Raw genomic sequence first — 72,089 nt, forward strand, 5'->3', positions numbered from 1 at the left:
TCCTGAAAAAAAACCATGAAAACATGGGTGAAGATAACAAGGTAAAAAATAAAAACCAATAAAAAATAACAACAATTGGGGCAAAGATGAATGAAAATAAATACCAAAAAATGGAAAAAGGAAAATAAGTAAATGAGCCAAAATAAAAGAATAAAAAATTAAAATGAAAAGGAAAAAATAAGAATAAATATAAAAAAACAAACAAAAAAAAATAATAAATCATAAAATAAAAATAATAAAGGATAAATACGAAAAATGCTCAAAAAAAGAAAACAAAATAAATGAAGATCAAAAATCTAGAACTATGCGCTAGATGACTCACCTACTGGATGGTGGACTCAACGTGTCTGGAAGGTAAAGAATTAGAGAATTAGCATAGTGTTATAGTAAGTAACCAATCAATTTCTCTGTTGAGGCCTTTGGGACTTAGGGTCTCTAGTTTGTGGATCCAATAAGTCTCTCTCATTTTGAGCTGTCTAATGTGGTTACCACCTCTCCTGGGTCTAGGGACCTGCTCGATGACCTGGTATTTAAGCTGCGCCACCGTGTGTCGACATTTGATAAAATGATCAGGGATCGGTAACCAAGTTTTGCTGCAGCGAATGGTCGATTTGTGGCTTGCTATACGATCTTTTATGTGCTGGGTGGTCTCTCCTACGTACAGGAGTCCACATGGGCACTTTATAACGTAAACAACAAAGTTAGAGTTGCACGTATAGTAGCCACGGATCAGAAAGGTCTTACCTGTCCTGGGGTGTGTTATGCTGTCCGACTTGATGACATTAGAACAGGAGGCGCAGTTGAGACAAGGAAATGTCCCTAAACGATGTGGAGCTAGTACAGTCTGGTTAGTTGTAGGGCGTAGGCTGCCTAGGTCTGCCCGAACCAGTTTATCCTTAATATTGGGGGCTCTCCTATTACACATAAGAGGTGGTGAGGAAAAGCTGGTGATGTTGGGGTAGGCCTTACCCAGGAGAGGCCAATGCTTGTTAATAACTCTCAATTTTGGGCATAAACGGGTGAAATGTGTGGATAAATGGAACCCTGTTCTCGTTGGTATTGACTAGAGGTGGTGGTGGAGGTTGTAGAATCCGGGCTTTTTCTTGGTCAAGTAGACGTTGCGGGTAATTTCTCTCCCTAAACTTTTAGGACATGTTTTCTAGGCGTGTGGGGAGTATTTCTGGGTCAGAGACAATCCTAGCCACCCTGGTGAATTGTGAGCGGGGAAGGCTATTACGTGTTGCCTTTGGATGGCTACTAGAGAAGTGTAGAAGACTATTGCAGTCTGTAGGCTTGCAAAAGAGATCAGTAGATAGACGGCCCTGATCATCCTTTCGGACAAGGGTGTCCAGAAAGGAGATTTGGTTGGAGTCATGGTGCATAGTGAACTGAAGCTCAGGGTAGATGGAATTGAGGGTCTGATGGAATGCCCGTAATGTATCGGTGGACCCTGTCCAGATGAAGAAGATATCATCTATGTAGCGTAAATAGCAGTTAGCATGTTCCTTATATCTGGCATCAGTGTAGACGAAACTCTCCTCAAATGAATTCATGTACGCATTAGCGTACGCCGGTGCGACGTTCGAGCCCATCGCGGTCCCCTGGCATTGTACGTAATAGGTATCCTCATAGAGGAAGTAGTTCTCGTAAAGAACCAATCTCAATAAGTCTATGCATAGATTTATATAGGAGGTGGATTTACCAGAGTTCTCTAGTAGTGATATGGATGCCGCAATGCCTTTCTCATGGCTGATGGATGTGTAGAGACTATTTACGTCCATAGTCACAAGGAGACTATCTGGAGGTATGTTGCCATGTTGTCTTAATACTCTGAGGAAATGGCCCGTGTCTAATATAAATGACTTGTTACTTTTGATGAGTGGGGTCAGGATTTTCTCCAGGAAGACTGATAAGGGTGATAATATAGAGTCGGTGGATGCCACTATGGGGCGACCGGGGGGATTTGTTAGGGACTTATGGATTTTCGGTAGTATATAGAAGACCGGGGTGGTTGGATGGGGGTTGGAGAGGAATTTGGCTGTTTGCTGGCATCCACCGACTCTATATTATCACCCTTATCAGTCTTCCTGGAGAAAATCCTGACCCCACTCATCAAAAGTAACAAGTCCTTTATATTAGACACGGGCCATTTCCTCAGAGTGTTAAGACAACATGGCAACATACCTCCAGATAGTCTCCTTGTGACTATGGACGTAAATAGTCTCTACACATCCATTAGCCATGAGAAAGGCATTGCGGCATCCAGATCACTACTAGAGAACTCTGGTAAATCCACCTCCTATATAAATCTATGCATAGACTTATTGAGATTGGTTCTTTACGAGAACTACTTCCTCTATGAGGATACCTATTACGTACAATGCCAGGGGACCGCGATGGGCTCGAACGTCGCACCGGCATACGCTAATGCGTACATGAATTAATTTGAGGAGAGTTTCGTCTACACTGATGCCAGATATAAGGAACACGCTAACTGTTATTTACGCTACATAGATGATATCTTCTTCATCTGGACAGGGTCCACCGATACATTACGGGCATTCCATCAGACCCTCAATTCCATCTCCCCTGAGCTTCAGTTCACTATGCACCATGACTCCAACCAAATCTCCTTTCTGGACACTCTTGTCCGAAAGGATGATCAGGGCCATCTATCTACTGATCTCTTTTGCAAGCCTATAGACTGCAATAGTCTTCTACACTTCTCTAGTAGCCATCCAAAGGCAACTGTTGTGAGTTCTGTTTTTGGGCTCCCTCTGGTGGTTACTGATGGTACTGGGTGACTTGTGTTCTCTGCGGTCTCTGGTGTCCACCTGTTCCATCAGGTTATGGGAGTTTCCTATTTAACCTGGCTTTTTTGTCATTTCCTCGCCGGCTATCAATGTAATCAGCGTGTCTTTTTACCTCTGCTCCCTGCGTCTGTTATCTTCAGGACAAGCTAAGTTTTGATTTTCCTGTTCCACGTTTTGCTTAATTTTTGTCTTAGTCCAGCTTGCAGATATGTGATTCCTTGCTGCTGGTTGCTCTAGTGGGCTGAAATTACTCCTCATGTTCCATGAGTTGGCACATGAGTTCAAGTAATTTCAGGATGGTTTTTTGAAGGGTTTTTCGCTGACCGCGCAGTTCACTTTTGTATCCTCTGCTATCTAGCTTTAGCGGGCCTCATTTTTGCTGATTCTATTTTCATAACTACGTATGTGCTTTCCTCTCATTTCACCGTTATTACATGTGGGGGGCTGCTATTTCTGTGGGGTGTTTCTCTGGAGGCAAGTGAGGTCTGTGTTTCTTCTGATAGGGGAAGTTAATCCTTCGGCTGGCGCGAGACGTCTAGGAATCATCGTAGGCACGTTCCCCGGCTACTGCTAGTTGTGTGTTTAGGTTCAGGATTGCGGTCAGCTCAGGTTCCATCACCCTCGAGCTTGTTTTGTTTTTGTGCTTGTCCTTTTGTGATCCCCTGCCATTGGGATCATGACAGTATAGCCGGCCTAAAAAAAAAAAATTGGTCATCGTCTTGGCTGAAGTAGGAGGAAAAGTAGTCTGAGGAAGTTTTTTTTTTTTTTTTTTTCCTCTTAATCCTTGAATGGCTCTGACCTCAGCTGTTTATCATGGACGTCCAGAGTTTGGCTTCCAGCCTGAATAATCTTGCTGCTAAGGTTCAAAATATACAAGATTTTGTTGTACATACGCCTATGTCTGAACCTAGAATTCCTATCCCAGAGTTTTTTTCTGGAGATAGATCTAGTTTTCTGAATTTTAGGAACAATTGCAAGTTGTTTCTTTCCTTGAAATCTCGCTCCTCTGGAGACCCTGCTCAGCAGGTCAAGATTGTTATATCTTTCCTGCGGGGTGACCCTCAGAATTGGGCATTTGCATTGGCACCAGGGGATCCTGCGTTGCTCAATGTGGATGCGTTTTTTCTGGCATTGGGTTTGCTCTATGAGGAACCTAACCTAGAGATTCAGGCTGAAAAAGCTTTATTGGCTCTCTCAGGGGCAAGATGAAGCAGAAATATATTGTCAGAAATTTCGGAAATGGTCGGTGCTTACTCAGTGGAATGAGTGCGCTCTGGCTGCAAAATTCAGAGATGGCCTTTCTGAGGCCATTAAAGATGTTATGGTGGGGTTCCCGGCGCCTACAAGTCTGAATGAGTCCATGACTATGGCTGTTCAGATTGATCGGCGTTTACGGGAGCGCAAACCTGTGCACCATTTGGCGGTGTCTTCTGAACAGGCACCTGAGATAATGCAATGTGATAGAATTCAGTCCAGAAGTGAACGGCAAAATTATAGGCGGAAAAATGGATTGTGTTTTTATTGTGGTGATTCAGCTCATGTTATATCAGCATGCTCTAAACGCACAAAAAAAGTTGATAAGTCTGTTGCCATTGGTACTTTACAGTCTAAGTTCATTCTGTCTGTGACGCTGATTTGTTCATTATCATCCATTTCCATCGATGCCTATGTGGATTCAGGCGCTGCCCTGAGTCTTATGGATTGGTCATTTGCCAATCGCTGTGGGTTTAGTCTGGAACCTCTGGAAGTTCCCATTCCTTTGAAAGGAATTGACTCTACACCTTTGGCTATGAATAAACCTCAGTACTGGACACAAGTGACCATGCGTATGACTCCCGTTCATCAGGAGGTGATTCGCTTCCTGGTACTGTATAATTTACATGATGTCTTAGTGCTTGGTCTGCCATGGTTACAAACTCATAACCCAGTCCTGGACTGGAAAACAATGTCTGTGTTAAGCTGGGGATGTCAGGGGGTTCATGATGATGCATCTCCGATTTCTATCGCTTCATCTACTCCTTCTGAGGTTCCGGTATTTCTGTCTGATTATCGGGAGGTTTTTGAGGAGCCTAAGCTCTGTTCGCTTCCTCCTCACAGGGATTGCGATTGTGCTATAGATTTGATTCCTGGCAGTAAATTCCCTAAAGGTCGTTTGTTCAATCTGTCAGTGCCAGAGCATACTGCTATGCGGAATTATGTTAAGGAGTCCTTGGAAAAGGGACATATCCGTCCATCTTCGTCCCCTTTGGGAGCAGGTTTTTTTTTTTTTTTTGTGGCCAAAAAAGATGGTTCCTTGAGGCCTTGCATAGATTATCGTCTTTTGAATAAGATTACAGTCAAATATCAGTATCCTTTGCCATTGTTGACTGATTTGTTCGCTCGCATTAAGGGGGCTAAATGGTTCACTAAGATTGATCTTCGGGGTGCGTATAATCTTGTGCGGATAAGGCAGGGTGATGAGTGGAAAACCGCATTTAATACGCCTGAGGGCCATTTCGAGTATTTGGTGATGCCTTTTGGACTTTCTAATGCTCCTTCTGTCTTCCAGTCTTTTATGCACGATATTTTCCGTGAATATCTGGATAAATTTATTATCATGTATTTGGATGATGTTTTGTTTTTTTCTGATGACTGGGAGTCTCATGTTCAGCAGGTCAGGAAGGTGTTTCAGGTCCTGCGGGCCAATTCTTTGTTTGTAAAAGGTTCTAAATGTCTCTTTGGAGTCCAGAAGATTTCTTTTTTGGGGTATATTTTTTCCCCTTCTACTATTGAGATGGATCCCGTCAAGGTTCAGGCTATTTGTGACTGGACGCAGCCTACATCTCTTAAGAGTCTACAGAAATTCTTAGGCTTTGCTAATTTTTATCGTCGCTTCATAACTAATTTTTCTAGTGTTGTTAAGCCTTTGACGGATTTGACTAAAAAGGGTGCTGATGTTACTGATTGGTCTCCTGCGGCTGTGGGGGCCTTTCAGGAACTTAAGCGCCGGTTTTCTTCTGCTCCTCTGTTGCATCAGCCAGATACGTCGCTTCCTTTTCAGGTTGAGGTTGATGCTTCCGAGATCGGAGCGGGGGCGGTTTTGTCACAGAGAAGCTCCGATGGCTCAGTGATGAAGCCATGTGCGTTCTTTTCTAGAAAATTTTCGCCCGCTGAACGGAATTATGATGTTGGTAATCGGGAGCTTTTGGCCATGAAGTGGGCATTTGAGGAGTGGCGTCATTGGCTTGAGGGTGCTAGACATCGTGTGGTGGTCTTGACTGATCACAAAAATCTGATGTACCTTGAGTCTGCCAAGCGTCTGAATCCTAGACAGGCTCGTTGGTCACTGTTTTTCTCCCGTTTCAATTTTGTGGTTTCATACCTGCCAGGTTCAAAGAATGTGAAGGCGGATGCTCTTTCTAGGAGTTTTGTGCCTGACTCCCCTGGAAATTCTGAGCCCACTGGTATCCTTAGGGATGGGGTGATTTTGTCGGCTGTCTCCCCAGACTTGCGACGTGCTTTGCAGGAGTTTCAGGCGGATAAACCTGATCGTTGTCCGCCGGAAAGACTGTTTGTTCCGGATAATTGGACCAGTAGTGTCATCTCCGAGGTCCATTCTTCTGTGTTGGCAGGTCATCCAGGAATATTTGGTACTAGAGACTTGGTGGCCAGGTCTTTTTGGTGGCCTTCCTTGTCGAGGGATGTGCGTTCTTTCGTGCAAGTCTTGTGGAGTTTGCGCTCGGGCTAAGCCTTGCTGTTCTCGGGCCAGTGGATTGTTGTCACCTTTGCCTATCCCGAAGAGGCCTTGGACGCACATTTCCATGGACTTTATTTCGGATCTCCCTGTCTCTCAAAAAATGTCCGTCATATGGGTTGTGTGTGACCGCTTTTCTAAGATGGTTCATCTGGTACCCTTGCCTAAGTTACCTTCCTCTTCTGAGTTGGTCCCTCTGTTTTTTCAAAACGTGGTTCGTTTGCATGGCATTCCGGAGAACATCGTTTCTGACAGGGGATCCCAGTTTGTGTCTAGATTTTGGCGGACGTTCTGTGCTAAGATGGGCATTGATTTGTCCTTTTCGTCTGCATTCCATCCCCAGACGAATGGCCAGACGGAACGAACTAATCAGACTTTAGAAACTTATTTAAGGTGTTTTGTTTCTGCTGATCAAGATGACTGGGTTTCCTTTTTGCCGCTTGCCGAGTTTGCCCTTAATAATCGGGCTAGTTCTGCTACCTTGGTTTCTCCTTTCTTTTGTAATTCGGGGTTTCATCCTCGTTTTTCCTCTGGTCAGGTGGAGCCTTCTGATTGTCCTGGAGTGGACATGGTGGTGGATAGGTTGCATCGGATTTGGAGTCATGTGGTGGACAATTTGAAGTTGTCCCAGGAGAGGGCTCAGCAGTTTGCTAATCGCCGTCGCCGCGTGGGTCCTCGACTTCTTGTTGGGGACTTGGTGTGGTTGTCTTCTCGTTTTGTTCCTATGAAGGTCTCTTCTCCTAAGTTCAAGCCTCGGTTCATCGGTCCCTATAGGATCTTGGAAATTCTTAACCCTGTGTCGTTTCGTTTGGATCTCCCGGCATCGTTTGCTATTCATAATGTGTTCCATCGGTCGTTGTTGCGGAAGTATGAGGTACCTGTTGTTCCTTCGCTTGAGCCTCCTGCTCCGGTGCTGGTGGAGGGTGAATTGGAGTATGTTGTGGAGAAGATCTTGGATTCTCGTGTTTCCAGACGGAAACTCCAGTATTTGGTCAAGTGGAAGGGTTATGGTCAGGAGGATAATTCTTGGGTGATTGCCTCTGATGTTCATGCTGCCGATTTGGTCCGTGCTTTTCATAGGGCTCATCCTGGTCGCCCTGGTGGTTCTCATGAGGGTTCGGTGACCCCTCCTCAAGGGGGGGGTACTGTTGTGAGTTCTGTTTTTGGGCTCCCTCTGGTGGTTACTGATGGTACTGGGTGACTTGTGTTCTCTGCGGTCTCTGGTGTCCACCTGTTCCATCAGGTTACGGGAGTTTCCTATTTAACCTGGCTTTTTTGTCATTTTCTCGCCGGCTATCAATGTAATCAGCGTGTCTTTTTACCTCTGCTCCCTGCGTCTGTTATCTTCAGGACAAGCTAAATTTTGATTTTCCTGTTCCACGTTTTGCTTAATTTTTGTCTTAGTCCAGCTTGCAGATATGTGGGATTCCTTGCTGCTGGTTGCTCTAGTGGGCTGAAATTACTCATGTTCCATGAGTTGGCACATGAGTTCAAGTAATTTCAGGATGGTTTTTTGAAGGGTTTTTCGCTGACCGCGCAGTTCACTTTTGTATCCTCTGCTATCTAGCTTTAGCGGGCCTCATTTTTGCTGATTCTATTTTCATAACTACGTATGTGCTTTCCTCTCATTTCACCGTTATTACATGTGGGGGGCTGCTATTTCTGTGGGGTGTTTCTCTGGAGGCAAGTGAGGTCTGTGTTTCTTCTGATAGGGGAAGTTAATCCTTCGGCTGGCGCGAGACGTCTAGGAATCATCGTAGGCACGTTCCCCGGCTACTGCTAGTTGTGTGTTTAGGTTCAGGATCGCGGTCAGCTCAGGTTCCATCACCCTCGAGCTTGTTTTGTTTTTGTGCTTGTCCTTTTGTGATCCCCTGCCATTGGGATCATGACAGGCAACACGTAATAGCCTTCCCCGCTCACAATTCACCAGGGTGGCTAGGATTGTCTCTGACCCAGAAATACTCCCCACACGCCTAGAAAACATGTCCTAAAAGTTTAGGGAGAGAAATTACCCGCAACGTCTACTTGACCAAGAAAAAGCCCGGATTCTACAACCTCCACCACCACCTCTAGTCAATACCAACGAGAACAGGGTTCCATTTGTCCACACATTTCACCCGTTTATGCCCAAAATCGAGAGAGTTATTAACAAGCATTGGCCTCTCCTGGGTAAGGCCTACCCCAACATCACCAGCTTTTCCTCACCACCTCTTATGTGTAATAGGAGAGCCCCCAATATTAAGGATAAACTGGTTCGGGCAGACGTAGGCAGCCTACGCCCTACAACTAACCAGACTGTACTAGCTCCACATCGTTTAGGGACATTTCCTTGTCTCAACTGCGCCTCCTGTTCTAATGTCATCAAGTCGGACAGCATAACACACCCCAGGACAGGTAAGACCTTCCCGATCCGTGGCTACTATACGTGCAACTCTAACTTTGTTGTTTACGTTATAAAGTGCCCATGTGGACTCCTGTACGTAGGAGAGACCACCCAGCACATAAAAGATTGTATAGCAAGCCACAAATCGACCATTCGCTGCAGCAAAACTTGGTTACCGATCCCTGATCATTTTATCAAATGTCGACACACGGTGGCGCAGCTTAAATACCAGGTCATCGAGCAGGTCCCTAGACCCAGGAGAGGTGGTAACCACATTAGACAGATCAAAATGAGAGAGACTTATTGGATCCACAAACTAGAGACCCTAAGTCCCAAAGGCCTCAACAGAGAAATTGATTGGTTACTATAACACTATGCTAATTCTCTAATTCTTTACCTTCCAGACACGTTGAGTCCACCATCCAGTCGGTGAGTTATCTAGCGCATAGTTCTAGATTTTTGATTTTCATCAATTTTTGATCTTCATTTATTTTGTTTTTTTTCTTTTTTTGAGCATTTTTCGTATGATTTCGTATTTTCCCTGACCTGAGTGCACACCATTTTCCTTGTCTACGGGACAGGAGAGCCGTCGGCCAGTCTGAGCATTGCGTTGTAATCCTCGAATTATACAGCTATCTGACTCTTCCCTAATGCCTCATTCCGACCTCAGCTTTTCTCATGGATGAGAAAAAGGACCAAGTATTTTGATCAGAATCTAATCATAGTTTGATCAGAATGTGGTCTGAGTATCCTCAGTTTTTCTCATACACAAAGAAAAAAAGGTTTCACCACCTTCTCCTTTCTGACAGTCCGAGAACGGTCAGATTTTTTTTTCACCAACCCATAGTCTTGTATTGCCGATTTTGAGCCAACCCTCATATCAAAATAGGACATGTCTCTGTGATCTTAGGAGGATTGCTCGGTCGGAAAAAAACCTCAGTCTATGGGGCCATTCTCATGTTCATCACAGGTATGAATGCAATCTGTGAAAACCACAGATAACACTTGTATACGAAAATCGGACGTCTGAATGAAGCCTTCAATAGTAGAGTAATGTGGGATCTAGACCTGCACATGATGTCTTTTTTAGGCAAGCAAAACCGCAACGTTTTCTAAGAGGAAGACACTTTAGGAGCACGAAAGAACATGTTCGTGACGGTGTTCCGCGGGTGGTACCGCTCAAGAGACTGCGTACGGCGTATACAGTGTGTGTGTGTGTGTGTGGTGCCTACAGCGTATACAGTGTGTGTGTGGTGCCTACGGCATATACAGTGTGTATGGTGCGTATGGCATATACAGTGTGTGTGTGGTGCATACGGCGTATACAGTGTTTGTGTGTGTGTGGTGCGTACGGCGTATACAGTGTGTGTGTGGTGAGACGGTGTTCAGCTGGTGGTACCGCTCAAGAGGCCTGAGACACCCATCACTTGGGTGTCCCAATATGGAGGTCGGTGAACTTCCTCCGCTTGGAATTCTGGGATCGGGACACATCTGGACAGAACAGGATGTGAAGACATTACAAGGTAAGTATATATTAAAATATTACCCTGGATGGAGGAAAGGAAGATGTACCAGAAGACCAATATTTCTAATGATACCAGTGGCCTGCTGGGGTCAGTGACTTTGTGCTCCATCACAACTCTTAACACTATGGGTGCCTTGAGAACACAGACTCTGTTAACAACATAGCAGACAAGACAGCCCACCACCAGACAGGCCTTTCTGGCATTTGCCAGAACTGCCAGATGGCCAGTCCGGCCCTACCCTATGTACACAGAAGGGTAGGCCTGTCAATCACCTGCTGTGTCATTGGTAGCAGCCAGTCGGGGTGGTGCCGGACTAGTCTCGTATCTGGCTATGGTCCCCCGCCGAATCGTCAAAGTGTATGTTCTGTGAAACACACGGAGAGTAATATACCTGGCTGGGATGGTGCACACTGACACTGTAATGGTGCAGCCGTTTAGGCAGCATGAATCGTCTGACAGGTTCTCTTTGAAAGGCAAATTCAATTAATGGTTTACTGCACAGACGCGCAGCTCTGGATAGACATCAGGGGGCGAGAATTCACGATAGAAGTTAACGGGACACAATATTGCCTGTTTATGGATACGCTGCCCAGCACTGTTTGTAGGGTCATTCTGACCAGCACTGATTATGGAGGCACTCTGACCGGCACTGATTATGTAGACACTCTGACCGGCCCTGATTATTGAGGCACTCTTACCAACACTGTTTATGGAGGCACTCTGACCAACATTGATTATGGAGGCACTCTGAGCGGCACTGATTATGGAGGCACTCTGAGCGGCACTGATTATGGAGGCACTCTGAGCGGCACTGATTATGGAGGCACTCTAACCGACACTGATTATGGAGGCACTCTGACCGACACTGATTATGGAGGCACTCTGACTGGCAGTGATTATGGAGGCACTCTGACTGGCAGTGATTATGGAGGCACTCTGACTGGCACTGATTATGGAGGCACTCTGACCGGCACTGATTATGGAGGCCCTCTGACCGGCACTGATTATGGAGGCACTCTGACCGACACTGATCATGGAGGCACTCTGACTGGCAGTGATTATGGAGGCACTCTGACTGGCAGTGATTATGGAGGCACTCTGACTGGCACTGATTATGGAGGCACTCTGACTGGCACTGATTATGGAGGCACTCTGACTGGCACTGATTATGGAGGCACTCTGACCGACACTGATTATGGAGGCACTCTGACCGGTACGCACTGTTTATGGAGGCACTCTGACTGGCACGGATTATGGAGGCACTCTGACCGGCACTGATTATGGAGGCACTCTGATCGGCACTGATTATGGAGGCACTCTGACCGGCACTGATTATGGAGGCACTCTGACCGGCACTGATCATGGAGGCACTCTGACCGGCACTGATTATGGAGGCACTCTGACCGGCACTGATTATGGAGGCACTCTGACCGGCACTGATTATGGAGGCACTCTGACCGGCACTGATTATGGAGGCACAATGTGTATGAAGTGCTGTTTTTCTAGTAGCTAATAGCTACATGAAAGCAATTTGGAAAAGCTGGCGACTGAATGCCACAGAAATGAAAGGCACTCTGTGCTTATTAATATGAGTTGCCAACACTTCCAATGGGAGATGGGCACAAGCTGTCATCACATGGTACAACACTGGTACATGCCCTGTACCCACCTGCAGCCCTGTGCCCCCCACCCCCTGCTCGCCACCACTACTCAGTAGTATACACTGCATGTTGCTAAGTGGGAGCAAATCTTAAATTCTGCTATCTCTGTTGCTATGGCACATCTCCAAGGGGATGCTGCACCCCCACCCCCTCTAGTCCTTCAGGCAAGAGTTAAAAAGCTGAGCATGCGCAGTGTGTTCTCAAGTGCTGAGACAGCAGCCTGTCGCGGGCCAGTTCAAAAGGCACCTGGGAGTGATGGAGAGCAGTCAGCTGCGCCTCCGCTAGCGGCGCCCCCTCCCGGCCGGCTCAGGTGTGGCTGCGGGAGTGTACAGGTGCACAGGGGTGGACGCCACATGGTATGACCCACACTCAGGACTATGGAGGCTTCACCACTGTAGGGTCTTGAGAATGATGGTGGCTGCAGGGAGTCCAGGCTGCAGGGAGTCCAGGCTGCACGGACAGTAGAACCTGTGAGAGGTGAGCTCATCCAGACAGACACACCACTCCCAGCATGGGCCGTGGCTGCTGTCATCCCAGACTGCAGGGGCCATGCCATCTGATGCTAAAGTTTGCCAATTAACTATTAATGGGTGGGCATGCCCAAGGTCACAGCACTATGCCCTGTGTAATACCAAGCCATCTTCTGCCAGGACTTTAGCATTGTAGCACAGTAATACATCAGGCAATTACTCAACTAGCAATTCCCTATCATGGCCCCTAGGGAAGTGGGCAAATAATGAGAATCATTTGTGATGCACTACAGATCCCAGCATCCTCTTATCAGTAGCCCGGCTCTATGCAGTTTCCATCTATATTCCTGAATTTAGGATGGAGGTGGTACATGTATAACCCATGTTAGTGGATACAAGTGTAGCAGAGCTGACAGCCGGTAATCCCGCTGCCTTTGAATGATTTTATTCACATGTCAAACTCGTCTCTGCTCCACTATCACATAAGATGAGAGAACGTACCAGTCTGAAGGCTGTCCGGTGTTTGTCTCTCCCTCCAGGTGCCACCTCTGGCTTGTGGGATTGTCTGGTGACCGCGCAGTCCCCGGCGGTAAGATGTGATCAGTCGCAGGTCGTCCTGTGAGCGAATGTCTAGTTTGATGTTCAGGTCCGGATTGTCACTCTTCCTACACAAAATGAAGAAGCAGAATATCCGGACTCTGTCTCTGATCCTCTGCATGTTCTCCTACCTTTTGGTGGGGGCTGCAGTTTTTGATGCCCTGGAATCAGAATCTGAAAGTTCCAGAAAGAGAATCTTAGAGGAAAAGAGGACAGACCTCAAGAAGAGATATCATTTCACCGAGGAGGACTACCGAGAGATCGAGCGCGTGGTCCTGCAGTCCGAGCCCCACCGAGCAGGCAAGCAGTGGAAATTTGCTGGCTCCTTTTATTTTGCCATTACAGTAATTACTACAATAGGTAAGAGTTGGTGCTGCCATGTATCCGGATACAGCAGAGCTGAGCATGTGTCTCCTGTTATAACCTATGGCAACACACAGGTCCGCATATTTGCCTGCAGTCCTATGTAAGACACTATGTAAATATATACACACCCATTTAATGAAATAAATGTTGCGTTACACTTTGCAGAGGAAAATTCCAGCGTTTCGAGCTGAGCTACATAATACAGACTTTGCTTTTTTGTTCTGAAAAGCTTTTCCCTGAATAGAAAGCTCATGAAATGATGTGATTGCTGCCTCTCTAGCTATAGGAGGGATATGGCTTGTCTGTGTACTTTACATATAGCTGTGTGAACTAGGCGGAGGGGTGTAGCCGGCCTCCAAGTCTTACAAATGGCATAAATAATAATTCCATGTCAGGGATCTCATCACATCTGAAGGTCCCGGGAAGATCCCAAGGCATTCCTTGTACACACTATATTGGGGAGTTGTTATTTATGCAGTTTTCTCATCTTCTGTACTGATTATGTCTGGTAATCGCTGTGTGATTCTAAGTGCGGAGCATCAGACATAGGTGTAACTGGATGCTACTAGGCCTCCATACCAGATCTGTACCAGGACCCCAACCTGCCATGTGTCAGTTCTATCCCGGGGTCTTTCCCCCTCAAGCACCAATGCCAGGTTTAAAGGGTGTCTTTTTTTTTTTCCCCTGCACAGCCGGCTGTTGCTGTTCATTAAAGTGGCTCTGACTGAAAGCCGGCGGCTCCCAGGACGAACAGAGTTCATTATTGCCATTGCCGCATTTTTAGTATGGCGGCTGGGCACCACAGTAAATACTGTTTACCTGCAGATTAACCCTATATCTACAGGTAAATAGCATTTTCCAAGGTTACTAGTAACTTAAAAGCTTGAACATAATAAAGCCACAAAATTTTCCCAGAAAAGGGAAAAAAAAACCTAGTATGAGCACACCCTTATGAGCCAAAGTTTGGCCTATTTTTATTGTTGTGTTTTTTTTTTTTTTTTTTACACCAATGTCAGTGAGCTCCATCAAATTCATCATCATCATCCTCCATCGTAATGTGAGTAGCATTTCTGGCATGGCGCACATCACTAAGAAAATGTCCATTTTAATGAATTCAGATCATCTTGCCCCACCACACCGTTTCATTAAGACTGTTGTTGTAAATGAAGGATTTGGCCCTCATGTGTTCTAATCGCTGTCATTGTTTTGCAGAAACTAAAGTTGTATCAAACATGCTAATTTGGGTGTCCGTTTCACCCTTGGTTTTCGCTCAGTTCACCATTTTGCCCACTGGTTTTGTATGCACTGCCTCCCTCACTAAGTTTGTCGGTGCTCACTCCTGGCAAACCAGGGCGGTAAATCACCTGTGATAGAGGCGGGTCATGCAAAACCAGTGGGCGAAATGGAGCGGTGAGCCTCTTGGCCACACCAGGGGTGCACAAAACCCCCTAATTAGCCAACGTAATTAAGTCTCAGTTTCTGCAAAACAGAAGCAGAAATTAGAACCAATAGAGGCTGTATCCCCCGCACGGCTATTCGCTTCGTAAGTTAGTGAGTCTGGGCCTCAGACTCCCCTAAGCTCCAGATTCCTGAACAGGACCCCTGCAGATGAGTCCGCACTCACTATTTCAGAAATGCTCTTATCTGCGAGAAAAAAGTGTCGCTAAGCCTCCATGAATGTCATCAATGAATGATAAATGTCACTATTCCCTTTACAGCCTTATGTTCTTCAGCAGGGAAGAAAGCCTAAAATAAAAATCTGGGTGAAATGATGTTCACGTTTTTGCAGGATAGTATCGAAGTGTCCATAGAAACAGACAGTTTCTTTAGAGTCCAATAAGCCCTCTCTTTTCTTACCGGCACCTCTAGATAGATCGTTTCTTTGCTTTATGTTGGTAAATTTACATTTCCTAATTCATTTCGTCAGATGTTCTTGTCTTAACCTACATATTACATTCGGGCCAAATAGGATGTGTCCTGAAAAGATGCATATTACACTCTGAGATTTCTCCTGCCCTCAAAATATAATATGCTGAGGGCTAAGAAGAGGTTAATAGATTATACTCTCCTGTCCTAGACCCGCTCCTTGCCTGTCTTATGCCCGCTCCTTGCCTGTCTTATGCCCGCTCCTTGCCTGTGCTAGGCCCTCTCCTTGCCTGTCCTCGGCCCGCTCCTTGCCTGTCCTAGGCCCGCTCCTTGCCTGTCCTCGGCCTGCTCCTTGCCTGTCCTCGGCCTGCTCCTTGCCTGTCCTCGGCCCGCTCCTTGCCTGTCCTAGGCCCGCTCCTTGCCTGTCCTAGGCCCGCTCCTTGCCTGTGCTAGGCCCTCTCCTTGCCTGTCCTCGGCCCGCTCCTTGCCTGTCCTAGGCCCGCTCCTTGCCTGTCCTCGGCCCCCTCCTTGCCTGTCCTCGGCCCCCTCCTTGCCTGTCCTCGGCCCCCTCCTTGCCTGTCCTCGGCCCCCTCCTTGCCTGTCCTCGGCCCCCTCCTTGCCTGTCCTCGGCCCCCTCCTTGCCTGTCCTCGGCCCTCTCCTTGCCTGTCCTAGGCCCGCTCCTTGCCTGTCCTCGGCCCGCTCCTTGCCTGTCCTCGGCCCCCTCCTTGCCTGTCCTAGGCCCGCTCCTTGCCTGTCCTCGGCCCGCTCCTTGCCTGTCCTCGGCCCGCTCCTTGCCTGTCCTCGGCCCTCTCCTTGCCTGTGCTAGGCCCTCTCCTTGCCTGTGCTAGGCCCGCTCCTTGCCTGTCCTCGGCCCGCTCCTTGCCTGTCCTCGGCCCGCTCCTTGCCTGTTCTGACACTGCATATTCTCGCCCAGCCCTCCACTTTCTTCCGATCGGTCTTCTTGGTTTTTGGTCCAGCGCTTCGTGTGCTGACTATGCCTCACTTGGTCCCATTATGGCATGACACACATCATTGATGTCTCTGAATTTTTCGTGTGCTCCACGTGACTTGGCCATCCTCGAAAGATCTGGACTTTATCATCGAGAAAGAAGAGAACCAGTCGGTAAACTGCGACCACAGGACATGTGAGGATCCAGTCTAGGACGTGTAATCTTTTTACTTTTTACCTTTTCCAGCCCTCTGAAGAATCTAGCAAAGTGGCGACTCGCCGTTATTTTGCTGGACTCATGTGAATGGACTCCTGAATTTTTGGGATTCAGTTAAATGCGAAATTTTTGTCACATTTGTACTGAAATGGAATTGTTAGGAATCTATTTGCTCATATTTATTCCTAAATTCTATCCCTGTACTGGATCGTGCTGTTTTATCAGCCTGTCCCAGAGGCTGGGGTTCAATAATGGTGTAGGTATAGGTGGAGAGCTCCAAAGATTTCCTGCCATATTAGGCACTATATTATAAATGGTATGTAGTAGATGAGGAGTCCACTAATGGATTGGAGCCCAGGAGCTTCACCTTCTGTCTTGTATGTAACCACATTCTGTATATATTGATAACATTTTCCTTTGTTTCTCTGTATATAAAAACCATTCAGTCTTCTTTTCTCAGTCAATGGCCTGAACATCCTGCTCTCTGATCATTCAGTCAGATGAGACGTGCAGGGTCGCTAAATCCAGCTATTAATTCGGCACTTACTATATCAGACCACATGCAAGCGTTTGGTCCATCTATGTGGTGGTCAGTAACCTTGGTAACGAGCAGTAAACTATGGAATTAAAAATCTGTACGTAAATGAGGCTTTTTATTAAGCAGTAAATTGCAAAAGGTAGCGTCTTTGAATTGAACACAATTATAACAAGTAGCTTTGGTTGATGACTTCATTCGCTACAGAAGCCTATAATGACCAGCAGTCCTTACGCGTTTCGGAAAGTAACGCTTTTCTACTGTTTAAAATTTACTTTATACACACAAATATGTGCAAGTGTTCAAGTTCCTCGGCAGCACCACTAGTGGTGGGAGGAATATTATTCTGAGCGCAGAAGCAGCTTCGACTGTGAAAACTCCGTCGAATGCATATACCTTGAGGGAGGCTTTTTTTTTTTTTTTTCTACACTCAGTTACATTTTAATCTATAACTCCGTATCGCAAACATGTCATCCTTTTACACATTTGATTGGGGTCTGGTAACCGAAAAGGGCTTGTCAGCCGTTGATAGACACCAGTCAAATAACTTTATATTGATATCAAAGAAATGTATTGAAATATCCTAGTAAGAAAAAGAGTAAATACCTTAGTAGCTTAGGATTTACATCCTCCCAGTCATGTACACAAGTTGTCTCTATGTTCTGTAGATTGCATTTTACATAGCTTTTTTACCCTATCAATATTGGAAGTGCATGTGTATACACAACATTAGGGGGCGCCAATGAGTAACTCCTGGGACATGAGCATTTCCCTGTAAAATCAGGTGCTAAATATGGTTTTGAAACTTGCATAAATCTGTGCACTTATTGACTTGGTTCTGTATGGTTATTGTTCTTTACCTTGCTGATGTGTATACAGAAGAAAAACCTGTGTGTGTGTATACGGGGGAGGCAGTAATGTGGCTGAGAGGGTTGAGACGTGGAGGAGGACAACGTTGTTCCTTGCCCTTGATCAAATACATTAGATATTGCTAAATACTATAAATTAAAGGTTAAGTATCACTTTTTTTTTTTAGAAATTCCAAGCATATTTCTGAGTTAGCATTGTGCACAAGCCTTAAAGAGAAGCAGTCCAATCTGCAGGCACCGTGTTTTAGGAACAAAAATGAACTGGTTAATGTTCTGAATGTTTTCCGACAACTATAACAAATTATGAATGAGCTCATTGTCGGCTTAGATGTCCATTGGGCAGTCCTAGTCAATGATTGACAGCTATCTCTTACAAATGAAAGGCTGTCCCCACAGAGTAGGACCGCCCCCTGGACTCCTGAGCCCAGAATCAGCAGTGGTTTCGCTGAATAGTAAAAATAAATATTTTATCACCATTCTTTATATCAAGTTGGTTTATACCTCCCGAGGTATATTCCGTTCTTCTCTCACATTTAGATGTTTGTTTGTTTTTTCATTTGAAGCCCGCACTTTTTTTTTTTTTTAATGATGCCTATTCCACTACATGTTCTCTATGAGGATGCTGCTTTCAGTCTCCTCTTGTAGTGGCCTTTTCTCTGCGGAAGACCAAGGGATACGTCGTTGAAAATCCAACAGGCCAGATCCTTCTCTCACCAGCATCATTTGTTGGAGACCCTCATACACATTTTGTCAGCCAATTCCACCAGTATCGGCCAATATCTAATCGTATGGGGAACAAAGTAACCGCGTTAACGACTCATGCCGCTGATAATGATAATTACTATGGTAACACCATAAAAATAATCAACTATGGTTTCAAAACTCTTCTAGTTCATTAACTTTGGTCAATTAACCTTCTGATTGTTCAGAAACAGGGGATTCATGACGGTAATCAGTGAGTGTAAATGAGCCTTTAATGGCGCCCTATTTAGGTTTACAGCAGGAGCTGCGAGTACTGCCCGGCCTGGAGTAATCACGTCTCGCCTATTCTGTGCACACACACACAGACTAATTTAGGTAATATTTTACTGAAAAAGTCACATCTTCATTATTACTCATCCATTTTTTTTTTTTTCCCTTCTTGCTCCCAAAATATCCTTTTAGGTCCCATCTGCTTAATTTCTTTCTGTACTTGACATAACCTTAGAATGGCTCAGTGCTGTAGACAAGTCATTCTTCTCTCCGCTGTGTCTATTACTATGCGGCGATGTCAGAGGGTAACTGCAGACCTATTTTTGGCCATACAAAATATTGTGGAATTGCTGAGAGTATCATTTCCCTCCGATGTGCTCCGTGACACCCATAAAACAGTTATTGCTGCATTTTATTATGTCAACACCCTGACTATAAGACTCAACCTTCATTGACTGCTATGAAAGATGGGATAAAGTGACTTGGATATGAAGAAGCAAAAAAAAAAAGCAGCAGTTTAGTCTTTAAAGGGATTGTCCATTTTCAAGAAAGTGGCTCCCATCCCATTGTATTCTTGTAATAATAGTAATCATAATTAAAAAAAGACAGACCGCAGTCAAATTTCCCCGGCCTATCTGCTGCTCCTCCAGTCCCGGTATTTTGGCCGTAGTGATGACTTCACGACTACAGTATCCCTGCTGCAGCCAATCATTTAGCTCACCAGCTCTGCTGATGTAGAGGGCATGAGCTGCCTAGCTCAGTGATTGGCTATAGCAATAATGTGCGCTGTTAACGCTACGTCACCACTACAGCCAAAATGCAGACTGGAGCAGCGGTGGAGAGCTAAATGATTGACTGCAACAGGGAAGTACGGTATACTGTAGTCGTGAAGTCATAACGACTTTTTAACCGCTTTTCTGAAAGTAGAACCCTCAAAAAGCTTACGATAAGAGATCCTAGTATCCCAGGAATAATCTATATTAAGATATATATTCCTCAACGTTGAAATTGTAACACCTAGAAAGAAAAATCGTGTAATTATGAAAATCACAGAATCAATAGACATGTAAATAATGAAAAATGGAAGCAAATTTTCAAACTCCTCAGTTTATTCAGTATCGAGGATGAGCACTATGCGCTGAAATACACACCATTAGGCCTCATTCACACATCTGTATTTTTGATCAGTGTTTTATCAGTGTTTGTATGCCAAAACCAGAAATGTCTCGAAAACACAGAACAGGTGTCAGTCTTTCAATGAAATATTTTCTTTGTAAGTTCCACATCTGGTTTTGGCATACAACAATCTATTATTTCCTTCCCTTCCCCTTAAATTTTGTGTATTCTGTTGTTAATATAGTGTGTTTCTTCCCTATAACATTTTTTTTTTCTAAAATTGTCAATAAAGAGTTTAAAAAAAAATATATATATACTGATGTGTGAGTAAGGCCTGATACCCGTGAGGTTGCTAATGGTTGTCTGATGAATGTTTACACACAAATAATCAAGATCGATCCGCTACTGGCAACTACTTTTGCAATTGCCGACCAATAACATCCTAGATGTACTCGTTGGGAGACAGGCCTGGATGCGCTGCAGTCCATGGTAGCGCTTTTAGGCTACACAAGCTGCTCAGAGTAGCACGGGCAACAGCCTGGTGTTGTCTTTTGAAAAACTGCTCCTTTTCATTTTCTCTTCAAAAGGCATCTTCATGGTGTTTGCCTGGAGACCATGTGGACAGTATCAGGCTAACACTGCGTCCAAGACAAAAGTGGGACTCGTTACTGAAGATAGGACTACTCCCCCCCCCCCCCCTCCTCCCTCCCCGCTCTCCCCATTGCTGCCTTGCTGTGCACCATTAAGGCCTTTGGCAGCGGTAGTGTGAAGTCAATGGAACACCTGTAGCTGGATGTCTGGCGTGTAGTCCAATATCTTGCAAATGCCTTCTTATGGTTTGTGTAGACATTATTTGATGCTTTAGGCGTCGTATATGACATTGAATTTCACTTGCAGTACAGAATGAATCAATCGTGGATCCACTGGAACAGTGTACCAGGAGCTGTTTTTTAACACCACACCAGACTGCCTGTTGCTTGAGCTACTGTGAGCAGACCACATGATATAAACCTGCTACCATGGCTTGTAGCCCATCAAGCGCATCTTGATGTCATTGGTTGGCAAACGGAAATGGAGCTTAGTAGTGGATCTTGATTATTATAGTGCTACCGTCCATTCAGTGTGGCAGAACATTCCTCAGACAACCAGTAATAAGCTCAATGATATCAGTAAGTTTCTGCTTTTGGCGTTCATACTCGATATTTTTGCACCCCATAACATGTCTACCCATCCTGTGAGTTCCATAATTTCAAGACTTCCATTTGGTGTTGCAATTTCAATGTTGTATGTTGCTCAGGTCTCTAGAATATTATGTCTAGAAATGTGCCCGCCTCTTCCCTGTACACTGTGTACAAATGGTAACCATTCTAGTAGTCAATGGTGGCCATAAATGTGCATTAAATGCAGCAATATTAAAGGATTATGGCAGTTATCCGAAGAAGACATGGACCAGTTTTGTGGTGTTGACCACTGCCACCATGCTGTATTATGCCTGTAAGCAGATAGGAAATATCTAGCTAGTGGCTCTCCTTCTGGAGGACCTGGCTGGTCTATGTTTTACATGGATGGCGCTTTGATTTCAACGGTTGTCATGAAATAATTTTCCTTAAAAGCGTTACGCAGGGCAAATGAGGACAAGCCATTAGCTCTTATACGACACGTCAGAAGAAAGTATCTGTGGTCTGAGATCTCAACCAATTGAGATGATAGAAGTGGGTAACTGATGCTAATGCGATCACATCCATGTGATGTCTGAAGGCAAAAAATGTAAGGAAATGCTGTATCTGTAGTTTCGGTCCTGTAATAAGCAAATTGGTTTTATGCCCTGAGTAATCCTTGTGACGTCTCTGACCCCAGTTTAAGGCAAATGAATGAGCTGAGATCCCTTTTCCTGGCCCGATTGCATATGATCTTCTTAATAGGGCATCATGCTCTCCATCAGTCTGTAGAGCGGCATACATGTCACTTAGCATGATATTAGCCGATATCAAGTATGAATATGAGAACTTGACACAACATTAACGAAAGGCCCTTTGTCAGCAGCCATCTCCATTAGTCGGCCCTGTGATAAAATGGTGAGTCACACTGGAATCAAGTCTGGAGGTTATATTTATTATTCGTGCCGGATTTTTTCATGCAAAGACTTCACAGAAGTGATTTTAGATGACAGAATCTACAATAGTGACACATGCAAGTTCACGTTCAAGCACATGAAGTTGGCATCGTAACTGGGTCATGATGGGAGCTCAGCCAATGCAGCAGACCCGTGTATGAAAACTAACGCAGACGGAAAGTAGAACAGTTGCCCGTGGCAAGCAATCACGTCACTTTAATTTAATTTTTCAACCTGTCTTCTAGAATTAGGTGGGATTTGAGTCCAAGGTATCACCTATTTTAATGCGCGGGTGTCTCCATCAATCCTATGGACTGAGCGGCAGCGTGAATTGCAAACTGCGACTTCATTTAAAATGCTCCTCAACTAAGCTGAGGGATCCCTGTTTCAGTGATCATGGAGATCCCAGTGATCATACATTTTCAGAGATTGACAGATGGAGTTCCTTATTTTAATTTGAGACCTTTTTATTAATCGTTTCTTCCCATGGCACTCTAAAATCAGACATATCAAAATTCAACATGCTCCATGACTCTTTACTTGAGTAGTACTTCCCATTTGTGGACAATCGGGAGGTCGCCACACAGAAAATGATTAGGTAATCATCCTGAAATCGTTAGTTCGGGCCAAGCTTGTTCTCAAACACGTAGCAAGTCAACAATTCCTCTTTGCTGGTGCAGTTCCCAGACTCATTGTTAACGCCTATCTTGGCCTATGCACAATTAGTGCCTTTTCTGCACTTTTCTTGACTCTAGTTAATAAGGTTTAATAATCCTTATGTTCCATCATGTGAAAGGAGTGCTGGCAAGGACTGAACTCGTACCTCATGCTTGTGTCACGAGACTGCAAATGTGCAGTCCCAGCATTAAAATAAGCGGGTGACGCCTGCAGCTGGCACCGACGTGAGTAATGTCTTCTTAAACTGACGCATGTAAACAGTTTTTGGCTGTGTACACAAGGCGCTGAAAGTGTTTGTAGTTTCCTCGACGTAAAAGCACTTAGTGTGCTTGGTTTGTACATGCTGTTACAGCCGGCCACATTTCATTTACAGGCGGTTATGTCAGCCACTCGGCTATACAGGTGCTGTTGTGACAGCCAGGAGCAATATTAGTCATGGTCACACTGCCTCCTTTATGTTCCTCTAACAATCCTGTCAACTCTGTCCTGAGCAGGGATTGCCAAGGCTTCATACACACAGGGCTCAACTCATAGCTACATTTAAGAATAGAGTAGTCTCCTACCCTTTCAATTACCGTATGTTTCTTTGGGATTACATTCAGATGATGACCTGCAAATACACAGACGTACAGGCCTGCAAAGCCTAAAATAGTATCAAATTTACATAATCAAGTCCAATTTTATGATATGTTCCAATGCAACATTTGCAATAAGGCCCCCGACCTGCCAGGTGCCATTTCTAATACCAGTGTCTTCATATGGTATGAAGCCATTTGGGTCCCATGTGACGTCAATCTCTGTACCTCTTCAGTTATGCCTCTATTTGTTATATCTGACCCTCATCTATTATTCCAGTGCAATTCTCTATAGGTCGAGTAACGTTACCTTATCTGGTAGTGAGATTTTCTGATTAAATTGCAGTTTCTTTATTGTGTTTTATAAGCTGCTCAACTGCCTCTAATTTCTGTTCATAGAGAATTACCGTACATATGTAATAATTCCTAATTATTAAACAACCAATCTTTGTTTAGATAAAGTATTTATCACATGAATCGGCTATATAAAAAGTACTAAAAAAAAAAAATCTCTTTTTATATTTATTTGCACTATTTTTGCAAAAAAGATAATCTTTACACCTTGTATAAATTTTTTTTTTTTTTTTTTTAATATCCATTAACATCACTGGTAATCTGCTATTGTTTTCAGGCTGCTTGATCTGACTCATTTCTCTGGCTGAAAATCCTAAAACCACTTGGATGCCTTCTCTGTCTCCCTTCTTTTCCATACTCTCCCACTGCATTTCCCCTCTAGTAGGTGCAAATATACTCTTCAGTAAGATCCCAGTTTGTCTCCTTCTCCCTCTGGCAGCTGTTAATATGTAGTCCCAAGTAGTGTTGAGCGAGTATGCTCCTTAATCGAGTTTCTCCGAGCATGCTCGGGTGGTCTCCGAGTATTTCGGCGTGCTCTGAGATTTAGTTTATGTTGACGCAGCTGCATGATTTGCGTCTGCTAGACAGCTTGAATACATGTGGGGATTGCATAACAAACAGACAATCCCCACATGTATTCAGGTTGTCTAGCAGCCGCAAATCTTGCAGCTGCGTCGACATAAACTAAATCTCCGAGCACTCACAAATACTTGGAGACCACCCGAGCATGCTCGGAGAAACTTGAGCAATGAGCACGCTCGCTCATCACTAGTCCCAAGTGAATCTCCTTCCCCATCTTCCAGGCATAGATATAGTAGCTACATATTTTCAAAACAGCCAAAGACCTATTGGGGGCTCCAGTTTTAGGGGTTCACTGTGAATTTTTGAGGGTTTGAAATGTCTCCATGCAATTAAGCGATTAGGGACAATGACCAGATAAGGTGCCAGAGGTCGGCTTCCTCAGGAGAACATCTTTGAGGCGATGCTCTACCCTTATGGTTAGTGTACTCCATATTTAGGCAGAGATTATCCAGGATTCACTATCTAGTACTTGGTATACACATGTATATGGTCCCTTAACAAAGAATTATTTCATAAATACAATTTGGAAAGGGGTCCAAAAGTGGAAGATAATTTTTGATGTGGGACCATACTTGTTGAGGTTGCAGTGGAGGAGTTGCATCTCCCTCTAAAAAGATTTAGAGCTGAATCTACACAGTGGGGTCGTACAGTAGGTCCACATAGTCATTCTACCTTTTCTACAAGCTGGTATCTTCCAGGCAGAGAGCAATCTGTATAGGTTGCTGTTCCGTGAACAGAGGATCGCTATACTAAGAATAGAAGTGGGGTCTGGAAGTGCTGAGAGTGATTAAGCATCCGTGACCACCAGCATTTAACTTATTGGGTGCATGTGCAAACTGCTATACAGTTTATATTATGTGCTGCCATTATAATTTAGGTAATAACTTTACATCTTAAAAACAATCCGGTATTTTTTTATGTTCTGTTTTAATATATATTGGGCAATCCCTTTAAATATTGATAAGCAATAAAACATGATAGTTTCCCTTCATAAACGGTACCACATCTGTCATTGGTGCAGCTTGGTTACGCTAACCTTAGTTCTGCTGAATTTCACCTCTTCCTTATCATCCTTTGACTTCCCTCTACAGACTGTGTGGATGGGAAGTTACTGTAGCCTGTATTTAGCAGATAGACTTCTGATGGCTACACTAAAAAAGGGCCCCAATAATGGGATGATGGCAGAAAACATGAATTCTGCAAGAACGAGGTCAGTGATATTAACAGCGCGGAGTCGCTGACCGAATGCTTGTCCAATGCAATGTATTAGTGACCTGCTATATAAGCAGTTCCCTTAGTGGAGTTAAAGGGGCTGTCCATGCAAAACAAAACTTTGTCCCTGGGACTGGATAAGTAAAACATAATAACCTTGGTCAAATTCATCTACCGGGATCTGCCTAGATTCAGCGATGGTTGCTGCGTGGTCTGTTCAGGAATAGGAAACGGTGATGTCGCCGTTACAATAGCCACCAGACTGCTGCAGCCTGTGACTGGCTGTCGCAGTTAGTTGAGTTTGGGCAGTATATGATAATATAAAATTCGATGATGTGATGCTTAAGTAAACTGACCATGGCAGTCAATAACAGGCCGCAGTGGTCCAGCGGTTGGTGAGCCAGTGACATCAATGCATTCTGGTTATGCACAGACCACTGAGTGACCAGCGCTAAGTCTAGGTGGGTGCTAGTAGTAGGTAACTATGACTAAGCTAGTTATGTTTTACATATCCAGTCCCCTGAGCAATTTCTTATTTTGCCCGAACAACCCATTTACCGTATATACTCGTGTATAAGTCAACCCGAGTATAAGCCAAGGCACCTAATTTTGCCATGAAAAACTGGGAAAATTTATTGACTCGAGTATAAGCTGGGTATGCATTGTCCCCTCATCCATATCCTGGTATGCGTGGCTCCCCGTCCCTATCCTTCTATGCATGACCCTCATCCCTGTATGCATGGCTCCTTGTCCATGTCCCTGTATGGATGTCTCCCCATCATTGTACGTGTGGCTACCCTGTCCTTGTACGCATGGTTCCTATAAAAAAACAAACAAAAAAACACATCCTACTTACATTCCCTGCGCGCCCTCGCTGCATCTCGTTCCGTGCCAGCAGCTCTTCAGGCCGAGTGATCACGTTTCCCCGCTCATTAATGTAATGAATATTCACTCCACGCCTATGTGAGTGGAGAGAGATGAATATTCATTACCTTAATGAACAGGGGGCACATGATCGCTTTGCCAGAAGAGCTGCTGGTACCGAAACGGGATGCAGTGAGGGCGCGCTGGGAAGGTAAGTGGGATGTGTGCTGGAAGTCGGCGCCTTTAATAGTGCAGTGAATATTGATTTCTCTTTAGCAGGGGGCACAGGCTTTAGCCGCAGCTGCCGGCTCCTGCCTCTGTGACCCGCTGCTCCGCCGCTCCCTCTCCCCCGCCTTCTTTCTGGGACAATGACCCGTGTGTAAGCCGAAGGAGGTGTTTTTAGCACAAATAATGTGCTGAAAAACCCGGATTATACACGAGTGTATATGGTACTTCATATAGAGAAACAAGCTGGAGATAATAGGGAAACGTATAACACCCCAAGAAATATTCTTACTGTCTTCCATTTTTACACCCTAGAGCTACATAAGACTAATCACAGGTAAGCAAACTTTGGGTTTATGAAAAATTGTTTCAAATCCAATGACTAATTCTTATTTTTTCTTATGCCTTGTATGTGATGGAATTATTTTTATTTATTTATTTTTAGAGTTCAGCGATTGAAAGTATATAAAAATCCCCTCTTTTCAAACAATCTTACCCTTGCAGCCCTATGAAACTATTAAAGGGAACCTGTCACCCCGAAAATCGCGGGTGAGGTAAGCCCACCGGCATCAGGGGCTTATCTACAGCATTCTGTAATGCTGTAGATAAGCCCCCGATATATCCTGAAAGAGTAGAAAATGACGTTAGGTTATACTCACCCAGGGGCGGTCCCGCTGCTGGTCCGGTCGGATGGGCATCTCTGGTCCGCTGCGGCACCTCCCATCTTCATTCCAAGACGTCCTCTTCTGATCTTCAGCCACGGCTCCGGCGCAGGCGTACTTAGTCTTCCCTGTTGAGGGCAGAGCAAAGTACTGCAGTGCGCAGGCGCCGGGAATGAAGATGGGAGGCGCCGCAGCGGACCAGAGACGCCCATCCGACCGGACCAGCAGCGGGACCGCCCCTGGGTGAGTATAATCTAACGTCATTTTCTCCTCTTTCAGGTAACATCGGGGGCTTATCTACAGCATTACAGAATGCTGTAGATAAGCCCCTGATGCCGGTGGGCTTACCTCACCCGCGATTTTCGGGGTGACAGGTTCCCTTTAAATATGTTGTGTTGTACCTAGTACTAATACACAATGTGCATTGTGCCAACATGCTACAGACGATAAGTCATATATGGCTAAGAACAAGGTATTGGTGAAACTAAGTATAGGTAGGGATACAGATGTAGGTACCAGAGGTGAGACCCACCTCTATCAGATATTTATGGTATATACTGTGGATACCTCATTAATAATTTGGTACGGCCTGGCAGACTGAGTACATAAAAATACAACGCATTAGACAGTCTGGAGATTTTATTAAATATTAATTACAATACAATTCAGATTTTTTTTTTTTGTATCTCCAGATTCCAGTATCTCCATTCTAGCTGCACTATGAAGCCCTATAGAGGGTGTTTACAGTCAGAAGCTGGCACCTCTGAGCTGTATGATGAATGCATTCACTTTCCTCTTCAAATACTGTCACTTCTCATAAATCCTATATATTTCATCTTGCTGTATCCTCGTCTGCCTTCCTTTTTGTGTATTTTTTTTTTTTTTTAGTGTTCGTTCTATAATTACAAGAAAATATAGTCAACATAGGAGTATATAAAGCTGCGACATTTGCTGAGTAACGTGGATTTCTGGTGCTCTAATACCAAATATATTCCTGTTAAAAAAAATCAATAATAATTTTCATCCACAAATTTTCTGACAACCATTGGGAAAAAATGATAGTAAATTGTGAACATTTTAAAAGGATGTTTGGTCTCTGTTGGAGTGGAAACGCAACCAAGCCAATTTCATTCCATGCTCCTAAAGGGGTTGTCTGGGTATCTAGTGATGAGCGAGTATACTCATTGCTTGGGTGGTCTCCGAGTATTTGTGAGTGCTCGGAGATTTCGTTTTTGTTGACCCAGCTGCATGATTTACGGTTGCTACCCTGGCTGCGTACATGTGGGGGTTGCCTGGTTGCTAGAGAATCCCCACATGCTCATCACTAGTGATTACTTCTTTGATTGTTGGGGGTCCAACCTGTGGGAGCCGCACCGATTGGTAGAACGGTGAAATGTTATCTCTGTGTCCTACGTCATCCACACAGTCTCCTCCATCGTGCTCGGGCGCGATTCTCTCTGCCCACCAAGTACAGAGCCAAGCAATGTAGTGCGCTGACCCGGAAGTGCTACAGTGCTTTTCTTTGACCGCGGCAGGGCAGAGAGAAGTGCGCTTGCGCAGGAGCGCGATGGGTCACTGTGTGGATGATGTAGGTGGCGTCATCCACAAGAGGCAGGGAAGACGGAAGGCAATTGCAAGAAGAGAGGAGGCGCCAGATCAAGACCAGAGACGCCCATCGGACTGGACTGCGCCATCTGTGAGTATAATAAAAGGTCTTTTTTGGGATCTGCACTGGGAATTGGGGACTTTTTTTTTTTTAAAGCATTCTAGTATGCTGGAAAAGAGGCCCTAATGGCGTTGTCTGCACTTTTATATGGGAAAAACCTGGTGACAGGTTCCCTTTAATGCACTGGAAAATGGGGAAAAAAGTTTGCTTGGTGAAACTTGCAAAAAATACTTTCATTTCATCCATTCTTGGGAGATGGGGTTTGTTTTTAACCCAGCAACATAATTTTCCAGGTCAGTATGATTACAGTTATGCCAAATTTGTAGTTATTTTTCTTTGAGAAAAAAAATCACCAGAAATTTATATAAAAACAAAAACACAATTTTGGCTTGTCACCACTTTCTTAGACCAATACAATAACTTTTCTTATATATTTATGTATTTTTACCCCCCCTCCTACCCCGACCGATTGTTCTATATACTGCATTATAAATGTTTTGCAGTATGTGGGTAAAATCATGGTCTCCTATGAAGTCCAGTCTGTTGCTGAACTTTACAAGAGCGCCAACGTGGGGGGCTTCGAACAGGATCCCAGCTGCTATGGCAACACATCAGCATCTCTGGCACAGCACGCATTAGATTGCCAGTGGCATTTAAGGGGTTAAGAGCAGAGAACGTTGTAGAGCGCGCCCGCTAAACCTCTCCTGCTGGAATCAGTAGTGTTTGGGTTGCAGAACATGGAAGGCCAGAAGAAATATTCTGCAGATGTAGACAAATTGGCTCGGCCACAAACTAAATTTAGAAACGTGTGGATGCAAGTCCAGATATGAATTTTATTTTCTTGCTTTCACTAGAAAGCGCCAAGTTTCCACTCAGTAATTCTGTTTATACGTTTGGTGTCAGACTTTGGTTTTTCCGTGCGAATGTTAATATTTAGAGAGGTTTTTTCTCTGTAACACCAAAGTAATCTGTATGAGAGAATGATGTAGGCATAGCGGATTTATTTATTTCTCAGGGTATTTTGTTTTTTTAATTCTGCGCATAGTGCTTACAGGCCGGAATCTCAACTTCTTAACCCGTTAGTGACCGAGCCTGTTTTGAGCTTAATGACCAGGCCAATTTATTTAAATCTGACCAGCATCACTTTATGTGGTTATAACTCTGGAACACTTCAACGGATCCCACTGATTCTGAGATTTTTGTTTTGTGTGACATATTGTTCTTCATGATAGTGGTAACATTTGTTCGATATGACTTGCCTTTAATGTGAAAGTATTGGAAATTTGGTGAAAATTTTGCAATTTTCACACTTTTAATTTTTATGCCCTTTAATCATAAAGTTACCGTATTTTGCAGACTATAAGATGCATCGGACCATAAGGCGCACCCCAAATTTTCAGGAGGAAAATAGGGAAAATTATTAATGTGTGAAATGGGGGTCCGTCTTACAGTCTGAATTCAGCTTACCGGGTGGGGGAATCGGCAGCGCTGGTGTAGCGTGGTCACGGGAGGGGGTGTTTGGTGGTTTGGCGATATGACTCCCATCCGAGACTGGTGCGGCAGGTTCTGCAGTTCTCTGTGGTGCGGGGGACTCCGCCATCATTTTGTGTTGCCGAGATCTCAATCTGAGTGTGCGCTGCCCCCGGCGGCCATTTTCCCAGAGGCCACCGCATCACAGTAATGGATGTGCAGGGGGCTCCAGGCTTTCACAAAATGCCGCACCAGCCTGGGAAGGGAGTGTGATAATTGCCCTGCAGCATCGGACCGCCGCAGAATCACCCGACTCCTGCTGCCGCCACACTACTTGTTAGTATATTCTGACTATAAGACAAGCCCCCATTTTCCCCAAAAAATTTTTGGGGAAAAAGGCACGTCTTGTAGTCCAAACAATACGTTATGTTGTACAAAATAGTTAATAGTACTTCCACTTGTCTACTTTACATCTGCATCATTTCTTAAACATTTTTTTTTACAAGGATTAAAAATTGATCAGCAATTTCTAATTTTTCCAACAAAATTTACAAAATTATGATTTTTAGGGACCACCTCACGTTTGAAGTGATATGACAGAAAATACCCCAAAATGACACTATTCTAAAAACTAGAATGACCTAGCAGCAACCTCCACCTTCTGCTGCTTTTGACACACCTTCGCCAGATGTTTAAATACATTAGTCCCTTCAGCAAGGTGCTGGTGTTGGCTCTATTTACCACTGTCTGGTTGGAAGTACTAGAAGTTGACTAGTCTCTTCTTGGAGTTCTCTGGGAGGTTTGCTGGCATAAGCTCTCGTGTGTCGTTTCTAGCTAAGTGTATTCCCTCATTTGTTTTCCTGTTTTGTCATTAGTTGTAGTGGGGGCTGACTAGTATGCAACCAGCCCCTTCCCTATCCAGGGCCTATCGCTAGGAGCAGTCAGGGTTTACGTTTCTGCTCGACCATAGGTGTGGAACCTATTTAGGGATGTTAGGGCAGACAGGGTGTTGTCAGATCTGCCTAGGTGTCTACATTTCGCCCCTTCCCAAGTGTCTGGGCTTTCCCACCCTTTCCCGTTGTTGTCCACTTCTCCCTCACCCAGCGTGACAGTATGAGGAGAAAATGGACCCAAAAATTTGTTGTGCAATTTCTACTGAGTAAGTCAATACCCCGTATGTGGCGGAAAACCACTGTTTGGGTGCACGGCATGGCTTGTAAAGGAAAGATTGATGTTTTGTAATGCAGAATTTGATGGAATGGTCTGCTTGCGTCATGTCGCATTTGGAGAGCCCCTGATGTACCTAAACAGTGAGAACCCCCCCACAAGTGACCCCCATTTTGGAAACTACACCCCTCATGTATTTTATCCAGAGGTATAGTGAGCATTTTGAACTCGCAGGTACTACACAGAATTTGATAACATTAGGTTGTCATATTGAAAATGTTCATTTTTGTTCACAAAAAAATGTTGCTTTAGCTCCAAATTTGTAATTTTTCACTATGCATAATAGGAGAAAATAGATCAAATAATTTGTTCCACAATTTGCCCTGAAAGCGACTATACCCCATATTTGGTCAAAAACTTCTGCTTGGGCACAAGGCAGGGCTATGAAAGGAAAAAGCGCTATTTGCCTGGGATAGATTGTGAATGCCATGTCACATTTGATGAGCCCTTGATATGTGAAAACAGCAGAAACCCCCATAAGTGACCTCATTTTGGAAACTAACGTGTGGTGACAGTTTCCTCATGTACCGGAGACACTGACACACGTAGACACATTAAAATGAATGTGTCTCTGCACATGTCAGCAAGTTTTCATGGACCGTGTGTCCGTGTGCAAAACACAGAGACATGTCAGTGTTCGTGGGAGCGCACTGATCACATGGACCCATTAAAGTCAATGGGTCCGTGTAAACACATACCGCACACGGAAGCCGTCCGTGTGCTTTTTTTAAAGTCATAGGGTTAAAATTGAAACAAATTGTTTCAAAACACGGACACGGACAGCACACGGATGGCCTAAGTGCACACACGGACACGGAAAACTCCGGAACCGATTCTTCACGTACCTAAGGGTCTAATGAGTATTTTGAACGGATAGTTGCCTCAGAATTTTATAATACTGAGACATGGAAATATGACATTTTATTGGTATAAATTTAATTTTTGTATTTGCTGCAAATTTGTCAGGTACACAAGAGTTAATTGTAGTGATGAGGGAATATACTCAGTACTCGAGATTTCCTGAGCACGCTCGGGTGTCCTCTGAGTAATTGTAAGTACTCGGAGATTTAGTTTTCAGTGCCGCAGCAGAATGATTTACATCTGTTAGCCAGCATAAGTACATGTGAGGATTCTCTAGCAACCAGGCAACCCCCACATGTACCGTATATACTCGAGTATAAGCCGAGATTTTCAGCCCAAATTTTTGGGCTGAAAGTGCCCCTCTCGGCTTATACTCGAGTCACGGTAGCGGTGGGGTCGGCGGGTGAGGGGGAGAGGGCACTGAGGTATACTTACCTAGTCCCAGCGATCCTGGCGCTCCCCCTGCCGTCCCACGGTCTTCTGTGCTGCAGCTTCTTCCCCTCTTCAGCGGTCACGTGGGACCGCTCATTAGAGAATTGAATAAGCGGCTCCACCTCCCATAGGGGTGGAGCCACCTATTCATTTCTCTAATCAGCGGTGCCGGTGACCGCTGATAGAGGAAGAGGCTGCGGCACAGAAGACCGTGGGACGGCAGGGGGAGCCGGACGTCGGGACCAGGTAAGTATGACATATTCACCTGTCCGCGTTCCAGCCGCCGGGCGCCGCTCCATCTTCCCGGCGCTGCTCCATCTTCCCGGCATCTATCTGCGCTCTGACTGTTCAGGTCAGAGGGCGCGATGACGCATATAGTGTGCGCGGCGCCCTCTGCCTGATCAGTCAGAGCGGGGAGACGCCGGGACCGGACGCCGGGAGCTGCAATCAAGAGAGGTGAGTATGGCTTTTTTTATTTATTGCAGCAACAGCAGCGGCGGCACAGATTTATACCGAGCATCTATGGGGCAGTATGAACGGTGCAGAGCACTATATGGGGCAAATATGGAGCAATATGAACAGTGCAGAGCACTATATGGGGCAGATATGGGGCAATATGAACAGTGCAGAGCACTATATGGGGCAGATATGGAGCAATATGAACAGTGCAGAGCACTATATGGGGCAGATATGCGGCAATATGAACAGTGCAGAGCACTATATGGGGCAATATGAACAGTGCAGAGCACTATATGGGGCAGATATGGAGCAATATGAACAGTGCAGAGCACTATATGGGGCAGATATGGGGCAATATGAACAGTGCAGAGCACTATATGGGGCAGATATGGGGCAATATGAACAGTGCAGAGCACTATATGGGGCAGATATGGAGCAATATGAACAGTGCAGACAACTATATGGGGCAATATGAACAGTGCAGAGCACTATATGGGGCAGATATGGAGCAATATGAACAGTGCAGAGCACTATATGGGGCAGATATGGGGCAATATGAACAGTGCAGAGCACTATATGGGGCAGATATGGCGCAATATGAACAGTGCAGAGCACTATATGGGGCAGATATGGGGCAATATGAACGGTGCAGAGCACTATATGGGGCAGATATGGGGCAATATGAACGGTGCAGAGCACTATATGGCAGAGCTATGGAGAAATATGAACGGTGCAGAGCACTATATGGCACAGCTATGGGGCAATAATGATCTATTTTTATTTTTGAAATTCACCGGTAAATGCTGCATTTCCACCCTAGGCTTCTACTCGAGTCAGTAAGTTTTCCCAGTTTTTTGTGGCAAAATTAGGGGGGTCGGCTTATACTCGGGTCGGCTTATACTCGAGTATATACGGTACTTATGCTGGCTATCAGATGTAAGCCATTCAGCTGCGGCGCTGAAAACTAAATCTCCGAGTACTTACAAATACTCTGAGGACACCTGAGCGTGCTTGGGAAATCTCGAGTACCGAGTATATTCGCTCATCACTAGTTAATAGGTGAAACTAGACTCCACAATTTATTGCACAATTTCTCCCCAATACGGTGCTGCCCCATATGTTGTCAGAAATTACTGTTTGGCCACACATCTTGGCTGAGAAGAAAGGAGCACTGTTTAGCTTTTGAAGCCCAGATTTTGCTAGAACTGTTTATGGGCGACATTTGCGGGGCCCTGAAGGTGCCAGAACAGCAGAAAAAACCCAAAGTAACCCCATTGTAGAAACTGCACCTCTCAATGAATTTTTCTGAGGCTGCAGTGACTATTTTATAACATCCATGCCAGGCTTTTTTTCTGGATAATTGCCAGTGTCCATACACAGTGTAGAGCCCCCATATAATGTAGCACCCCCATACATTGAGCCCAACTTGTTCTGGCGATATGCACCCATAAATTAAGTGGCTTCTCTCCATTACAATAATGCCAAACATGTGGCTTAGACACAGTGGGGCTCAGGAGGGGGACATTTTGATTTGGGAGCACAGAATTCACTGGATTTTATTTTAGGGGCCAGGAGCATGGGTTTATGAGAAATCGCTCCTGTCAAACCAATCTAATCAGTTTTTATGAAGAGGTAAGCTATAGGCTGGACCACGGTGAGTCATTGGACGTGGTATATCTCGATTTTTCCAAAGCGTTTGATACCGTGCCGCACAAGAGGTTGGTACACAAAATGAGAATGCTTGGTCTGGGGGAAATTGTGTGTAAATGGGTTAGTAACTGGCTTAGTGATAGAAAGCAGAGGGTGGTTATAAATGGTATAGTCTCTAACTGGGTCGCTGTGACCAGTGGGGTACCGCAGGGGTCAGTATTGGGACCTGTTCTCTTCAACATATTCATTAATGATCTGGTAGAAGGTTTACACAGTAAAATATCGATATTTGCAGATGATACAAAACTATGTAAAGCAGTTAATACAAGAGAAGATAGTATTCTGCTACAGATGGATCTGGATAAGTTGGAAACTTGGGCTGAAAGGTGGCAGATGAGGTTTAACAATGATAAATGTAAGGTTATACACATGGGAAGAAGGAATCAATGTCACCATTACACACTGAATGGGAAACCACTGGGTAAATCTGACAGGGAGAAGGACTTGGGGATCCTAGTTAATGATAAACTTACCTGGAGCAGCCAGTGCCAGGCAGCAGCTGCCAAGGCAAACAGGATCATGGGGTGCATTAAAAGAGGTCTGGATACACATGATGAGAGCATTATACTGCCTCTGTACAAATCCCTAGTTAGACCGCACATGGAGTACTGTGTCCAGTTTTGGGCACCGGTGCTCAGGAAGGATATAATGGAACTAGAGAGAGTACAAAGGAGGGCAACAAAATTAATAAAGGGGATGGGAGAACTACAATACCCAGATAGATTAGCGAAATTAGGATTATTTAGTCTAGAAAAAAGACGACTGAGGGGTGATCTAATAACCATGTATAAGTATATAAGGGGACAATACAAATATCTCGCTGAGGATCTGTTTATACCAAAGAAAGGTGACGGGCACAAGGGGGCATTCTTTGCGTCTGGAGGAGAGAAGGTTTTTCCACCAACATAGAAGAGGATTCTTTACTGTTAGGGCAGTGAGAATCTGGTATTGCTTGCCTGAGGAGGTGGTGATGGCGAACTCAGTCGAGGGGTTCAAGAGAGGCCTGGATGTCTTCCTGGAGCAGAACAATATTGTATCATACAATTAGGTTCTGTAGAAGGACGTAGATCTGGGGATTTATTATGATGGAATATAGGCTGAACTGGATGGACAAATGTCTTTTTTCGGCCTTACTAACTATGTTACTATGAGCCATGTCGCTTTTCCAGAGTCTTTGTTCTAGCAGTAACTTGAAACCCACTATATTTCCAGTGACAGATGATGGATTTTATGCTGGATAAATTAGTGTTTTTATTGGTAACATTTTGGGGTTCATATTTTTTGAAAGGAGCATAGTTTGTAAACTACAAAACCATTTATTTCCACGTTGTCTGCTAGTGAAGTATATTCTTTATAGTGGAACAACCCCTTTTAAGTAGAGACAGGATCACCCTGGAGACAGGATGATACTACCTGTCAGAGGAGGTGCTTGAAGCTGGATGCCACATTGTGTTGGGAGTGCTTGATGAGAGAATATTGAATGGGGGTATTGTGGGAACACCTGGATCTTGGTTGTTCTGCTTCGGGATGATTTCTTTGGAAAAACATTGGTTATCATTATACCTGTAATGGGAGCTTTGGTGGCCACTACTGTGAGGGGAGCAAGAGCTGGATGTTGCTCGCAACCTTCTCTCAGAGCTTAATGTGGCATTCAAGGTCAGAAAGGTTGGGGACCATTGCTATGGAGGATGTTGATCAGACCTCCTCCTACATAGTCACTTTCCCACCCTTGTGCCACCACATGCTGGTTTCCAGTGGTATTACAGAGCAACAACTTACATTTAATCTGACAGAATTATACCAGGCAATAGAGCAAAGTATGAATTATTCCACAGGCTCCTATGAATCCAGAAACTTTTGCAATAGCTCCTTTTGGGTCATTACATACCCCTGTGAAGAAGAACCCAGTCACCCAGGCTTGCCTAAGAAGTCTCTGCTAAATAGATGGGGCATTGTCCTGTAACCACCCAGGTGTGTGGTGATGTACACCTGAAGAGACTGCCTTTGTCCTATCATAAAAATGAAAGAATCTTCGGCACTCAAAAAGGAACAATTTAATGTCATCCTATACTCATATGAAAACAAAAGAGGCAAATTGTCGACAATATATACAAGGTACAAAACACTGATCTATACAGATATGTTTCCGCTGCGACGTTTCGGCACTTATGACTTTATCAAGTCAAATCTGTCCTGAAGTAAATCTCTGGTATTGAGGTGTAAGTGGCGTATCTGCCTGAATGCTCAAGCCTGTGGGAGGGGGGATGAGCAGCCGGTGTCTGTCCTATCATAGTTTAACTTTAGCAAATTCAGGTTACTAGTATTCTAGAACCTCACTTGCATTCACGAGGCTACTCTTCATGCTTCATGTAGCTCCCATGTATGCAAAGTGCCACAGACTCATACCTAGTTCCCTGACTAGCCTCTGACTAAAGTGTTTTACCTCCTACTAAAAGTGTATTTTACTTCCTACTAGTGTTCTATGGCAAAGACTAGTCTAGAAGACTCCTCATGTCTTTGAGCTCCTAAAGGGAACCTGTCAGCAGGATTGTGCCGTGTAACCTACACAGTGTACGGTCGGTGCCGTTACACTGATTAAAATGATACCTTGGTTGATGAAATCCATCTTGTGGTTGTTGTTTAACCTTTTTATTTTCAGTTTTGATTTAATGATATGCTCGCGCTGCGGGGTGGGGCGGTGTGGGGGCTCAAGTGGTGCTCTGATTAGGTATTCATCAGTATGGCTTCTTACAGGTCACTGATCCCTCAGTGGAGAAAATATCGACAAGCGGTGGATTCCGCGTCGTATACAGGACCCACAGCAAGCTAAGCTTTGTTCTATATTTCACCCCACTCCATCAGACCAGATGGATAATTCTGCCTAAACATCACTTAAGAGCATGTGATCAGGATATAGTCTGATCAACCTCTAGTAGCCTCGCTTCTAAACTACCAGTACGTAAGTTAAGTTGAGTGCCAGGTTCTCTTTGTATTTATTTACTGATCCCTCAGTGACCTGACCCCTTATTTTAAATAATGAATATTCTATATATTGATAAAAAACCCAAACGCCTTCAGCAGGCAGGCGGCTGCGCCTGCGCTGCATCATGATCCACATGTAAAATGTGCATATAATTCAGTTAATTGGTGCTATAAAGAAATTCATAGGAAAAAAAAAAACTTCCTCCAAGATGGCCCCGCCTGCGTAGTGGCAGCTATTGGCAATCATTGATAGATACTACTGCACAGGTGCCGGCGGCACTCATCTTGCAAAAAAGCTTGTCTCCACTAAGATGGCATAGTAGCATCTATTGGCAATCCGATAGATCAGACCTGGGCAAGATGCGGCCCGCGGGCCGCATCCGGCCCGCCTGATGATTTTTAACGGCCCGCCAGCTAGCTGTCAGTTCTGACAGCCGCCGCCGGCACCGCTCGGCCAGCCGCCAGATGCTTATGAGGGCTGGCGGCTGGAGTGAAGGCCCCGAGCTCATCCACACGCTGCGCATTGCAGCGCATACAGTTCCTCCATACGGGAGTCCTCCAGGGTCAGGATGTGATTCACACAGCATCAGGAGCCATTGGCTCCTGGCTGTGTCAATCATTCTTGTGACCGGAGGCAGCATTATGCCACCGGTCACAAGAGGCTGCGCTCCGCATCGGCCCTGTACGTCACGTGCGTACGTCACCTGCGTACATCACCTGCGTACGTCACCTGCGTACGTCACTCCAGCGCCGTGCGGGATGCTGCGGTGAAGAAAGTTGCTGGCTGATGGTCTCCGTCCTTCGGGTGAGTATCAGCGGTGGTCTCAGCAGTGGCGTATCCAGGGGGGCCCCGGGCGCAGCCGACAGTGCAGCACTATATGGGGGCCATAACATTTGTGCAGCACTATATGGGGGCCATACTGTTTGTGCTGCTGTATATGGGGCCCATACTGTTTGTGCAGCACTATATGGGGCCCATACTGTTTGTGCTGCTGTATATGGGGCCCATAATGTTTGTGCTGCTGTATATGGGGCCCATAATGTTTGTGCTGCTGTATATGGGGCCATAATGTTTGTGCTGCAGTATATGGGGCCCATACTGTTTGTGCTGCAGTATATGGGGCCATAATGTTTGTGCTGCAGTATATGGGGCCCATACTGTTTGTGCTGCAGTATATGGGGCCATAATGTTTGTGCTGCAGTATATGGGGCCATAATGTTTGTGCTGCAGTATATGGGGCCATAATGTTTGTGCTGCAGTATATGGGGCCCATACTGTTTGTGCTGCAGTATATGGGGCCATAATGTTTGTGCTGCAAAATATGGGGCCCATACTGTTTGTGCTGCAGTATATGGGGCCATAATGTTTGTGCAGCACTATATGGCGCAAGTGTCTGTATGGGGCATTGCCCATCATATGTATCATGGAGCCCGCCAGCTGTAATGCCCCATGCAGATGGCCTTGTTATATATATGTATACTACAGTATTGGGTAAAAATGAGTTAATTATATTAGTCCGGCCCTCTAAAACCATCCAAATTTCTCATGCGGCCCCATGGCAAAATTAATTGCCCACCCCTGCGATAGATGCTACTGTGTTGGCGGCGCCATTTAAAAAGAAAAAAATTTATTTCTTTATAGCACCAATTAAATTAACTGAATTATATGCACATTTTACATGCGGATCACGCTGCAGTGCAGGCGCCTCCGTCTGCCTGTTTAAGGCTTTTCCTTTTTTTTTTTTTTTCAATATTTAGAATATTCTTCAGCTGCATTCTCTGCTGAGGTTGCTTGTTGTGAAGACATAAGAGATGTTCACCTAGAGGGTCTCCTGGAAACATTAGAGAGGCTGGCTATGGCATAATATTTCTTCAGGTACACTGGTTGGTCCCCTAAATTAATCAGACGAATGGCTACTTGCCCTCTGAACACTGTAACTAGGCTTCTTGCGGCCAGGACAGCTAGTTCCCTCATCAAGAGAGGCTCTTCAAGGGCCTGGTAGTCTTGTCCCCGCACTCTCATGCAGGCTCTGCACCACACCAGTGTCTCTGTTCTAAATTGTAACCGGACAGGTTGGGCATCCTTGATGCGGGTGTTGCACATTTCCCCTTTTTTGTGGTAAACTTCTCTTGAGCCGTCAACACGTGCTTGGTCTCATGGATAGCCTTCTGAGAGTCTTTGGATACTTTTGGCAGGACCTATCCTAGGGCTTCCAGCACTTCAATATAGCAGCTTCGGAGAACATTAGTGCCTAGAGTCACATGAAAGTTTTCCTTTTCTGGGACTTGAATCACTACTACCCCTTGCTGTGGGAGTTTGGTGTCTCTCCAATCTGAAGCATGGGTTCCCATTAGCCTTGTATGGCTACTGACTTTCCATTGGTGGATATGATGTGGAGCCAAACTTTTGGAGGTTGTGTCAGCTGGGCTCCTTTTCGGCACTCTTCAGATGCCGGATAGTGGTCACTTAAGACCAGTGTCAATCAAGGCAGGGAAACTCACTCCATTAATGCTGACTTCAACCTTGGGACGAGGGCCCACGTACTTCAGCATCCAGGCTGGATCTAAGGGACTTTAGGCCTCTCACCCTGGGGGATGTCCCGCTGTCTAAGGGTATAATCATTCTCACTGCTAGCAATCCTCTTCTTGGTGCCCACATCAATGGCGGTATCCACATTATAGCCTTCGGGTACTCTTCTACCAGTCATCCAAAGAACTCACTGGTGGTCAGTGTCTGTTCTCTCTTGGTCCTGGAGGTGGCCGTTCCCGTTCTAATCTTGGAGGAACCTCACTTCGCTGCCTAGAGGGGCTCTGCAATCACTCCAACTGTTTTATCATTTCCAGGTTTGCAGCTAGACGAGATACTTGACCAGCCAGGGTGGCTGCTGCTTCTCAACTTGGGACCCGGGATCCTTGCTCAGCAATATGACTTGAAAAGGGGAACTCTGAGGCAGGCTTGACCCTTCCGTTTTCTTGGGTTTCACACTCAGGCTTCTCCTCCAAGACCTCTATGGCCAGCTCCTTAAATTCCAGGAAAGAGATACTTGTATGCTGGATGGACAGCATTTTTAGTTGAGGATGTGATAATAATGAAAGGAGTGAGATCCTAAGTATGGTGACAGAAACATACCAGAGTATGATTAGCTCCTTCAGACAGGAGGCGCTTGAACCAGTGGTGGACACCATTTTCAGCGCCTCCTAAATGTGTGAAGGGGATAATCGCAATCTGTTACTTCTGTCACCTTGCTAAGGGTACGTTCACATTTGCGGTTTGCGCCGCAGCGTCGCCGCCGCAACAAAACGCATGCGTCGTGCGGCCCTATCTTTAACATTGGCGCCGCATGTGCATGCGTTGTGTTGCGTTTTACGCCGCATGCGGCGTTAGGGCGCACCTGTCTGGGCGCGGCAAACGCAACATGTTGGATTTTTTGTGCGGCGCCGACCTTTTAAAAAACGCATGCGTCGTGCGGCCCTATCTTTAATATTGGCGCCGCATGGGGCCGCATGTGCATGCGTTTTGCTGCGTTTTTGTTTGCGTTGTGCGTTGCGGCGACGACGCTGCGGCGCACAACGCAAATGTGAACTTAGACTTAGGAGTTAAAAAACCTTACTTAAAGTTTAAAAAAAATCTATATGTAAAATTTTAAATGGCCCCTTTTTATTCTCCATTAAAAAAAAAACAGAAAAAAAACAGACTTGCTTATCTAGCATCGTCGCGTTTGAAAGCATCCAAAATACCACAAAATAAAATGTAATTAAACCATAAATTAAGATTAAAAATTAAAAAAAAAATAATCCCCTCATGGAGTAAGATTAGCCAAATTCATTAAAGGAAACGTGTCACCAGAAAAACGTTACTAACCTGCTGATATGGGGTTAATCTGAAGGTTGATGGCGGTATTAACCTTCCTGGTGCCCAAACATAGCTGAATGTTGTGGGGAGCAAATTAACTTAATTCCTTGGGCAACGTTCCGGTTTCAGTCACTGGGGCTTTGTCGCTGCTGGTTCTGTTACCGCTCTGAGTATACAGAGTGTGAGCCAGTGACCGCTGTCATATGCGAGGGTCGATATGTATCCCCAAGGATATGGACGGAGTCCTATTAGACCCGCTGGAGTTCCCTGTTGTCACAGCAGGACACCTGTGAGTCACAGGGCAAAATAAAAGTAAATGTGGACCTGGTATTTGGCCTGGGCATTGTTCAGGAAAAACCGGTATGGGCTTTTATTTTTTTTAAACGGACTGCTGGTAGGAAGTGGGGCTGGTCTGTTTCCTCCAGGACAGGTCTTGCAAGTGGCCTATGGCCACAGATTCCAGTTTGAGAGAAAAAACCCTTGCAGCAGAGGGTCGGGTGTGTCAGTGTGGAGTTTGCATGGTGTAGAGCAGACAGTTCTGCAAGAGCACTACATGTGTGAGGGAACACAGTCGAGCGGAGCGAACTCCTGGCACCCTGCAGCGTAATACGGTGGTGTTGTCGCCCTCGGTAACGACGCATTTATGGACTGTTTTGATCCTGGCTGCGGTTCGGAGGATACCATTTCTTTTGTTTGTAAGTTTTTGGACGTTAAACCTACGTTTACTTTGAACTTTCCTGGGTCACTGCCTCATCACTGCATAGCACGGACACCACTGCATTACAAGAGCGACAGCTGTAACCGTGCCTCCGGCCCTGCTTGATAGCCGGCCCTAATGCACAGCTAGTATCTGTCATGGCCGAGAGCGCGTATATTCCGAGTTGTGAATGAACCCACGCTGGTGCCACCCACCATGACTGAACCTGGAACGCTGCCTGGGGAATTACGTTCATTTTCTCCCCGCAGCATTCGGCTAAGTGCAGGTGCTGGGCAGGTTAATAACGCTATTAACCTGCATGTGAACAATATATTTTCTGGGAACAGGTTCCCTTTTAGAAAGTGCACTACTCTTAATGAATGAGTGGCATTTTGCAACTGCTGTGGTGTCCAGAAATCTGGCATAATTAAGCCATTGAACTTCCAGTTGCACAAAATTTTGCAACATTTCAAGATGCTTTTTTTCCATCTGGCAAATGCACCTTGATGAATCCAGTCCTATATCTTTGGGATTGCCTTCATCTTGCTGACTTGGAGTATTCAATTTCCAGGTCATTTTTTTTTTTTTTTTACCCCTCAATGAATTCCATGAAAACGAAGCCCAAAAATAATAGCAAAAGTGTGTTGTTTAGTTTTTTTTTTCTTCACCATTTCACCCCACTTTTGGATTTTTTTTATTTATTTTTTTCAATCCATTACATGGTAAAATGATTGACACCAACTACATCTCTTCCTGCAAAAAAACATACCTTATGTCAATGGAAATATTTAAAAAAAAAATGGTTCTTGGACAGAGGGGAGGAAACAACTAAAATGCAAAAGCAAAAAATGTTTGAGCCTTTTAAAGGGAACCTCCAGAGTCAAAACAAAAGAAAGTCAAAACCGCACCCTTTTCTTTATAGATTGAAGGCCTCAGCGGACACAAGGGCGCACGTCCAAAACCAGGAAGCCCATCCCGGACAGTACCAAGGCCACAAAGAACAAAAAGACAGCGCCACAATGGATGGTGAAAAAATAAGAGCCTACATTTATTCTGCCTCCTGTAGTGACGTTTTGGTCAATAGTGCTTGATAAAGGTCTGTTGACCGAAATGTCGCTACAGGAGGCAGAATAAATGTAAGCTCTTATTTTGTGACTTTTAAAGGGAACCTGTCACCCCCAAAATCGAGGGTGAGCTATGCCCACCGGCATCAGGGGCTTATCTACAGCATTCTGGAATCCAGTGGATTCTTTTGGTATCAGCAATGTAAGATCAGATCTGGTCACCGATCATGACAGAGAGTGAAAACAACAAATCCCTGATCACTCTCATTCTATTTTTCATGGACTCTATCTAGGTACAGAATATGACTGCAGTCAATACAATGAAGTCAAGATAGTTTTCCACAAGTCTTGGTGGACTTTATTCACTTCATAAATAACCCATAATCCTCATCACCTCTAGCCATGAACATCCTTAGGTGTATCAAAATACACTGTTGTGCATATGTGAGACAAGGATTTGAGAAACATTATGGAGCGTTCTGCCTGTGCTCCGTCTGTAGAGCCGTGACAAAGAGCCTCCACGTGAAAGAGAACGCGGCTGAGTGCTAATTACCATTCTTCCGGACGTAGAACTATACTGAGTGCCATCGTCTGGCTTTATTATAAGTACTCGTATGAGTGCCAAGCAGAAGAGATAAGTGGCCTGTGTTTAGTGGAAATTATCTCTGCTTTTAACCTCCTATTACTTAAAATGCAAATGGGAAAACATTTCCTATAAATCTCTCACCGAGCATTTCTATTTAATGCATAATGAATGTCGTTGTTAAATATTACTGAAATAAGTGAGCAGAGCTTCATTCATTATTTACAGACAACTTTGTTCCCAGTCAATATTTCTGAGGGTGCGTGAATCCTGGGATTGAGAAAGGAAGATAGGTGGAAGCGGCAAATAGAGAGAAAATAGATTTAGCTCTTCATGTAGAACTCCAGTATCAACACAGGTCTTGACTTAGTCATTCTCGTCTCATCCAAACTGCAACGCTCTACACCAACATTCTCCATGCCAGGTGTGCACAAGTAAAGATGAATAGATAACAAATAGTCCTAAAGGTACCTTCACACATAACGATTTCGTTAACGATATCGTTGCAACGTCAGGCCCCTGATGGGAGATCGTTGGTCGTGGGGAATGATCAGGACCTTTTTTTTGGTCGCTGATCACCCGCTGTCATCGCTGGATCGGCGTGTGTGACGCCGATCCAGCGGTGTTCACTTGTAACCAGGGTAAATATCGGGTTACTAAGCGCAGGGCGGCGCTTAGTAACCCGATATTTACCCTGGTTACCATTGTAAAAAAAAAAAAACAGTACATACTCACATTCTGATGTCTGTCATGTCCCCCACCGTCAGCTTCCCTGCACTGACTGTCAGCGCCGGGCCGACCGTAAAGCAGAGCACAGCGGTGACATCACCGCTGTGCTCTGGCTCTGCTTTCCGGCCGGCGCTGACACAGTCAGTGCGGAAAGCTGACGGCGGGGGATGTGACAGTCATCGGAATGTGAGTATGTATTGTTTTTTTTTTTTTTGTTTACTTTTACAATGGTAACCAGGGTAAATATTGGGTTACTAAGCGCGGCCCTGCACTTAGTAACCCGATGTTTACCCTGGTTACCCGGGTGCTGCAGGGGGACTTCGGCATCGTTGAAGACAGTTTCAACGATGCCGAAGTCTTTCCCCTGATCGTTGGTCGCTGGAGAGAGCTGTCTGTGTGACAGCTCCCCAGCGACCACACAACCACTTACCAACGATCACTGCCAGTTCGTATCGCTGGTCGTGATCGTTGGTAAGTCGTTTAGTGTAACGGTACCTTAAGCCAATAATCCCCAAAGCAAAAATAAAAACACTGAAAGGTTATAGATGGGAAAGAGGCAAATCTTGTGGTGTCCCAAGAGTAAGGAGTATAACACATGCTATAGAAGGACAAGAAAATCCAGGAAAGCAAGGCTGCATAAGACATGTTGGTAGATATAGTAAATGAAGACCACCCGGTCACACCATGATGTGTGGAGGAAGGAGCCCTTTCCCCTGAGGAAGCCACGTTTTGTGGTCATATGAGTGGGGCTCCTTCCTCCACACATCATGGTGTTACCGGGTAGTCTTCATTTACTACATCTACCAACAGATCTTGCTATCCTGAATTTTCTTGTCCTTCTATAGCATGTGTTTTATATCGCTTACGCTTGGGATACCACAAGATTTGCCTCTTTCCCATCTATAACCTTTCACGGTTTATTTTTGCTTCGGGGATTATTGGCTTAGGACTATGTTATCTATTCATCTTTACTTGTTCATGTTTATAACCTGTGAGCTGTAATACACTGACTGGTATGGGTTTTTGTACAGTTATTTTCCCAGGACATTCTGAGTTTGCAATATTTATAGCACACCCCAGGAACACACAGTGGACGAGTCTGGATGGTCCATATATGGTATATTCAGTGATTTAAAACCCAGATGTTTTTCCTTTAGCACACTAAGTGTTGCAAGGAGTTAACAGCCAATTTGTATAAAGAGCTGATTGTTTTGTGGACAACCATAGAGCGGGTGGGAGGTTGTCCACCTTCTCTCCACCCCAGAGTGTAGTCTGGGCTTAAGTAGCTGGCCTCCAGAGATAGTGGGTGATCAGTGTCTGGAGAGGAACACTCCCGAGAAGTGTTGGTGTTTGTGCTAAAAAACCTAAGCCACGTACCTTGCTAACCCTGAGCGGGCTGATCCCTGCTAGCTGAAGGAGTGTGCTTTGTGCTACCATTTTATTTTGCTGTTTTTGCCCAGAGGACCGTATTTACTTTTTCCAAAAATAGCACAAGTAAACAAATTGCAGTTTTTAAAAGAAGGCCTTTATTATTAATGGAAAAAGAAATCCAAACCTACAGGGCCTTGTGTGAAAAAGGTATTGCCCCCCCCCCTCCTTGAATTATGTGTAACTGTGGTTAATCACATTTTTGGGAGGCTGAGTTCAAATTCTATAGCCACATGCAGGCCTGATTGCTGCCACACATGTTCTTAATCAAGAAATTACTTAAATAGGACCTGCCTGACAAAGTTAATTAGACCAAAAGTCCTCAACAGCTAGACATTATGCCGCGATCTAAAGAAATTCTGGAACAAATGAGAAACAAAGTAATTGAGATCTATTATTCGGAAAAGGTGGAAAAGGTTATAAAGCCATTTCTCAAGCTCAAGTCTGTAATGCTGTAGATAAGCCCCGATGTATCCTGAAAGATGAGAAAAATAGGTTAGATTATACTCACCCTGGGGTGGTCCCAGTCCGGTTCTGGTCCGATGGGCGTCGCGGTCCGGTCCGGGGCCTCGTATCTTGTTATGATGACGTCCTCTTCTTGTATACAGGCTGCGGCTCTGGCACAGGCGTACTTTGTCTGCCCTGTTGAGTTCAGAGCAAAGTACTGGAGTGTGCAGGCGCCGAATCTTTACCGGTGCCTGCGCACTGCAGTGAGTATAATCTAACCTCTTTTTCTCATCTTTCAGGATACATCGGGGGCTTATCTACAGCATTACAGAATGCTGTAGATAAGCCTCTGATGCTGGTGGGCTTAGCTCACCTTCGATTTTGGGGGTGACAGGTTTCCTTTAAGGTCAGTGTTCATGACTCCACCGTAAGAAAGGGGCTGGACAAAAATGGCCTGCATGGCAGAGTTCCAAGACGAAAACCACTGCTTAGCAATAACAACATAAGTCTTGTCTCAGTTTTGCCAGAAAACATCTTGGTGATCCCCATGACTTTTAGTAGAATAGTCTGGACTAAGGAGACAAAAGTTGAACTTTTTGGAAGTTGTTGTTGCTGCTAAAGGTGGCCCAACCAGTAGGTTTAGAGGGCAATCACTTTTTCACGCAGGGCCCTGTAAGTTTGGATTTCTTTTTCCCTTTATAATAAATACCTTCATTTAAAAATTGCATTTTGTGTTTACCTTTGTCTAATATTTCAATTTGTTTGGTGATCTGAAACATTTAAGTGTGACAAACATGAACAAGAATAGGAAATCACGAAGGGGGCAAACACTTTTTCACACAACTATATATGTCTAAAACAAATAAATGTGATGCAAAACACATTAAGCCAGATATCTGGCACACACAGCTTAATTAATCAGCCCAACTTTCTTTCACTGATAAAACGTTACAGTACATAGGTTAAAAAATATAGCTTTTTTTTTCTTTTTCAATAGTTTTATTCTCAATGGGCTAAAAGGGAGGAGTGATTTGAACTTGTGTGAATTTTTCTCTTCATATTTTTAAAACCGTTTTTCTGGTATTTGATAGTCCCCTTAGGGAACTTGAAGCTACGATCGTCTGATCGCTTGTGCTATGCATGACTGTGCATTAGCACTGTTATGTTTAGCAGTGATCCAATGGGTAAAGTTTCTCTTTGTGGAGAGTGAAATGTCAAGCCTGACATGCCTAGGTGAGGAGACTAGGAAGTAATAGTCCTAAAAGTAAATATCAACTCTCTAACGAGCCTTGTCTGATAACTTAGGATAAAAGCCAAAACCAAAGATTCAATTTGCAGACACACTGTTTTGGGGTACTGTCCCTCGTCAGTGCAAATTGTGAGATCTGGTTTGGCTGGGTGAGAGGCGTCTGAGCGGGATTCAAGTACGGTAGTTATGTATAGCAGAAATCATGAGGGCCGGCATTCACAGGAGGATTGTAATGACAGGCATCGGGGTAATCAGCAGACATCGGCTGTCATGGCAACCCATAGGAGCCCCGCGATCAAGTGACAGGCTAGCTGATGGGAGCGTGGAATGACGCGCTTCTTGCCGGTGCATATAAAATCCTGTCATAGATTGACAGGTGGTTTTAACAGGTTATCCACCACGGGCTTGGCACAACTCCACCCGCAAATATTAAAGAGCTATTAAAGGCACATGACGAGTGATTATCTCAGCTGTCATGGGCGGTGAAAAATGTGGGCTCAGCGTGCAAGCCTTAATCAAAGGCAGGAATGCGGCATATAATGTAAATATATGGCATGTTTTGAAGGGTTAATGATTGTTCTGTACACATAGTAGTTTGATGACCTGTTTAGACTGACCATATGCCAATCTGATTGGGTGGTTATGCCAGAATTCTGCTGTACATCATCTTGAAATAGCACAAAAAACAAATTTTGCAACTTTTGTATGACTTTTTGCCGTTTTTATACTAATCCTGGCCAGCTTCGCCATCCAAAGTGGATGGAATTGTGGCATGACACAGTATGGCGAAGTCAACCTGTCAAATTCATCAAAATGTATGTCACAAATTACTCCAGTCCCTGGTGGAGCAACCCTTGTGATGCAGGTGTAAGATGCGCTTAGGTCATTGTCATGTGCGCCTCTCAATGAATTAAGCTCATCTTACTCCAGCGGTGCCTTCAGTAAGTCTGGCGTGCACAATGCCAGTCTTAATGAATCTGGTCCAGTGTCGGATGACACCGCTTCCTAAACTACGGGGTGGTTTATAATCTTCCCATGATAACAATAGTAACAAAAATACTACTAGGAAAGTTGAGGCTGTCTCGTAAAATCTTTGCATTGCTGTCGCTATACATAGACTGTAAAGAGATCAGACTTTTACTATAAAAAAAAGTACAGCGGCAGCAGCTTGTGTCAGATTTTATGTGATCACCATGGTGCTCTATTAGAAACTGCTTTCACACCTACCTACTAAATCTCCAGAAATAGCAGCAATGTGAGCTTCTGCACTGCAATGTATAGAGCTCGGTGTTCACACATGAGACGGTGGCTTCGGGGCCAGCAGTAAGTACTATTTCTGTCTAATCGGAGTATTTTGGGCTTCTATGAGTGCGATACTGTATTTCTGAAATGTTACCTGTCAGATTATGCCATTTTATTCTATTGCATTCAATAAATAAAACATTACTAGCTTCTGGAAAGTGAAAGGCCCGCTCCATTTCTTAATTGACACCTTAGGTCACTGTAACTTGGAAGAAAAAGTCTCCCATTTGGCACCTTGTATTAAAGTCAAATGAGGTGACTCGGGAAGGTTCCCACTTGTCATTAACCACTTGCCATATGCCACTATGAACACAAGGCAAGGTCTATGAGCCAAAGTGGAGAGCTGGTTAGGAAGAACGGCCTTGGCCCTTTAAGTATTACATAAATGCTCATCCATTAATTGGGCAGCACACATTATAACTCTGCAACGGATATAAATGGCCTTTTGTTTCTTCTGAAATAGGACCTGTTCAGAATGGCTTTATCATTTAAAGGGCTCTGATCAAGAAAACCCTTTTTCAGATTAACCCCTTTACCCCCAAGGGTGATTTGCACGTTAATGACCGGGCCAATTTTTACAATTCTGACCACTGTCCCTTTATGAGGTTATAACTCTGGAGTGCTTCAACGGATCCCACTGATTCTGACATTGTTTTCTCGTGACATATTGTACTTCATGATAGTGGTAAAATTTCTTTGATATTGCCTGCGTTTATTTGTGAAAAAAAAAACAGAAATTTGGCGAAAATGTTGAAAATTTCGCAATTTTCCAACTTTGAATTTTTATGCAATTAAATCACAGAGATATGTCACACAAAATACTTAATAAGTAACATTTCCCACATGTCTACTTTTCAGCCGCACAATTTTGGAACCAAAATTGTTTTTTTGTTAGGGAGTTATAAGGGTTAAAAGTTGACCAGCAATTTCTCATTTTTACAACCCCATTATTTTTTTAAGGACCACATCTCATATGAAGTCATTTTTAGGGGTCTATATGATAGAAAATACCCAAGTGTGACACCATTCTAAAAACCACATTCAAGAAGTTTATTAACCCTTCAGATGTGTCACAGGAATTTTTGGAATATTTAAATAAAAATGAACATTTTACACTTTTTCACAAAAAATTTACTTCAGCTCCAATTTGTTTTATGTTTACCAAGGGTAACAGGAGAAAATGGACCCCAAAAGTTGTTGTACAATTTGTCCTGAGTACGCTGATACCCCATATGTGGGGGTAAACCACTGTTTGGGCGCATGGGAGAGCTCGGAAGGGAAGGAGCGCTATTTGACTTTTCAATGCAAAATTGACTGGAATTGAGATGGGATGCCATGTTGCGTTTGGAGAGCCACTGATGTGCCTAAACATTGAAACCCCCCAAAAGTGACACCATTTTGGAAAGTAGACCCCCTAAGGAACTTATCTAGAGGTGTGGTGAGCACTTTGACCCACCAAGTGCTTCACAGAAGTTTATAATGCAGAGCCGTAAAAGTAAAACAAAAATTTTTTCCCACAAAAAATATTTTTTAGCCCCCAGTTTTGTATTTTCCCAAGGGTAACAGGATAAATTGGACCCCAAAAGTTGTTGTCCAATTTGTCCTGAGTACGCTGATACCTCATATGTGGGGGGGAACCGCTGTTTGGGCACACGGGAGAGCTCGGAAGGGAAGGAGCGCCGTTTTATTTTTTCAACGCAGAATTGGCTGGAATTGAGACCGGACACCATTTCGCGTTTGGAGAGCCCCTGATGTGGCTAAACAGTGGAAACACCCCAATTATAACTGAAACCCTAATCCAACAACACCCCTAACCCTAATCTCAATGGTAACCCTAACCACACTTCTAACCCTGACACACCCCTAACCCTAATCCCAACCCTATTCCCAACCGTAAATGTAATCCAAACCCTAACTTTAACCCTAACCCTAACCCTAGCCCTAACCCTAATGGGAAAATGGAAATAAATACATTTTTTTTATTTTTCCCTAACTAAAGGGGTGATGAAGGGGGGTTTGATATACTTTTATAGCGGGTTTTTTAGCGGATTTTTATGATTGGCAGCCGTCACACTCTAAAAGACGCTTTTTATTGCAAAAAATATTTTTTGCGTTACCACATTTTGAGAGCTATAATTTTTCCATATTTGAGTCCACAGAGTCATGTGAGGTCTTGTTTTTTGCGGGACGAGTTGACGTTTTTATTGGTAACATTTTCGGGCCGTGCCATTTTTTTTGATCGCTTTTTATTCCAATTTTTGTGAGGCAGAATGACCAAAAACAGCTATTCATGAATTTCTTTTGGGGGAGGCGTTTATACCGTTCCGCGTTTGGTAAAAGTGATAAAGCAGTTTTATTCTTCGGGTCAGTACGATTACAGCGATACCTCATGTATACCATGTTTTTATGTTTTGGCGCTTTTATACGATAAAAACTATTTTATAGAAAAAATAATTATTTTTGCATCTCTTTATTCTGAGGACTATGACTTTTTTTTATTTTTTTGCTGATGATGCTGTATGGTGGCTCGTTTTTTGCGGGACAAGATGATGTTTTCAGCGGTACCATGGTTATTTATATCCGTCTTTTTGATCGCGTGTTATTCCACTTTTTGTTCGGCGGTATGAGAATAAAGCGTTGTTTTTTGCCTCATGTTTTTTAGTTTTCACTGAAGGGGTTAACTAGTGATCTAGTTTTATAGGTGGGGTCGTTACGGACGCGGCGATACTAAATATGTGTACTTTTATTGTTTTTTTTTTTAATTTAGATAAAGAAATGTATTTATAGGAACAATATTTTTGGGGGGGAGGGGGGAAATTTTTTTAATTTTTTTTTACACATTGGAATATTTTTATTTTTTTTTACACTATAACATTGCCCCGGGGGGGGGGGCGTTATCATATTATAGTGTAAGCTCGCTGATCTGACACTTTGCTGTGCACTGTGTCAGATCAGCAATCTGACGTGCACTTTTCTTATGCTTCCCGGCGCCTGCTTTGAGCAGGCGCAGTGAAGCCACCTCCCTGCAGGACCCGGATGCCGTGGCCATCTTGGATCCGGGCCTGCAAGGAGGAGGTAAGAGACCCTCGCAGCAACGCGATCACATCACGTTGCTGCGGGGGTCTCAGGGAAGCCCGCAGGGAGCCCCCTCCCTGCGTGATGCTTCCCTATACCGCCGGCACACCGCGATGTTTGATCGCGGTGTGCCAGGGGTTAATGTGCCGGGGGCGGTCCGTACATAGGCAGCTGACTATTGGCCGCGCTTCCCCCGTGAGCGCTGCCGATCGCGCTGGACGTACTTTTCCGTCCTTGGAAATTAGGGCCCACCCCACATGGACGGAATTGTACATCCAATGTCAGAAAGGGGTTAAAAGGGGAAAACTGCCTTTATGCTACGTTTCTATGATGAGCTTTTGGTGAGTTTCTGCAACTATTAGGGTAAGTTCACACAGGGCGTTTTTGCTGCTTTTTTTCTGCAGCAAAAACTGATTTTGGAAGGACAGAAGCTGTGGCAAAAACTCTGGTTTAGAGGCGTTTTTTGTGTCATCCATTGACTTTCTGCAGTAATAACATGGTGGTACCTGCGTTTTTGCTGCATTATTTTCAACACCCTTTCATGCCAATGGGGATAAAACGCTGCGAAAGCGCTGCAAAAACGCTGAAAGAAGTGACATGCTCTATGTCCAAAAAAGCAGCAAAGCACAAAATAATGGTGACAGAAAAAAACAATGTGTGCATGAGATTTCTGAAATCTCATAGGCTTTGCTGGTACTGTGAAAAGCAGCTGAAAATTAGCATAAAAAAGCAGCAAAAACGCCCTGTGTGAACTTACCGTTAATGCATTTTTTTTTACACGTGTTTGTATTGTGTTTTTGTCTCTTTTTGATGTATTATGCTTTAAATAAAGCTGTTTTGTTTTTAATACTTTCTGGTATTTCGCATTGACAAAGCTTTATTGATACAGTCATGTACAGATTACATTTCTGCAGCAGAACCGCATTAAAAACATCTGGGGATGCTTCAGCAAAGCTGGAATTGGGCAGGTTGTTCTTTACGAAGGACTTATGAATCAAGCCTCATACAAGGTTATCCTGGAAAAACAGTTGATTCCTTATGCTCAGGCAATGTTCCCCAACTCTGAGGACTGGTTTTTACAGCAGGACAATGCGCCATGCCCCTCATCTAGGTCAATCAAGGTGTGGATGAAGGACCACCACATCAAATCCCTCTCATGGGCAGCCCAATCTCCAGACCTGAACCCCACTGAAAATCTCTGGAATGTAATCAATAGGAAGATGCCACAAGCCATCAAACAAAGAAGAACTTACATTTTTGCACCAGGAGTGGCATAGGGCCACCCAAAAGCAGTTTGAAAGACTGGTGGAAAGCATGCCAAGACGCATGAAAGCTGTGATTAAAAATCATGGTTATTCCACAAAATATTGATTTCTGAACTCTTCCTGCGTTAAAACATTAGTATTGTTGTTTCTAAATGATTATGAACTTGACCATTTCTCATTTTCAGAAAATAAATAAATACAAAATTTATTGCTTGCAACTTCGGAGACATGTTGTCAGAAGTTTATAGAATACAAGAACAATTTATATTTTACTCAAAAATTATACCTATAAAGAGAAAAATCAGACAAACTGAAAATTATGCAGTGGTCTTTTAATGTTTCCGTTGCCAAGCGAGTGTCCCCCAAGACATGCAGTAAGCGCTATTTTACTATACAGTTATATGAAAAAGTTTGGGCAGATTGCACATTTTCTGTTAGTACAATAAACCTCATTTCAAGGTAGAAACATTACTGTGTCCAACAGTTATTAGATATATGAAACTGAAATAGCTGTTGCAAAAAAAAACAATTTTTATAAAACATTAAGCTTAAGATTAATAGGGGTGCCCAAACTTTTTCATATAACTGTGTGTGTGTATGTATATGTATATATATATATATATATATATATATATATATATATATATATATATATATATATATATATATATATATATATATATATATATATATATATATATTTATATATATATATATATATATATATTTATATATATATATATATATATATATATATATATATATATATATATATATATATATATATATATATATATATATATATATATTAGCGCTTACTTACTGCGTGTCTTGGCGCTTACTGCGTGTCTTGGGGGACACTCACTTGGCAACGGGATAAACGCACACAGGCACGATTTTCTTACTATTCTATTGGGTTTATTTTGACATCAGCATAAACCGCAACCTCAGGAACTTGGTAGTATGCAACAGCCTTAACACCATCTGTACACATTCGGCTTTACAGTGGAATCACAGGCCCTCACTGACCCCGGTCAGCATAACACGGATTACAGTCCGTTACCTGTTGGCGTCCATCACACAGGTTCCCGGATGCCTCTTATCCTCAGAGGTATCCCACAGAGTAAACACAGTCTCGCTCTCCCTCTCTCACCCCGTTCAGTATAACACGGATCCCTGTCCGTTACCTATTGGTGTCGGCCACACAGGTTCCCGGGTACCTCTTATCCTCAGAGGTATCCCACAGATGTCTCTCACCGACCGTCCACTCCAGGTACAGTGCAGACCACAAGTTTGGACACACCTTCTCATTTAAAGATTTTTTTTGTATTTTCATGACAATGAAAATTGAACATTCAGGGTATGTGCACACGTCCGGATTTCTTGCAGAAATTTCCTGAAGAAAACCGGAAATTTTCTGCAAGAAATCCGCATTTTTTTGGGGGGTTTTTTTTGCGTTTTTTTTTTTAGCATTTTGTAAGCGAAATTATCTTGCAGAATGCTAAAGTTTTCCAAGCGATGTGTTTTCGCTTGGAAAACTGACAGTGTTTGACAAGTGTGACCAACTTTTTACTATAGATGCTGCCTATGCAGCATCAATAGTAAAAGATGGAATGTTTAAAAATAATAATAATAAAAAAAAAATGGTTATACTTACCTGCAAACAGCCGATCTCCTCAGCGGCATCCGTTCCTATAGATGGTGTGTGTGTGCAGGACCTTCGATGACGTCACGGTCACATGAGCGGTCATGCGACCAATCACAAGATGGCGACGTCATCGCAGGTCCTTCACACCCCATCTCTACAGGAACAGAAGCGGCAACGTGCACCGATGAGAGGCGGGAAGACTCCGGGGCCATCAGAGGGTGAGTATATGACTGTTTTATTTTAATTCTTTTTTTTTTTACCAATTATATGGTGCCCAGTCCGTGGAGGAGAGTCTCCTTTCCTCCACACTGGGTACCAACCGCACATAATCTGCTTACTTCCCGCATGGTGTGCACAGCCCCATGCGGAAAGTAAGCAGATCAATGCATTCCTAGGTGTGCGGAATCCCCGCAATTCCGCAAATTTAATGAACATGTTGCTTTTTTTTCCGCAATGCGATTTTTTTTTTTTTTTTTTTTTTTTTTTTTCCCGCGGGAAAAAAAAGCAACATTTGCACAAGAAAAACGGAATAGACTGTAAATAATAGGAGGCATATGTAAGCGTTTTTTTTGCGGTTTTTTTTTCGCGTTTTTATCACGTTTTTATAACGAAAAAACTTGAAAAATACTGAACGTGTGCACATGGCCTCACACTGAAGGCATCAAAACTATGAATTAACACATGTGGAATTATATACTTAACAAACTCCTAGTGTATCCTCACCCACCCCCTGCAGACTGTGAGCCCTCGCGGGCAGGGTCCTCCCTCCTTATGTACTCGTGTGCCTTGTTATCTGCTCATGTTTAATGTATTTGTCTATATTTGCCCCGTATTCACATGTAAAGCGCCATGGAATAAATGGCGCTATAAAAATGTATAATAAAAAAAAAACAACTGAAATTATGTCTTATATTCTAGGTTCTTCAAAGTAGCCACCTTTTGCTTTGATGACTGCTCTGCACACTCTTGGCATTCTCTTAATGAGCTTCAAGAGGTAGTCACCAGGAATGGTTTTCACTTCACAGGTGTGCCCTGTCAGGTTTAATAAGTGGGATTTCTTGCCTTATAAATGGGGTTGGGACCATCAGTTGTGTTGTGCAGAAGTCTGGTGGATACACAGCTAGTAGTCCTACAGAATAGACTGTTAGCTGCTTTTTCTTGCCATAAAACAAATTCTAAGAAAAACGAATGGCCATCATTACTTTAAGAAATGAAGGTCAGTCAGTTGGAAAAATTGGGGAAACTTTGAAAGTGTCCCCAAGTGCAGTGGCAAAAACCATCAAGCGCTTACAAAGAAACTGGCTCACATGACCACCCCAAGAAAAGAGGACCAAGAGTCACTTCTGCTTCTGAGGATAAGTTTATCCGAGTCACCAGCCTCAGAAATCGCAGGTTAACAGCAGCTCAGATTAGAGACCAGGTCAATGCCACACAGAGTTCTAGCAGCAGACACATCTCTACAACAACTGTTAACAGGAGACTTTGTGCAGCAGGCCTTCGGGGTAAAATAGCTGCTAGGAAACCACTGCTAAGGACAGGCAACAAGCAGGAGAGACTTGTTTGGGCTAAAGAACACAAGGAATGGAGATTAGACCAGTGGAAATCTGTGATTTGTTCTGATGAGTCCAAATTTGAGATCTTAGGTTCCAACCACCGTCTCTTTGTGCGACGCAGAAAAGGTGAACGGATGGACTCTACATGCCTGGTTCCCACCGTGAAGCATGGAGGAGGAGGTGTGATGGTGTGGGGGTGCTTTGCTGGTGACACTGTTGGGGATTTATTCAAAATTGAAGGCATACTGAACCAGCATGGTTACCACAGCATCTTGCAGCGGCATGCTATTCCATCCAGTTTGCGTTTAGTTGAACTATCATTTATTTTTCAACAGAACAATGACCCCAAACACACCTCCAGGCTGTGTAAGGGCTATTTGATCAAGAAGGAGAGTGATGAGGTGCTACGCCAGACGACCTGGCCTCCACAGTCACCAGACCTGAACCAAATCGAGATAGTTTGGTGTGAGCTGGACGACAGCGTGAAGGCAAAAAGGCCAACAAGTGCTAAGCATCTCTGGGAACTCCTTCAAGATTGTTGGACAACCATTCCCGGTGACTACCTCTTGAAGCTCATCAAAAGAATGCCAAGAGTGTGCAAAGCAGTCATCAAAGCAAAAGGTGGCTACTTTGAAGAACCTAGAATATAAGACATAATTTCAGTTGTTTCACACTTTTCTTGTTAAGTATATAATTCCACATATGTTAATTCATAGTTTTGATGCCTTCAGTGTGAATGTACAATTTTCATAATCATGAAAATACAGAAAAATCTTTAAATGGGAAGGTGTGTCCAAACTTTTGGTCTGTACTGTACCTTGTATTAATCTTATTTCAGAATATTTTAATCATGACTAAAGCAAAAGGCAAGCTTGTGCTGGATTTTTGTAACCAGAGAGCAGTGATTTGTGGGAGCTCACTTACACAGAGCTTAGCTATGTGCCACGTATCTGACAGCACGCTTGAACTAAAGTGATGCATCTTTCCAGAGGATTAGTATTTGAATTATTAGCACAAATTTACGCTAATCTCTGTCTTTAACAAATCATTCTGTTTAATGTTCAATTTCAACCAGATTTTTTTTCATTTTTAAAGGTCTTCCCTCCCCAAACAGTACCACTTTTGTCCGTGGGTTGCATCTGGTATTGCAGGAGCATTTAAGCAGACAATATCCGCTACACCAACAATATATGTATTCCAATGATTGTCTGTAGATTAAGATACTTGTGCCTCTTGTTAGAATATTCTCTATTTAACATTTGGTTTTATTTTCCTGCAGGGTACGGTCATGCTGCCCCGGGAACTGATGCTGGAAAAGTCTTCTGTATGTTCTATGCTGTCCTTGGGATTCCTCTCACACTGGTTATGTTCCAGAGCCTGGGAGAGCGCATGAACACTTTTGTCAGATTCTTATTAAAAAAGCTAAAAAAATGTTTCCACATGCGGAAGACTGAGGTGTCCATGGAGAATATGGTGTTAGTTGGCTTCCTTTCATGCATTGGTACACTAGGCATTGGAGCAGCTGCCTTTTCATACTTTGAAGGTTGGACCTTCTTCCACTCTTACTATTATTGTTTTATTACACTTACAACCATAGGGTTCGGAGACTTTGTTGCCCTTCAGAAAAATGAAGCTTTGCAAAAGAAACCACCATATGTTGCTTTTAGCTTTATGTATATCCTGGTGGGACTGACGGTAATTGGAGCATTCCTCAACTTGGTAGTCCTCCGCTTCTTGACCATGAACTCTGAAGATGAAAGACGAGATGCAGAAGAGAGGGCTTCTCTACGGAGAGCACAGAATAGCATCTCTCTACGGTCAAAGATGGATGCCCGCAGTCGGAGTTCTATTTATCTTCCCATAGGAGATAGGACAAGTCAGATTAACCTGATACCTCTCATGCAGGATGATCCTGACAGGGGGAGACGCAGGTCTTCGAATGCAACCTCAAGAGCAGGGTCTTTTTGCACATGTATGTGCTACCGCTCTCCTTTTTGTGACAGTCCTGCGATATCGCACCATGAGGCACTGAGTTGCCACACCAACCCAGTTTATTACAATTCAATCTCCTTCAAAATTGATGAAATTTCCCTTTGCACTCGTGACAACACTGGTTTCTCTTCTCCTGACAGCTTTTTTTCACCAGAGAATCAGCGTTACACAAACCATTTCAGAGTCAGGAGGAAATCTATTTAAAGCATGTCTGGACATATCCTCGTCATGTGTTTTGATATCTGAGTCTGAACTCGTATCACCCTGTCAGGGTTCCTAGTGACCATATAGGTCTGTCAGACTGTAATGCCCTACAGTCTGACAGACCTATACGGTCACTCTCAGACCTATATGATCACTCTGACAGACCTATACAGTCACTCTCAGACCTATACAGTCATTCTCATGCTATGTATATCCTCTGCATGTTACCTCGTGAAGAAGATCTGCAATTACTAAATGACTACCATTTCTTTGTACTGTATAATGCTTCCTTTGTATGTAGCTCCTTGCAGCTCAAGCCATCAGAAACTAATGGGAATTGTGAAAGAAATCAGTGTATTCTTCGCAGCTTGGTCTTTTTGAGCAGAATGACACAAGATATTATGGTGTATAAAGAGTGAGATTAAATTTTGCCATCCAAATGTATTACTCCTCCTCCATAAATCACTTGTAGGAACACATAAAATATGGGATCAAGTTTTGGACTCCGCATTTTAAAAAGGATATTGGAAAGTTAGAGAATGTTCAATGGCAGCAACTAGATTATTACAGGAGATTGAAGAGTTGAGAGTTTAGGAAAGTTGGGCTTGTTAGGCTTAGAAGAAAAGATGCCTATGGGGTGATCTCATATACATGAATAAATACATGTGTGGTCAATACAAAGGCTGGTACATGATTACATGATTTATTCCTTCCAAGGACCTTACAAAGGACCAGGGGACATTGATTAAATGTTGAGGAATGGGGATTGTGACATCTAGGTAGGAAATGGCTCTTTACAGTTAAAGCAGCCAGACCGTGGAATACCTGACCACAAGTGGTAGTAATGACAGATATTGTAACATTTAAAAAAGGCCTACGTGCTTTTCCCACAAATGGCATTATGAGTTATATATAATATACTAGCTGAAGAGCCCGGCGTTGCCTGGGCATAGTAAATATCTGTGGTTAGTTAGAGCACCTCACTTCTCTTATTTTCCCATCACGCCTCTCATTTTCCCCCTCACATCTCTCATTTTCTCCCTCACTCCTCTCATTCCCCCCTAACACTTGTCATTTCGACCTCACATCTGTCATTTTCCGATCACTCCACTATTTTCCCTCACTCCTCTCGTTTTGCACTCACACCTTTTCATTTTCACCTCACACCTCTCATTTTCACCTCAGTATATACATGTTTGTCATCTCCCTTATATATAGTATACACCTGTATGTCATCTCCTGTATATAGTATATACCTGTATGTCATCTCCCCTGTATATAGTATGTACCTGCTGTGTGTCATCTCCCCTGTATATAGTATATACCTGTATGTCATCTCCTATATATAGTATATACCTGTATGTCATCTCCTATATATAGTATATACCTGTATGTCATCTCCTTCTATATATAGTATATACCTGTATGTCATCTCCTCCTGTATATAGTATATACCTGTGTCATCTCCCCTGTATATAGTATATATCTGTGTCATCTCCTCCTGTATATAGTATATACCTGTATGTCATCTATATATAGCATATACCTGTATGTCATCTCCTCCTGTATATAGTATATACCTGTAGGTCATCTGCACCTGTATATAGTATATACCTGTGTGTCATCTCCTCCTGTATATAGTATATACCTGTGTCATCTCCTGTATTAAACCTCGTTCACACATTATTTGCTCAGTATTTTTACCTCAGTATTTGTAAGATAAATTGGCAGCCTGATAAATCCCCAGCCAACAGGAAGCCCTCCCCCTGGCAGTATATATTAGCTCACACATACACATAATAGACAGGTCATGTGACTGACAGCTGCCGTATTTCCTATATGGTACATTTGTTGCTCTTGTAGTTTGTCTGCTTATTAATCAGATTTTTATTTTTGAAAGATAATACCAGACTTGTGTGTGTTTTAGGGCGAGTTTCGTTTGTCAAGTTGTGTGTGTTGAGTTGCGTGTGGCGACATGCATGTAGCGACTTTTGTGAGATGAGTTTTGTGTGGCAACATGCGTGTAGCAACTTTTTGTGTGTCAAGTTGCATGTGACAGGTTAGTGTAGCAAGTTGTGTGCAGCAAGTTTTGCGCATGGTGAGTTTTGCGCGTGGCGAGTTTTATGTGTGGTGCCTTTTGAGTATGTGCAAGTTTTGTGTGAGGCAACTTTTGCATGTGTTGCAACTTTTGTACATGTGGCAATTTTTCCACGTGTGCAAGTTTTGCGTGTGGCGAGGTTTCCATGAGGTGAGTTTTGCACTTGTGGCGAGTTTTGCGTGAGCCTAGTTTTTGCATGTGGCGAGTTTTGCGCGTGGCGAGTTTTGAGCGGCGACTTTTGTGTTTCGACTTTTATGTGGCGAGGTTGGTGTATGTGTGGTGAAATGTGTGCTGAGGGTAATATGTGTTCAAGCACGTGGTAGTGTGTGGTGCATTTTGTGTGTGTTCATATCCCCGTGTGTGGTGAGTATCCCATGTCGGGGTCCCACCTTAGCAACTGTACGGTATATACTCTTTTGCGCCATCGCTCTCATTCTTTAAGTCCCCTTTGTTCACATCTGGCAGCTGTTAATTTGCCTCCAACACTTTTCCTTTCACTTTTCCCCATTATGTAGATAGGGACAAAATTGTTTGGTGAATTGGAAAGCGCAGGGTTAAAATTTCACCTCACAACATAGCCTATGATGCTCTTGGGGTCCAGACGTGTGACTGTGCAAAATTTTGTGGCTGTAACTGCGACGCCTCCAACACTTTTCCATTCACATTTTCCCCATTATGTAGATAGGGGCAAAATTGTTTGGTGAATTGGAACGCGCGGGGTTAAAATTTCGCCTCACAACATAGCCTATGACGCTCTCGGGGTCCAGATGTGCAAAATTTTGTGGCTGTAGCTGCGACGGTGCAGATGCCAATCCCGGACATACACACACACACACACACACACACACACACACACACACACACACACACACACACACACACACACACACACACACACACACACACACACATTCAGCTTTATATATTAGATAATTGGTGGGGAAAAGTTGAATTTGAAGGACTATGTCTTTTATTTTAACCTATATAACTTTGTATCAGTGGAAGAAACTGGGGCTAATTAATTAAGCTACATGTACCTGAAATCTGGCTTAATGTGCCGGGTGCAGTTCCGGGTATTGAAGTGCAAGACTCATCCGAGTTTCTCACATGGGAGTCTGAGCCCTTAGGCCGGTTTCGCACGTCAGTGGCTTCCGGTACGTGTAGTGACAGTTTTCTCACGTACCGGAGACACTGACACACGTAGACCCATTCAAATGAATGGGTCTATGCACATGCCTGCATGTTTTCACGGACCGTGTGTCCGTGTGCAAAACACGGAGACATGTCCGTTTTTCTCTGGCAGCACGGTCCGCAAAGCGTCCTGCACACGTGCACACGGAGAACAGTGTGCACTCTCCTCCGTTAAGCGCTGTCCCCTGCGTGTGGTGCTGAAGCCGGCATTCATCCTTTCTGTCCTGCTCGGCTGAAAGCAGCGCTTGCAGGAGAGAAGGGATGAAAGATCAAGTTTTTTTTTTTTTAAATAAAGTTTGGGGTCATCTCCCGCCTCCCACCCCCCGCGCCCGCCCGCTAGCAGAGAAATACTCACCCAACTCCCGCGATGCCTCCTCTCAGCGCCGACAGCTTGTCCTGTGTGAGAGGTCACGTGGTATCGATCATTACATTGATAAATATGTGGCTCCACCTCTGCGCGAGGGGTGGGAGGTGACCCCAAACTTTATTTTTAACAAAAAACTTGATTTTTCATCCCTTCTCTCCAGCGAGCGCTGCAGGGGAGAAGAGATGAATGCCGCCTTCAGCACCACACGCAGGGGACAGCGCTGTCTCTCCTGCATGGTCTGTGTGGTCCTCAGGCGGCACACGGCTGCCGCACATGTGCCACATTGATGTGCCACGTGAGCACACGGACACGGATAACTCCGGTACCGGAATTATCTGGACGTGTGAGACTGGCCTTAGACATACACAGTTGTGTGAAAAAGTGTTTGCCCCCTTCCTGATTTTCTATTCTTGTGCATGTTTGTCACACTTGTTTCAGATCACCAAACAAATTTAAATATTAGACAAAGATAACACAAGTGAACACAAAATGCAGTTTATAAATAAAGGTCTTTATTATTAAGGGAAAAAGAAATCCAAACCTACAGGGCACTGTGTGGAAAAACTGATTGCTACCTAAACCTAACAACTGGTTGGGACCCCCTTAGCTGCAGCAACTGCCATCAAGCGTTTGCAATAACTGGCAATGAGTCATTTGCTACGCTCTGGAGGAATTTTAGTCCACTCATCTTTGCAGAATTGTTGTAATTCGGCTACATTGGAGGGTTTTCAAGTATTAATCGCCTTTTTAACCCGTTCATGACCCCAGCTTTTTCCGATTTTTTTTTTTTTCTCTCCCCTTCTTCTCAGAGCCATAACTTTTTTATTTTTTCCATCAATATGGCCATTTGAGGGCTAATTTTTTGCTGGACGAGTTGTACTTTTGAGCGACACCATTTGTTTTACCATGTTGAGTAATAGAAAACAGGAAAAAAATTTCAAGTGCGGTGAAATTGCAAAAAAAAAGTGCAATCCCACACTTGTTTTTTGTTTGGCTTTTTTGCTAGGTTCACTAAATGCTAAAACTGACCTGCCATTTTGATTCTCCAGGTCATACCGAGTTCATAGACACCAAATATGTCTAGGTCTTTTTTTTTCTAAGTGGTGAAAAAAAATTGCAAACTGCTAAAAAAAAAAAAAAAAAAAAAAGTTGTGCAACTTTCCGTTACCTATAGCGCCTCCATATTTCGCGATCTGGGGTCGGGTGAGGGCTTATTTTTTGCATGCTGAGCTGACGGATTTAATGATATTCTGGTGCAAATACGTTCTTTTGATCGCCCGTTATTGCATTTTAATGCAATGTCACGGCAACCAAAAAAAAACGTAATTTTGGCGTTTTAATTTTTTTCTCGCTACGCCGTTTAGCAATCGGTTTAATCCTTTTTTTTATTGATTGATCAGGCGATTCTGAAAGCGGCAATACCAAATATGTGTAGGTTTTATTTTTATTTTTTTTTATTGTTTTATTTTTGAATGGGGCGAAAGGGGGGTGATTTAAACTTTTTATTTATTTTTTTTAATTTTTTCATATTTTTTAAAAAACTTTTTTACTCTTGGCATGCCTCAATAGCCTCCATAGGAGGCTAGAAGCTGCAATAGCGCGATTGCCTCTGCTACATACAGGTGATGCACAGATCACCTCTATGCAGCAGAATTACAGGCTTGCTATGAGCGCCGACCACAGGGTGGCACTCATAGCAATCTGCCATCAACAACCATAGAGGTCTCGAGGAGACCTCTGGTTGTGATAGCAGTGCACCGATGACACCCGATCACGTGATGGGGTCAGCGGTGCGCGTACTACCAGCCGCGCGGCCGGCAGTGCTTGTTAAATGCTGCTGACAGAGTTTAACAGTGGCATTTAACTAGTTAATGGCGGGTGGATCGCGATTCCACCCGCCGCTATTGCAGGCACATGTCAGCTGACATGTCCTGGCTTTGATGCGGGCTCACCGCCGGAACCCGTATCAAAGGAAGAGATTCATCCTCTGCTGTACTAGTACGGCAGAGGTCGGGAAAGGGTTAAGGTCATGCCACAGCATCTCAATCAGATTAGGGTTAGGACTTTGACTAGGCCACTCCAAAAAGTCTTAATTTTGTTTTTCTTAAGCCATTCAGAGGTGGACTTGCTTGTTTTGGATCAATGTCCTGCTGTATAACCCTAGTGTGCTTCAGTGAGGTCACAAACAGATGGACGGACATTCTCCTTCAGGACTTTTTGGTAGACAGTAGTAATGAGCGAGTGTACTCGTTGCTCGGGTTTTCCAGAGCACGCTCGGGTGACCTCCGAGTATTTGTTAGTGTTCGGAGATTTAGTTTTCCTCATGGCAGCTGAATGATTTACAGCTGTTAGCCAGGCTGAGTACATGTGGGGGTTGCCTGTTGCTAGGTAATCCCCACATGTAAGCAAGCTAGCTAATTGCTGTAAATCATGCTGCTGAGGCGATGAAAACTTAATCTCCGAGCAGTCATAAATACTCGGAGACCACCCGCCCAACGAGTACACTCGGTCATCACTAGTAGACAGAAAAATTCATAGTTCCTTTTACCACAGCAAGATTTCCAAGTCCTGAAGCAGCAAAACTGCCCCAGACCATCACACTACACCACCATATTTTACTATTGATATGATGTTCCTTTTCTGACATGCTGTGATACTTCTACGCCAGAAGTAGTGGGACATACACCTTCCAAAAAGTTCAATTTTTGTCTCCTCAGTCCACAGAGTATTCTCTCAAAAGTCTTGGGGATCATCAAGATGTTTTCTAGCAAAACTGAGATGAGCCTTTATGTTCTTATTGCTCAGCAGTGGTTTTCATCTTGGAACTCTGCCATGCAGGCCATTTTTGCCCAGTCTCTTTCTTATGGTGGAGTCATGAACACTTACCTTAACTGAGGCATGTGAGGCTTGCAGGTCTTTGAATGTTGTTGTGGGTTTTTTTTTGTGACCACTTGGATGAGTCGTCACTGTGCTCTTGGGCAGGGCCGGCTCCAGGTTTTCATGGGCCCTGGCGAAAGAGTCCCGGAGGGGCCCTTTAACAAATACCACAATTCATAATGCACCGATACGGCAGAGAAATATAGGTATAGTACAATTCCAAAGATTTCACTTACTACTTACATTACATGAGTGATATCTATTGTACATTCTACATTAGCTCAGAAACCGTACAATATAGTCCTCTATACAGAATAATGAGCCCCATATATTGCCCCATACAGTATAATGGCCCCATATAGTGCTCCATACAGTATAATTAGCACCACATAGTCCTCTATACAGAATAATGAGCCCCATATATTGCTCCAAACAGTATAATGAACCCAATATTATACTCCATACAGAATGAGCCTCATATAATGCTCCATACAGTATAATGGGCACCACAGAGTGCTCCATATAGAATGAGCCGCATATATTGCTCCATACGGAATTGACCCCATATAATGCTCCATACAGTATAATGAGCACATTTAATTCTCCATACAGTATATGATGGGCCCCATCTATTGCTCCATAGATAATGAGCCTCATATAATGCTCCATACGGTATATGATTGGTCCCATACAGTATACTGAGTCCCATATATTGCTCCATAAAGAATGGGCCCCATATGATGCTCCATACAGAATGGACCCCGTATAATGCTCCATACAGAATGGCCCTCATATAATGCTCCATATTGAAGGGGCCCCATATCATCCCCCATACAGAATGGGCCCCATATAGTGCTCCAAAAATAATTGGCCCCATAAGATGCTCCATGTGTAATGGGCCCCATATAATGCTCCATATATAATTGGCCATATAAAATGCTTCATATATTAGTCCCATAAGATGCTTCATACATTATTGGTCCCATATACTGCTCCATATGTATTTGTCCCCATATACTGCTCCCTATATTATTGTCCCCATAAGATGCTCCATATAGAATTAGCCCCATATATGGGCAACTTCTGATGGTCCCCATATATTGCTCCAAATATTAAAAAAAAAAAATGAAATACTCACCTCTCGTTGCTTGTCGCTGCTTTGATCTGGACTCCTCACCGTCAGCGTCTTCCTGCTCTCTGTGCTGCGACTGCTTAGGCAGAGGGCGCGCACTGGTGACGTCATCGCGCCCTCTGACCTGAACGTCACAGTCAGAGGATGGAAGACGCTGCAGCGCTGGTACTGGGTGAGTTAAGTATCGCAAGTGCCGGGGCCTGGAGCAGGCACGGGGTCCTCTCGCAGGGGCCGGCACTATAGCACGCCAGTGTCCCCGACAGCGTGTGGGCGCCCTGCCTGCTCAGGGCCCCGGCACTTGCCCGGGTGCTGACGCCGGCCCTGCTCTTGGGGTAATTTTGGTCGGCTGGCCACTCTTGGCAAGGTTCACCACTGTTCTGTGTTTTTGCCATTTGTAGATAACAGTTCTCACTGTGGTTCGATGGAGTCCCAAAGTTTTAGAAATGGCTTTAGAACCTTTTCCAGACTGATAGATCTCAATTAATTTGTTTCTCATTTGTCGCAGAATTTCAGTGTATCACTGCATGGTGTTTAGCTTTTGAGCATCTTTTGGTCTACTTCACTTTGTCAGGCAGGTCCTAATTAAAGGGATATTCCCTTCTCCAAGATCCTATCCCAATACAGTTACGTCCATATATTTTTGGACACAGTCAACATTTTTCTAATTTTGGTTATAGACATTACCACAATGAATTTTAAACAAAACAATTCAGATTTGTCCAATGAGAAATGTAGTTGTTTTTCTGATTTGCACGGTCTCTTTCTTTACGTGCAGGCATTGCAGGACCTTAGGTGTCCATGGTTACTACCACTAGCAACTAGATAACTGTCACTATACCAGTGGTCGTAACGATGGATACCTATGGTCCTGCAATGCCTGCACATGAGGAAAGGGACAAAGAAAATCAAATCAAGTCAGTCACCTGATCTCAACCCAATTGAGCATGCATTTCACTTGTTAAAGACTAAACTTCAGACAGAAAGGCCCACAAACAAACAGCAACTGAAAACCACCGCAGTGAAGGTCTGGCAGAGCATCAAAAAGGAGGAAACACAGCGCCTGGTGATGTCCATAAGATCAAGACTTCAGTCATTGCCAACAAAGTGTTTTCAACCAAGTACTAAAAATGAACATTTTATTTAAAATTATTGAATCTGTCCAATTACCGTATATACTCGAGTATAAGCCGAAATTTTCAGCCCAAATTTTTGGGCTGAAAGTGCCCCTCTCGGCTTATACTCGAGTCAATGTGGGTGGCAGGGTCGGCGGGTGAGGGGGTGAGGGCGCTGAGGTATACTTACCTAGTCCCAGCGATCCTCGCGCTGTCCCTGCCGTCCCACGGGCTTCTGTGCTGCAGCTTCTTCCCCTCTTCAGCGGTCACGTGGGACCGCTCATTAGAGATATGAATAAGCGGCTCCACCTCCCATAGGGGCGGAGTCGCCTATTCATTCCTCTAATCAGCGGTGCCGGTGACCGCTGACAGGAAGAGCTGCGGCACCGAAGACCAGGCAGAGGGACAGCGCGAGGATCGCCAGGACTAGGTAAGTATAGCATATTCACCTGTCCTCGTTCCAGCCGCCGGGCGCCGCTCCATCTTCCCGGCCGGCGCCTCCATCTTCCCGGCGTCTGCGCTCTGACTGTTCAGGCAGGGGGCGCGATGACGCATACAGTGTGCGCGGCGCCCTCTGCCTGATCAGTCAGAGCAGAGACGCCGGGAAGATGGAGGCGCCGGAACGAGACGCCGGGAGCTGCAATCAAGGGAGGTGAGTATGTGGTTTTTTTTTTTTATTGCAGCAGCGGCGGCAGAGATTTCTATGGGGCACAATGAACGGTGCAGAGCACCGTATATGGCACAGCAATGGGGCACAATGAACGGTGCAAAGCACAGCAATGGGGCACAATGAACGGTGCAGAGCACCGTATATGGGCACAGATATGGGGCACAATGAACGGTGCAGAGCACCGTATATGGCACAGCAATGGGGCACAATGAACGGAGCAGAGCACCGTATATGGGCACAGATATGGGGCACAATGAACGGTGCAGAGCACTGTATATGGCACAGCAATGGGGCACAATGAACGATGCAGAGCACCGTATATGGCACAGCAATGGGGCACAATGAACGGTGCAGAGCACCGTATATGGCACAGCAATGGGGCACAATGAACGGTGCAGAGCACTGTATATGGCACAGCAATGGGGCACAATGAACGGTGCAGAGCACCGTATATGGCACAGCAATGGGGCACAATGAACGGTTCAGAGCACCGTATATGGCACAGCAATGGGGCACAATGAACGGTGCAGAGCACTGTATATGGCACAGCAATGGGGCACTATGAACGGTGCAGAGCACCGTATATGGCACAGCAATGGGGCACAATGAACGGTGCAGAGCACCGTATATGGCACAGCAATGGGGCACAATGAACGGTGCAGAGCACCGTATATGGCACAGCAATGGGGCACAATGAACGGTGCAGAGCACCGTATATGGCACAGCAATGGGGCACAATGAACGGTGCAGAGCACCGTATATGGCACAGCAATGGGGCACAATGAACGGTGCAGAGCACCGTATATGGCACAGCTATGGGGCACAATGAACGGTGCAGAGCACTATATGGGGCACAGCTATGGGGAAATAATGAACGGTGTAGAGCACTATATGGCACAGCTATGGGGAAATAATGATCTATTTTTATTTTTGAAATTCACCGGTAAATGCTGCATTTCCACCCTAGGCTTATACTCGAGTCAATAAGTTTTCCCAGTTTTTTGTGGCAAAATTAGGGGGGTCGGCTTATACTCGGGTCGGCTTATACTCGAGTATATACGGTACTTTTGGTCCCTTTAAAAACAGGGTGGCACATCTTAAGGAGCTGAAACTCCTAAACCCTTCATCCAATTTTAATGTGGATACCCTCAAGTGAAAGCTGAAAGTCTGCACTTCAACTGCATCTGAATTGTTTTGTTTAAAATTCATTGTGGTAATGTCTATAACCAAAAATTAGAAAAATGTCTCTGTCCAAATATATATGCATGTAACTGTATGTAGAAGGTTGTAATAATATTATCAAATACCTCCAATGAGAAATATAGTATAGTTTTTCAGATTTTCTTTGTCCCTTTCCTCATGCGCAGGCATTGCAGGACCATAGGTATCCATCGTTACGACTAGAGTTGAGCGACCTTGACCTTTTTAGAGTCGAGCCGGGTTTTGCGAAACCCGACTATGTCCAAAGTCGGGTCGAGTGAAATCGGCCGATTATGACGTAAAGTCGGGATCGACCGAAACACGAAACCCAATGCAAGTCAATGGGGCAGCATAGTCGGCAGTGAGTGGGGGCCAGGAAAACACCTAGAGTGGCCATTTTAATGTCAAAACCATCCATTCTTCTTAATGAAGCTTGTCAAGCGTAATTTACCTTATAATAATTGGAAGGCATTTGAAATTGGGGGTCATTTGGCTAAAGTTGTGGGGGGTAGGGCTGGTTCAAGTAATTAGTGGGCCCAGGAAATCTGGACCACGTCACGGCAGTGGAGCAGGGAGAGGTAAGTATTTCAACTTTGCAAGTGCTGTGAACCTGAGCAAGCAGGGGGGGCCCACTCGTTGGCATTGGCACTGGCACAGGGCCCCTCAAAGTACAGCGGTGTGTTTGCACGGCGGGGGCGCCTCCCACCGGCAGCAACACTTTTGCGTACTATGAGAGGCCCTGTGCCAGTGACGTCGCCAACTAGTATTCCTCCCCCCACCTGATGAAGGAACCTGCACTTTCATCTGCACCTTCCTCTTTGTCCCCGTGTAAGGTGGTATGGTATGCGGGAAGAGCAACCTGACTTTCAGCAGGGTCACAATGTTGTTGTGTAGCGTGCACGGGGAATGTTGCGTTATGGGTCAATGTACCAGCAGACTCATCTATCACTGGCTGGGCAATGGGCACGATGAAGTGGAAACACAGATATAGGCCCAAAGAAGAAAGTGGGCTAAATGCAGTTCAAAATTGGTAACACAGGAATAACCAGGGGGCATTGCAGTGGAGGACAACTGGAATGAGAGGCTGACACAGAGAGTAGGGCCAAATCAGTAAGTAGTCGAAATGCAGTTCAAAATTGGCAACCGTAGTAAACAGGCGGCACAGCTTTGTTCAGTGGAGGAGAACAGCAAGGAGTGGCAGACACCGATAGTAGGCCCCAAACCAACTAGTACGCCAAATGCAGTTGTTCCATTTAACCACAATTTAATGAGAGCCTGAAGATAGAAGCTCAGGAAAGGCAACCTGGGGAACACCTTGGAGTGTAACACACCATCTCTCTCCACCCCATACCCATTTTGTATGGCCTAATGCAGTGTACTTTTCTACAACTACTAAACGAGAGTCGGAAGACCGAAGCAATGGCAAGGAAACCTGGGGAACACCTTAGAGTGTAACACACCCTCTCTCTACACCCCATACCCAATTTGAAGGCCTAATGCAGTGTAGTTTCCAAGAACTACTAAACGAGAGCCGGAAGATCGAAGCTCAGGAAAGGCAACCTGGGGAACACCTTGGAGTGTAACACACCCTCTCGCTACACCCCATACCCAATTTGAAGGCCTAATGCAGCGTAGTTTCCAACAACTACTAAACGAGAGCCGGAAGATCGAAGCTCAGGAAAGGCAACCTGGGGAACACCTTGGAGTGTAACACACCCTCTCTCTACACCCCATACCCAATTTGAAGGCCTAATGCAGTGTAGTTTCCAAGAACTACTAAACGAGAGCCGGAAGATCGAAGCTCAGGAAAGGCAACCTGGGGAACACCTTGGAGTGTAACACACCCTCTCGCTACACCCCATACCCAATTTGAAGGCCTAATGCAGCGTAGTTTCCAACAACTACTAAACGAGAGCCGGAAGATCGAAGCTCAGGAAAGGCAACCTGGGGAACACCTTGGAGTGGAACACACCATCTCTCTACACCCCATACCCAATTTGAAGGCCTAATGCAGAGTAGTTTCCAAGAACTACTAAACGAGAGCCGGAAGATCGAAGCTCAGGAAAGGCAACCTGGGGAACACCTTGGAGTGTAACACAACGTCTCTCTACACGACGGAAGGGCTGATTCTTAGGAAGGAAGGCTGTTGGAAATAAGCATTGCGCGTCCGAGGGTGATTATATTCTTATTAGGTATATACTCACCCT

General features: G+C 44.3%; 1 protein-coding gene across 1 annotated transcript; it reads left to right on the forward strand.

The window, feature by feature from the left end:
* Positions 1–12,318: 12,318 nt before the first annotated feature.
* LOC138638343 (potassium channel subfamily K member 9-like) lies at positions 12,319–60,091 on the forward strand. Its single transcript, XM_069727570.1, has 3 exons — positions 12,319–12,593; positions 13,126–13,543; positions 58,319–60,091. Exons 2-3 carry the CDS (start codon positions 13,213–13,215, stop codon positions 59,233–59,235), a joined length of 1,248 nt encoding a protein of 415 aa, XP_069583671.1. The 5' UTR covers positions 12,319–12,593; positions 13,126–13,212; the 3' UTR covers positions 59,236–60,091.
* The last annotated feature ends 11,998 nt before the right edge of the window (positions 60,092–72,089 follow it).

This window comes from Ranitomeya imitator, chromosome 5, assembly GCF_032444005.1.
Source record: "Ranitomeya imitator isolate aRanImi1 chromosome 5, aRanImi1.pri, whole genome shotgun sequence".
Lineage (NCBI taxonomy): Eukaryota > Metazoa > Chordata > Amphibia > Anura > Dendrobatidae > Ranitomeya > Ranitomeya imitator.

Excerpts from the sequence above, each read along its gene's own strand:
- LOC138638343 (XM_069727570.1), top strand. The coding sequence starts at position 13,213 with ATGTCTAGTTTGATGTTCAGGTCCGGATTGTCACTCTTCCTACACAAA. Across the intron at positions 13,544-58,318 it reads TACAGTAATTACTACAATAG|GGTACGGTCATGCTGCCCCG; the intron begins GTAAGAGTTGGT and ends ATTTTCCTGCAG.